This window comes from Bufo bufo, chromosome 8, assembly GCF_905171765.1.
Source record: "Bufo bufo chromosome 8, aBufBuf1.1, whole genome shotgun sequence".
NCBI lineage: Eukaryota > Metazoa > Chordata > Amphibia > Anura > Bufonidae > Bufo > Bufo bufo.
Genome location: NC_053396.1, coordinates 109,967,601 through 110,039,689, shown reverse-complemented (window position 1 = coordinate 110,039,689; position 72,089 = coordinate 109,967,601). Strand labels below are relative to the sequence as shown.

Genomic DNA, 72,089 nt, shown 5'->3' with positions numbered 1-72,089 from the left:
GTGGGAAGACAGTCTGGGACTTGGTGTCACCCTTATTTGGCAAGGGGTACCATCTTTATGTGGACAATTTCTACACAAGTGTGGCCCTCTTTAGGCATTTGTTTCTAGAACAGATTTGCGCCTGTGGCACCGCGCGAACTAGTCGCGTGGGCTTCCCCCAACGGCTCGTTACCACCCGTCTTGCAAGGCGGGAGAGGGCTGCCTTGTGTAACGAAGAACTGCTCGCGGTGAAATGGAGAGACAAGCGTGACGTTTACATGCTCTCCTCCATTCACGCAGACACGACAATACAAATTGAGCGAGCAACCCGTGTCATTGAAAAGCCCCTCTCAGTCCACGACTATAATTTGCTCATGGGAGGGGTGGACTTCAATGACCAGATGTTGTCTCCGTATTTAGTTTCCCGACGCACCAGACGATGGTATAAGAAGGTGTCTGTATATTTAATTCAATTGGCTCTGTACAATAGTTTTGTTCTCTACAGTAAGGCTGGGAGAACACGATCCTTCCTCAAATTCCAGGAAGAGATCATCGAGAACCTCCTGTATCCAGAAGGTTCCGTGGCCCCATCCACCAGTGTAGTTAGCCGTCTACACGAGCGACATTTCCCCAGTGTCGTTCCTGGTACCTCAACCCAACCGTCACCCCGAAAAAGGCGTCGTGTCTGTAAGCAGGAGTGGAATAAGGCGTGACACCCGCTATTTCTGTCCTGACTGTCCTGACCACCCTGCCCTATGCTTTGGAGAGTGTTTCCGGAAGTACCACACACAGGTACACCTAGCATAGGGATTGCATCTCACAGGACAGGCACACAGGGCTATTAGGGCCCTTTTACTCACAGCTGCTGCAAACGTCTCCTTTCACCTGGGATAAAGTGCATAACGTACTTCGCCACATCTTTGGGCGATTTGCGCTTTGCACATTGTCCCATGGGGAAGGAGAGGTTTGTTCTATAAAGGTAAAAAAAAATAAACAAAAAAAAAAATACCGGTAAGTAAAAAAGTTAACGTTCAGTTAAAAAAGTTAAAAAAAGTTTATATGTTCTGTTCAAAAGTTAATAAATTTATTGCGTTGCGGCCTGGTTTTTTCTTTTTTTTTTTTACCTTCCAGGTGGACCAACCGATCTACTAGCTGCAGCACTGATGTGCATTCTGACAGAAGCATTGCGCTGCTGTCAGATTACACGCAAGTCGGTGTATGCGGCGCTGCAAGACGAGATTTCTCCTCTGCAGTAAAAGATACTTTTGCCGAGGCATATGAGCTGAGGAGGTGGCGGTGTTCATATACTTTGGCAAACACTTTGTATATATATAAAAAAAAAAATCCCTGCAAGGATTTATTCATCCACATCGATTGATGTGAATGGAGAAATCTGGTTTGCCAGGGCATACGAGCTCAGTGGGTATGGATGTTGGGCGGAGCTCCTATGTCCTGGCAGACGCCTTTCCCCTCCTTTTTCTTTTTTTGGCAGAGATTTTTTCATCCACATTGATCGATGCGAATGAAGAAATCTGTGCCGTTCATTTTTTTCTTTCAGCCCAGACGCTGAACGGAAGAAAAAAATCTCATTACCCGTATGCTCAATATAAGGAGAATAGCAGAAACTCCTAATGCTGGGCATACATATAATGATTGCGGAGACCCTCAAATGCCAGGGCAGTACAAACACCCCACAAATAACACCATTTTGGAAAGAAGACACCCCAAGGTATTCGCTGAGGGGCATATTGAGTCCATGAAAGATTGAAATTTTTTTCCCAAGTTAGCGGAAAGGGAGACTTTGTGAGAAAAAAAATCAAAAAAATCAATTTCCGCTAACTTGTGCCAAAATTTTTTTTTTTATATGAACTCGCCATGCCCCTCATTGAATACCTTGGGGTGTCTTCTTTCCAAAATGGGGTCACATGTGGGGTATTTATACTGCCCTGGCATTTTAGGGGCCCCAAAGCGTGAGAAGAAGTCTGGTATCCAAATGTCTAAAAATGCCCTCCTAAAAGGAATTTGGGCCCCTTTGCCCACCTAGGCTGCAAAAAAGTGTCACACATGTGGTATCTCCGTATTCAGGAGAAGTTGGGGAATGTGTTTTGGGGTGTCATTTTACATATACCCATGCTGGGTGAGAGAAATATCTTGGCAAAAGACAACTTTGTATAAAAAAATGGGAAAAGTTTTCTTTTGCCAAGATATTTCTCTCACCCAGCATGGGTATATGTAAAATGACACCCCAAAACACATTCCCCAACTTCTCCTGAATACGGAGATACCACATGTGTGACACTTTTTTGCAGCCTAGGTGGGCAAAGGGGCCCACATTCCAAAGAGCACTTTTCGGATTTCACCGGCCATTTTTTACAGAATTTGATTTCAAACTCCTTACCACACATTTGGGCCCCTAGAATGCCAGGGCAGTATAACTACCCCACAAGTGACCCCATTTTGGAAAGAAGACACCCCAAGGTATTCCGTGAGGGGCATGGCGAGTTCCTAGAATTTTTTATTTTTTGTCACAAGTTAGTGGAAAATGATGATTTTTAATATTTTTTTTTTTCTTACAAAGTCTCATATTCCACTAACTTGTGACAAAAAATAAAAACTTCCATGAACTCACTATGCCCATCAGCGAATACCTTGGGGTGTCTTCTTTCCAAAATGGGGTCACTTGTGGGGTAGTTATACTGCCCTGGCATTCTAGTGGCCCAAATGTGTGGTAAGGAGTTTGAAATCAAATTCTGTAAAAAATGGCCGGTGAAATCTGAAAGGTGCTCTTTGGAATGTGGGCCCCTTTGCCCACCTAGGCTGCAAAAAAGTGTCACACATCTGGTATCTCCGTATTCAGGAGAAGTTGGGGAATGTGTTTTGGGGTGTCATTTTACATATACCCATGCTGGGTGAGAGAAATATCTTGGCAAAAGACAACTTTTCCCATTTTTTTATACAAAGTTGTCTTTTGCCAAGATATTTCTCTCACCCAGCATGGGTATATGTAAAATGACACCCCAAAACACATTCCCCAACTTCTCCTGAATACGGAGATACCAGATGTGTGACACTTTTTTGCAGCATAGGTGGGCAAAGGGGCCCACATTCCAAAAAGCACCTTTCGGATTTCACCGGCCATTTTTTACAGAATTTGATTTCAAACTCCTTACCACACATTTGGGCCCCTAGAATGCCAGGGCAGTATAACTACCCCACAAGTGACCCCATTTTGGAAAGAAGACACCCCAAGGTATTCGCTGATGGGCATAGTGAGTTCATGGAAGTTTTTATTTTTTGTCACAAGTTAGTGGAATATGAGACTTTGTAAGAAAAAAAAAGAAAAAATCATCATTTTCCGCTAACTTGTGACAAAAAATAAAAAGTTCTATGAACTCACTATGCCCATCAGCGAATACCTTAGGGTGTCTACTTTCCGAAATGGGGTCATTTGTGGGGTGTTTGTACTGTCTGGCCATTGTAGAACCTCAGGAAACATGACAGGTGCTCAGAAAGTCAGAGCTGCTTCAAAAAGCGGAAATTCACATTTTTGTACCATAGTTTGTAAACGCTATAACTTTTACCCAAACCATTTTTTTTTTTTACCCAAACATTTTTTTTTTATCAGACATGTAGAACAATAAATTTTGAGCAAAATTTATATATGGATGTCGTTTTTTTTGCTAAATTTTACAACTGAAAGTGAAAAATGTCCTTTATTTGCAAAAAAATCGTTAAATTTCGATTAATAACAAAAAAAGTAAAAATGTCAGCAGCAATGAAATACCACCAAATGAAAGCTCTATTAGTGAGAAGAAAAAGAGGTAAAATTCATTTGGGTGGTAAGTTGCATGGCCGAGCAATAAACGGTGAAAGTAGGGTAGGTCAGAAGTGTAAAAAGTGGCCTGGTCTTTCATGGTGTTTAAGCTATGGGGGCTGAGGTGGTTAAAGGGCCATACCCGCTTAGTAACGCCATGTCCACACCTGAAGAAAACGGGCAGGTGGCCCCAGTCGTGCCTTCTGAAGTACCCGCAACCGACCCTAGGGCCCCTGCCGCCGCAGCACTATCAAGCCTGATGCCGCTAACCATGCCATATTATTTTGGGGCCCCCTGGTTCCCACGTTATTCAGGGGAAGCCCATAAGTTGAAGGACTTCAGGGACCAGATACTGGCCTTGTTCTGGCTCTATCCCATATCTGCCGAACAACAAATGGAAATCCTCCTAGCTCAGTTAGAAGGGGCCGCCCGCAGGGAAGTCATGTCATGGCCCCGTTCTGAAGAGAGTAGCCTGGAGCAGATTTTTGATCGCCTCGGCACCACATTTGAGGCCAGAACGGTGTCCGAAGTTAAAATGCGATTCTTCAGCAGAAAGCAGCAGCCTGGGGAGTCGCTCTGCTAATTTGCCCTGTCCTTACAAGAGACACTGAGAGCTGTAGTCCAAGTGGATCCCAAAGAAGCTGAGGACCAGGACAGGACTCTTAGGGAGCAGTTCATTGCGCGTATAAGTACTGAACATTTAAAGGGCCAGCTGCGGATGTTGTCAGCTCAACACCCCCACTGTACATTTTTGGACTTTAAAGAATTGGCCATCAGTATACTAGGCCAGAACCCTGCCGCAGGGCCAGCAGCCTTCCCTGAACCTCATGCTTGTCAGCCAAAGACTGTTAATGTGGGGCCCACTGGAGTCAGTCAAGCCACCCAGGCTCCAGTAACAGATATAGTGGCAGCACTAATGGAGCAAGTGAACCATCTCACTCTGAGCTTAGAGAAAGTATGCAAGAAAATAGAGGAGTGGGAAAAACCAATACTACTGAAAGATGAAGGCCCTTTTCCTCCAAGACTCCCACCTGCCTATAGGGATGTATATCCAAAAGAACCTGATGGGCGACCGAGTTACCGGTCCAGAAGTAGAAAGCAGCCTGTCTGCCATCATTGTAAGAAATATGGACATACTGAATCAATGTGCTGGCAGTTAAACGGGCAACCCCTGAGGCAGAGGACCGCCCCTCGGGAGGTAGAACAGTAGGTCCAAAGGATCCAAGCTGGATGCCTAAATACGTGGGATCACGTCCAAAAATTAAAATATGTATCAACGGGGTACCCTTTGAAGCCCTTCTGGATAAGGGGTCACAGGTCACCACCATCCAAAGACCTGCCTTTGACAAGTTCTGGGATCCAAGTCTCCTCACCCTGCCACCAGAGTCCTGGCTAGATATCATTGCCAGCAACGGGAAGCCATTGAAAGTTCACGGATACTGGGAACACATACTCTTAAGGTGGGAGAGGCCACCCTACCACAGCAAGGTGTAATTATGGTACAAGCAGGAGATAAAGAAGGACACCCTGTGATCCTAGGGACCAATGTCCTTAAAAGTTGTTACTCTGAAGTGCTTGAGGCATTGAACCAAACTATATCCTCAGCCTCGCCTGCTTCCAGAAGGGTTATCCAAAAGACTATCAGCGTGCTGTGCGCTCAACAAAGGTTTGCCAACAAAAAAGGGGAAATTTGTACTGTTCGGATCCTGGACAACCGGCCAGTAACCCTGCCTCCAAATTCTCAAATCATCCTTTGCTGCCGTGCGGTGTTAGGGATCCAGGGTCAGGACTACCAAGCCCTAGTGGAACCCATACAGATTGAGAATCACCCCTTCGTACGGACAGCCAAGAGTCTGGTGACCGTGTCCCAAGGTAAAGTGCCTGTCTGTTTAATTAACTTTGGTGATCACCCCGTTACTCTTTTTAAGCACTGCCCCGTTGCTCAGCTTTTCCAGGTGTCTTTCCAGGATGTGATCCGTCTGCCTGCCACGGAGGCGTTCCAGACCACACAGAGCAGCAGCATCACCCCCAACACCTCAACAGCATCCTGGTGGGAAGAGCTTCACGTGGGGAACGAATCCACACCGAAAGAGCAAGCATTCCACAGACTATGGAGAGGTCAGTGTAATCAAACACACCATACCCACTGGCTCCCATCCTCCTATCAAGGAGAGGCACAGACCCATACCACCTACTACCTATCAGTCTGTGAAAGAGATGATACAAGAGATGAAAGACTCTAACATAATCCGGGACAGTCACAGTCCCTGGGCTGCGCCCCTAGTCCTTGTGCGAAGAAAAGATGGCAGCATAAGGTTCTGCGTGGATTACAGAAAGATAAATCAAATCACTCACAAAGATGCTTATCCACTACCACGCATTGAGGAGTCCTTGACTGCCCTGGGGTCATCAGCCTATTTCTCCACCTTGGACTTGACTAGTGGGTACTGGCAAGTACCTATGGCCCCAGAAGATCGAGAAAAGACTGCTTTCACTACACCTATGGGCCTGTTTGAATTTAACTACATGCCGTTTGGACTGTGTAACACTCCAGGGACATTTCAACGGCTGATGGAACGTTGTTTAGGCCATAGGAACTTTGAAACCGTATTGTTATATCTAGATGACGTCATTATATACTCTAAGACGTATGAGGATCCCCTAGAACACCTGGCGGAAGTGTTCCAAGTCCTTACCAAATATGGCCTCAAAATCAAGCCATCAAAGTGCCACCTGCTGAAACCAGCGGTAAAATACCTAGGGCACGTTGTCAGCGCCGAAGGAGTACAGCCTGATCCTGATAAACTTGCTGCTGTCCGCAATTGGCCTACTCCTACTACCGTAAAAGAGGTGAGAAGCTTTCTCAGTTTTGCAGGGTATTACAGGCGTTTCATTCCCCATTTCGCACAAATTGCGGATCCAATCCAGGAACTCCTGAGGGGGCATCCAAAGAAGAGCCCAAAAACTCAAATTCCTGTTGAATGGAACGAAGAACGGGAAATTGCCTTTCAGCTCCTAAAGAAGAAGTTGACTGAACCCCCTGTTCTGGGTTACCCAGATTATCAGAAGCCATTCCACCTCTACACAGATGCCAGTAAAAGAGGCCTGGGGGCCGTGTTGGCTCAAGTGCAAGATAACAAAGAGAGGGTAATTGCCTACGCCAGCAGATCCCTGAAGGGAGCTGAGAAGAACGACCAGAACTACAGTTCCTTCAAGCTGGAGTTTCTTGCCTTAGTGTGGGCTGTGACCGAAAAGTTTAAAGACTATCTCGCCGCCACACAGTTTGTTGCCTTCACGGACAATAACCCCCTGGCACATCTGAATACAACAAATTAGGGGCACTGGAGCAAAGATGGGCCTCCCGCCTTGCCAACTATGACTTCACTGTGAAATACCGGGCAGGTCGCTCCAACGATAACGCTGATGCCCTGTCGCGGCTTCCCACTACAGAAGCCCCAGATGAACCAAAGGATGCCTGGGAAGAAGTGAAAATGCCAGCGTTCTACAATAAATTTGCCCAGCAGGATAATATCCATACTGAAAACCTCCCTGCTGCTGATCCTCCCTCATCAGATGTTCCTGAGTCCAGAGGCGACCAAGAAAGGTGGATTAAGCTCCAGTCCGAAAGTAGAGTCCTCGGTGAACTGCTCGACTTCCTCACCAGTGGGAAAACCCCTGAGAGAATCCGCAGGAAAAGTGCAGACCCAGAACTAGCGAGACTGTGGAGACATCGCCACCAACTATTCCTTCAAAGAGGCCTGTTGCTCAGAAGGAGTCTGGATCCAGTGTCCTGTGATAGGATATATCAGATCCTCATCCCACGTTGAGATGCCAGTCTGGTGCTAGAAATGTACCACAACCAGTCCGGACACTTCGGCGTGCAGAAGACTGAGGCCACCATTCGCAGAAGATTCTATTGGATTGGGATGAGAGAAGATATTGAGAAATGGTGCCGAGAATGCACTGCCTGTGCTGTGGGGCGGACTGAACGCCATGACCAGAGGGCGCCTCGCCATCCTATCGTAAGTAAAACTCCTTTAGAACTTGTTGCTATTGATCATGTGAAGTTGGAGCCGAGTCGCTCAGGGTATACTTATGCCATGACTATTATTGATCACTTCACTAAGTTTGTCGTTAGCAGTGCCTGTGAAAGACCTGACAGCTAAGACTACAGCAGAGGCGTTCTGGAAGCATTTCCTTCTGCCCTACGGCTGCCCAGAGAGAATCCTCACTGACCAAGGGTCTGCGTTTGAGTCACAGCTGTTTCAAGAGATGTGCCTGCTGCATAATTGCCAGAAAGTCCGGACCACCGCCTATCATCCGCAAGGTAACGGACTCTGTGAAAAGATGAATAAAACTCTCATTGAAATGCTGAGAGCAGTACCCCCTGAGACGAGGGGTGATTGGCCTACTCTGTTGCCACAACTCATGTACACCTATAACAACACCATTCATTGTTCCACCGGCTACACCCCGTTCTATTTGATGTTTGGCCGACAAGGGAGGTTGCCCGCGGATCACTCCCTGGGTGTGCAAGTGCCGGATGTGATTAACCCACTGCCAAGGACTGATTGGGTAGTGGAGCACCAAAGACGTCTCCTTAATGCTAAGGAGATCGTTCAGGAACGCATGGAGAATGCTCGGGAACGACAACAAAAAGACCATGACCAGGCTGCTCATGCGGAACCCCTAGCTCTAGGAGACAAGGTATGGTTGAAAAACAACCACCGAACCAGCAAGTTGGACAGTAAATGGGAAAGGATTCCCTATATTATTTCTGCCATCCCTAATGCTGAAGCTCATATTTACCAAGTCTCCAGAGAAGGTAAAGGTTCTCAAATTGTCCATAGAAATCGTTTAAAGCCTTGTATAGAAGGAGAACCGGCGGCAGAGGACATTGAGCCGGAGTCTCCTGAAACTGAATTGCCAGCTCCACCTGTGGACCCTATGCAGGCTGTGGAGAACTTACTCTATGACAAAACCGCTCCATTGGTTTCTCACACCCTGGTTGAACTTGATGGTCCCAGCTTCAGTTCCTGTTAGCCCTCAGCCTCAGGACACCTTGCCCCAGAGAGCTCCTGAAGTAGCTCCAGAGGCGGTGGGCTCCTCTGACCTTCCTGAGTCCAGGCAGGAAGAACCTTTGCCAGTAAGGAGGTCCACGCGGTCTACCAGGGGGCACCCACCTGTGAGGTTTGGAGACTACATTATGGGCCCAGGTAGCCCCTCACAGGAAACCCCTGTTTAACCCTTTGCAAGCCTGGGTACGGACTCATGTTATTCTTTGAGCCTCCAAGAACTTTTAATTGTTTTATATTTTCTACGGACTATTATTATGGACTATCCTGGTATTACTGATACGCTGCACCAGGTCAGCGACCCTGTTCCCTTACATTATCCTGAGAGAAGAGAACGACGCCCCTTTTCACCGCACTTTCAGTGAAACTGTTTATTATATTTCAATTGCTAAAGTGGTGATTGCTGTGTATGCCTGTTCTCTATTTTGTCTTTCAGGCTGCAGTATCCAGTGGGGCAGGGCCCCTCCATGTTGCGCCAAGGACGGGCAACGTTGTAGCATGGGGGTATGTAGTGTCCCACTAGGTAAAGGTGGGCGCTACACAAATGTTCACATGTCTTTTACATTAATGTGATGTTTAATATGCATTTCCCTGTGTTATCTGGGTGTCAGGCCTGTTAGGGTGTAGTTTAGCCTCCTAGACGTTAGAGGGAGCTAGAGAGCCCTAAGTATATATAGGTAGGCCCAGACAGGGGAGAGTTAGTGTATGCCAGGGAACTAGAAGCAACACCTAGTCACCCTGAAGCTCCTGAGGCTAATCTAGCTCAGTAGAGACACCCCAGTAGTAGGAGAGCACCTCCTGGGAGCAACCTGCAGTATCCCTCACAGCAAGGACAATACCACAAGTACAGCTAAGTAACCTGAGGGGCAGAAGTGTTTAATATAAAGCAAGTGCCAATACTGGAGGAAGGATTATATATACCAAGGATTAAAGCCAGCAATTAGGCATCCGGGCCTTGGGATCCAGCCAGCTAGAATAGCTGTGGGGATAGAGCAGCATTGTACTGCAAAGCATTAATTGTATACCCTCCAAGTATCTTGCAAGATTATTCCTGCCATATTGTGAAGTAAACCTGCTGTGCATTTGTACTATAAAGGACTGCATTATCATCTACTGCAATTACTTGTATAAAGTTGGACTATTTCCTCAAGTAAAGCAACATTTGGTTTACCAACTGCGTACTCTATTAATCCTCCTACAAATCGGTGTGCCACCGTTACAGGCACTGGCATCACGAATCTTAAAGGGACCTTGCCTCAGGCACTCAAAACACCTGCAACATCCAGGGCACCTCACCCAACATCAGGCCAGGTCTCTCCATACAGAGTGTGCCCCAGAGGAACTTGTGTCTACCTCTCATTCACTGCCGCATGCCTGCCCAGGGTTCTCCTCCAAAAAGTGAATAACCCTTGATTGCCCATAACCGTGACCTCACTTCGCAATACCCTGCAGGTCTGGCATGCTGCATAACGACGGGCATTATGGCCAAACACAATTCTATTTTTTGTTTTATCAGACCAGATGACATTTCTCCAAAAAAAATTCAAGTTAAAACCAAGAACATTGCTGCTATACCATATAGCCATTTGATCCTTAAACAAAAAGTGGATTATACTACATAGGGATTGTCATATTGAACTACATTCCACTAATTTCATTTTAACCACTTAAGGACCACAGGTTTATACCCCCCTAAAGACCAGGCCCTTTTTTACAAATCGGCACTACACTACTTTCACCGTTTATTGCTCGGTCATGCAACTTACCACCCAAATGAATTTTACCTCCTTTTCTTCTCACTAATAGAGCTTTCATTTGGTGGTATTTCATTGCTGCTGACATTTTTACTTTTTTTGTTATTAATCGAAATTTAACGATTTTTTTGCAAAAAAATGACATTTTTCACTTTCAGTTGTAAAATTTTGCAAAAAAAAACGAGATCCATATAGAAATTTTGCTCTAAATTTATAGTTCTACATGTCTTTGATAAAAAAAAATGTTTGGGTAAAAAAAAAATGGTTTGGGTAAAAGTTATAGCGTTTACAAACTATGGTACAAAAATGTGAATTTCCGCTTTTTGAAGCAGCTCTGACTTTCTGAGCACCTGTCACGTTTCCTGAGGTTCTACAATGGCCAGACAGTACAAACACCCCACAAATGACCCCATTTCGGAAAGTACACACCCTAAGGTATTCGCTGATGGGCATAGTGAGTTCATAGAACTTTTTATTTTTTGTCACAAGTTTTTTTTTTTTTTTTCATACAAAGTCTCATATTCCACTAACTTGTGACAAAAAATAAAAACTTCCATGAACTCACTATGCCCATCAGCGAATACCTTGGGGTCTCTTCTTTCCAAAATGGGGTCACTTGTGGGGTAGTTATACTGCCCTGGCATTCTAGGGGCCCGAATGTGTGGTAAGGAATTTGAAATCAAATTCTGCAAAAAATGACCAGTGAAATCCGAAAGGTGCTCTTTGGAATATGGGCCCCTTTGCCCACCTAGGCTGCAAAAACGTGTCACACATCTGGTATCTCTGTATTCAGGAGAAGTTGGGGAATGTGTTTTGGGGTGTCTTTTTACATATACCCATGCTGGGTGAGATAAATATCTTGGTCAAATGCCAACTTTGTATAAAAAAATGGGAAAAGTTGTCTTTTGCCAAGATATTTCTCTCACCCAGCATGGGTATATGTAAAATGACACCCCAAAACACATTCCCCACCTTCTCCTGAGTACGGCAATACCAGATGTGTGACACTTTTTTGCAGCCTAGGTGGGCAAAGGGGCCCATATTCGAAAGAGCACCTTTCGGATTTCACAGGTCATTTTTTACAGAATTTGATTTCAAACTCCTTACCACACATTCGGGCCCCTAGAATGCCAGGGCAGTATAACTACCCCACAAGTGACCCCATTTTGGAAAGAAGACACCCCAAGGTATTCCGTGAGGGGCATGGCAAGTTCCTAGAATTTTTTATTTTTTGTCACAAGTTAGTGGAAAATGATGATTTTTTTTTTTTTTTTTTTTTTCATACAAAGTCTCATATTCCACTAACTTGTGACAAAAAATAAAAACTTCCATGAACTCACTATGCCCATCAGCGAATACCTTGGGGTCTCTTCTTTCCAAAATGGGGTCACTTGTGGGGTAGTTATACTGCCCTGGCATTCTAGGGGCCCGAATGTGTGGTAAGGAATTTGAAATCAAATTCTGCAAAAAATGACCAGTGAAATCCGAAAGGTGCTCTTTGGAATATGGGCCCCTTTGCCCACCTAGGCTGCAAAAACGTGTCACACATCTGGTATCTCTGTATTCAGGAGAAGTTGGGGAATGTGTTTTGGGGTGTCTTTTTACATATACCCATGCTGGGTGAGATAAATATCTTGGTCAAATGCCAACTTTGTATAAAAAAATGGGAAAAGTTGTCTTTTGCCAAGATATTTCTCTCACCCAGCATGGGTATATGTAAAATGACACCCCAAAACACATTCCCCACCTTCTCCTGAGTACGGGGATACCAGATGTGTGACACGTTTTTGCAGCCTAGGTGGGCAAAGGGGCCCATATTCCAAAGAGCACCTTTCGGATTTCACAGGTCATTTTTTACAGAATTTGATTTCAAACTCCTTACCACACATTTGGGCCCCTAGAATGCCAGGGCAGTATAACTACCCCACAAGTGACCCCATTTTGGAAAGAAGAGACCCCAAGGTATTCGCTGATGGGCATAGTGAGTTCATGGAAGTTTTTATTTTTTGTCACAAGTTAGTGGAATATGAGACTTTGTATGAAAAAAAAAAAAAAAAAAAAAAAAGCAGCATTTTCCACTAACTTGTGACAAAAAATAAAAAATTCTAGGAACTCGCCATGCCCCTCACGGAATACCTTGGGGTGTCTTCTTTCCAAAATGGGGTCACTTGTTGGGTAGTTATACTGCCCTGGCATTTTCCAGGGGCCCTAATGTGTGGTAAGTAGGTAAATGATCTGTGAAATCCTAAAGGTGCTCTTTGGAATGTGGGCCCCTTTGCCCACCTAGGCTGCAAAAAAGTGTCACACATGTGGTATCGCCGTATTCAGGAGAAGTTGGGGAATGTGTTTTGGGGTGTCATTTTACATATACCCATGCTGGGTGAGAGAAATATCTTGGCAAAAGACAACTTTTCCCATTTTTTTATACAAAGTTGGCATTTGACCAAGATATTTCTCTCACCCAGCATGGGTATATGTAAAATGACACCCCAAAACACATTCCCCAACTTCTCCTGAGTACGGCGATACCAGATGTGTGACACTTTTTTGCAGCCTAGATGCGCAAAGGTGCCCAAATTCCTTTTAGGAGGGCATTTTTAGACATTTGGATACCAGACTTCTTCTCACACTTTGGGGCCCCTAGAATGCCAGGGCAGTATAAATACCCCACATGTGACCCCATTTTGGAAAGAAGACACCCCAAGGTATTCAATAAGGGGCATGGCGAGTTCATAGAAAAAAATTTTTTTTGGCACAAGTTAGCGGAAATTGATATTTTTAATTTTTTTCTCACAAAGTCTCCCGTTCCGCTAACTTGGGACAAAAATTTCAATCTTTCATGGACTCAATATGCCCCTCACGGAATACCTGGGGGTGTCTTCTTTCCGAAATGGGGTCACATGTGGGGTATTTATACTGCCCTGGCATTCTAGGGGCCCTAAAGCGTGAGAAGAAGTCTGGAATATAAATGTCTAAAAAATTTTACGCATTTGGTTTCCGTGAGGGGTATGGTGAGTTCATGTGAGATTTTATTTTTTGACACAAGTTAGTGGAATATGAGACTTTGTAAGAAAAAAAAAATAATAATTCCGCTAACTTGGGCCAAAAAAATGTCTGAATGGAGCCTTACAGAGGGGTGATCAATGACAGGGGGGTGATCAATGACAGGGGGGTGATCAATGACAGGGGGGGTGATCAATGACAGGGGGGTGATCAGGGAGTCTATATGGGGTGATCACCACAGTCATTGATCATGCCCCTGTAAGGCTTCATTCAGACGTCCGTATGCGTTTTGCGGATCCGATCCATCTATCAGTGCATCCGTAAAAATCATGCGGACATCTGAATGGAGCTTTACAGGGGGGTAATCAATGACAAGGGGGTGATCAGGGAGTCTATATGGGGTGATCACCACAGTCATTGATCATGCCCCTGTAAGGCTTCATTCAGACATCCGGATGCGTTTTGCGGATCCGATCCATCTATCAGCGGATCCGTAAAAATCATGCGGACGTCTGAATGGAGCTTTACAGGGGGGTAATCAATGACAGGGGGGTGATCAGGGAGTCTATATGGGGTGATCACCACAGTCATTGATCACGCGCCTGTAAGGCTTCATTCAGACGTCCGGATGCGTTTTGCGGATCCGATCCATCTATCAGTGGATCCGTAAAAATCATGCGGACGTCTGAATGGAGCTTTACAGGGGGGTAATCAATGACAGGGGGGTAATCAATGACAGGGGGGTGATCAGGGAGTCTATATGGGGTGATCACCACAGTCATTGATCACGCCCCTGTAAGGCTTCATTCAGACGTCCGGATGCGTTTTGCGGATCCGATCCATCTATCAGTGCATCCGTAAAAATCATGCGGACATCTGAATGGAGCTTTACAGGGGGGTAATCAATGACAGGGGGGTGATCAGGGAGTCTATATGGGGTGATCACCACAGTCATTGATCATGCCCCTGTAAGGCTTCATTCAGACGTCCGGATGCGTTTTGCGGATCCGATCCATCTATCAGCGGATCCGTAAAAATCATGCGGACGTCTGAATGGAGCTTTACAGGGGGGTAATCAATGACAGGGGGGTGATCAGGGAGTCTATATGGGGTGATCACCACAGTCATTGATCACGCGCCTGTAAGGCTTCATTCAGACGTCCGGATGCGTTTTGCGGATCCGATCCATCTATCAGTGGATCCGTAAAAATCATGCGGACGTCTGAATGGAGCTTTACAGGGGGGTAATCAATGACAGGGGGGTGATCAGGGAGTCTATATGGGGTGATCACCACAGTCATTGATCACGCCCCTGTAAGGCTTCATTCAGACGTCCGGATGCGTTTTGCGGATCCGATCCATCTATCAGTGCATCCGTAAAAATCATGCGGACATCTGAATGGAGCTTTACAGGGGGGTAATCAATGACAGGGGGGTGATCACCACAGTCATTGATCATGCCCCTGTAAGGCTTCATTCAGACGTCCAGATGCGTTTTGCGGATCCGATCCATCTATCAGTGCATCCGTAAAAATCATGCGGACATCTGAATGGAGCTTTACAGGGGGGTGATCAGGGAGTCTATATGGGGTGATCACCACAGTCATTGATCATGCCCCTGTAAGGCTTCATTCAGACGTCCGGATGCGTTTTGCGGATCCGATCCATCTATCAGTGCATCCGTAAAAATCATGCGGACATCTGAATGGAGCTTTACAGGGGGGTAATCAATGACAAGGGGGTGATCAGGGAGTCTATATGGGGTGATCCCCACAGTCATTGATCATGCCCCTGTAAGGCTTCATTCAGACATCCGGATGCGTTTTGCGGATCCGATCCATCTATCAGCGGATCCGTAAAAATCATGCGGACGTCTGAATGGAGCTTTACAGGGGGGTAATCAATGACAGGGGGGTGATCAGGGAGTCTATATGGGGTGATCACCACAGTCATTGATCACGCGCCTGTAAGGCTTCATTCAGACGTCCGGATGCGTTTTGCGGATCCGATCCATCTATCAGTGGATCCGTAAAAATCATGCGGACGTCTGAATGGAGCTTTACAGGGGGGTAATCAATGACAGGGGGGTAATCAATGACAGGGGGGTGATCAGGGAGTCTATATGGGGTGATCACCACAGTCATTGATCACGCCCCTGTAAGGCTTCATTCAGACGTCCGGATGCGTTTTGCGGATCCGATCCATCTATCAGTGCATCCGTAAAAATCATGCGGACATCTGAATGGAGCTTTACAGGGGGGTAATCAATGACAGGGGGGTGATCAGGGAGTCTATATGGGGTGATCACCACAGTCATTGATCATGCCCCTGTAAGGCTTCATTCAGACGTCCGGATGCGTTTTGCGGATCCGATCCATCTATCAGCGGATCCGTAAAAATCATGCGGACGTCTGAATGGAGCTTTACAGGGGGGTAATCAATGACAGGGGGGTGATCAGGGAGTCTATATGGGGTGATCACCACAGTCATTGATCACGCGCCTGTAAGGCTTCATTCAGACGTCCGGATGCGTTTTGCGGATCCGATCCATCTATCAGTGGATCCGTAAAAATCATGCGGACGTCTGAATGGAGCTTTACAGGGGGGTAATCAATGACAGGGGGGTGATCAGGGAGTCTATATGGGGTGATCACCACAGTCATTGATCACGCCCCTGTAAGGCTTCATTCAGACGTCCGGATGCGTTTTGCGGATCCGATCCATCTATCAGTGCATCCGTAAAAATCATGCGGACATCTGAATGGAGCTTTACAGGGGGGTAATCAATGACAGGGGGGTGATCACCACAGTCATTGATCATGCCCCTGTAAGGCTTCATTCAGACGTCCAGATGCGTTTTGCGGATCCGATCCATCTATCAGTGCATCCGTAAAAATCATGCGGACATCTGAATGGAGCTTTACAGGGGGGTGATCAGGGAGTCTATATGGGGTGATCACCACAGTCATTGATCATGCCCCTGTAAGGCTTCATTCAGACGTCCGGATGCGTTTTGCGGATCGGATCCATCTATCAGTGCATCCGTAAAAATCATGCGGACATCTGAATGGAGCTTTACAGGGGGGTGATCAGGGAGTCTATATGGGGTGATCACCACAGTCATTGATCATGCCCCTGTAAGGCTTCATTCAGACGTCCGGATGCGTTTTGCGGATCGGATCCATCTATCAGTGCATCCGTAAAAATCATGCGGACGTCTGAATGGAGCTTTACAGGGGGGTAATCAATGACAGGGGTGTAATCAATGACAGGGGGGTGATCAGGGAGTCTATATGGGGTGATCACCACAGTCATTGATCACGCCCCTGTAAGGCTTCATTCAGACGTCCGGATGCGTTTTGCGGATCCGATCCATCTATCAGTGGATCCGTAAAAATCATGCGGACGTCTGAATGGAGCTTTACAGGGGGTTGATCAATGACAGGGGGGTAATCAATGACAGGGGGGTGATCAGGGAGTCTATATGGGGTGATCAGGGGCTAATAAGGGGTTAATAAGTGACGGGGGGGGGGGTGTAGTGTAGTGTAGTGGTGCTTGGTGCTACTTTACTGAGCTACCTGTGTCCTCTGGTGGTCGATCCAAACAAAGGGGACCACCAGAGGACCAGGTAGCAGGTATATTAGACGCTGTTATCAAAACAGCGTCTAATATACCTGTTAGGGGTTAAAAAAAACACATCTCCAGCCTGCCAGCGAACGATCGCCGCTGGCAGGCTGGAGATCAACTCTCTTACCTTCCGTTCCTGTGAGCGCGCGCGCCTGTGTGCGCGCGTTCACAGGAAATCCCGGCTCACGCGAGATGACGCCTATTGGCGTTAGTGTGACCTGGGAGCGCCGCAGAAATGACGCCTTTCGGCGTTAGCGTGACGGTAAGTGGTTAAAGGATAATCCTGCATTTTATATATATTTATTTATTATTAATGCTGCTTATATTTGCTATTATCCTCTAATCGTTATTTATCAATTGATCTGCTGTTATTTATGCATTGTTTTATATATTGGTACTGTTGCTAGAATACTGATACTGCTGCTAGAATATTTATATGAATTATTTGTATCCAATTGTCGTTATTTTGTGGGTTGTATGCCTATTTAAACTCCATTTTAATATTTAATAAAATTGCCTTCCATGAGCCCATAAATAGAGTGCCTGCTCATCTATACTTTATTTCTCCAAAAGTAAGATCTTTGTCCCCATATTCAGTTGCAAACAGTAACTTGGCTTTTTTATGGGTCTGGCATGTGTATACAGGGTGGGTCTGGTCTGCAGTCTGTTTATAGGGTGGGGCTGGTCTGGTGTCTGGTTAAAGGGCTAGGGCTATATATTATCCAGCGCCATCCTTGACAGGAAGCCATCCCCAGATTATAGACCGCTGAAGAAGGCCCTGACAGGCCAAAACGTCCGGTCGCCATATTGAAATGTATATGACTTCCCTACACGTCCTGTAATTGTTTGTATATTGTGTGTGTCTGGATAAAGGGCTAGGCCTATATATTTTATTTAGGTGGTCTGGCGTGTGGTCTGCATCTGCTTAGGGGGTCTGGTATGTGGTCTGTTCATTTTGGGGTGAGCGTGCTGATGAGGCTGTTCATATGTACCATATTAGATTGAAATGCCGTAGTTTAGAGGTGTGTCCTATATAAATGGAAATGAAGGAAAAATGTAGCATTTATTTCCATTGTTCCCTTCTCAAACTTTGGCTAGTATGAGTCACTCAAGTGACCTCAGGGGTCAGAATACTTCATGATGTGGGGTTTACTCTTTTGACACCATTTCACCCTGTCATTCAGATAGTATGGTCACAGTATGTGATTTGTTATGTGTTTATCCAACTACAACTCCCAGCATGAGAACTGTAGTCACAGCTGCAGACAGGGCCGCTGATAGGCCAGTACAGCTGGCCCAGTTGTACCGGGCCCGGCTGGCAGGGGGGCCCGGGCAGCCTCGACATAACCGCTCGGTTCAAACCCGTCCTCCTTACCTCTGTCCCGACTCCCCGCCTTAAATTTTTAACATTACATTCAGCCGAGTTGTCCTAATGACAATCGTCTGTTTTTTTTTTTTTTTTGTACATACCGTATTTCACCGCCGCTTCCGGGTATGTCTTCTGCGGGACTGGGCGTTCCTATCTGATTGACAGGCTTCCGACCGTCGCATACAGTGCATCATGAGTTGCCGAAAGAAGCCGAACATCGGTGCGGCTCTATACGGCGCCTGCGCACCGACGTTCGGCTTCTTTTGGCAACTCGTGACGCGCAGTATGCGACGGTCGGAAGCCTGTCAATCAAATAGGAACGCCCAGTCCCGCAGAAGACCTACCCGGAAGCGGCGGTAAAATACGATATGTACGAGAAAAAAAACAGCCGATTGTCATTAGGACAACTCGGCTGAATGTAATGTTAAAAATGTATTTTTTGGGTGAACCTCCACTTTAACCACTTAAGGACCACAGGTTTATACCCCCCTAAAGACCAGGCCCTTTTTTACAAATCGGCACTACACTACTTTCACCGTTTATTGCTCGGTCATGCAACTTACCACCCAAATGAATTTTACCTCCTTTTCTTCTCACTAATAGAGCTTTCATTTGGTGGTATTTCATTGCTGCTGACATTTTTACTTTTTTTGTTATTAATCGAAATTTAACGATTTTTTTGCAAAAAAATGACATTTTTCACTTTCAGTTGTAAAATTTTGCAAAAAAAACGAGATCCATATAGAAATTTTGCTCTAAATTTATAGTTCTACATGTCTTTGGTAAAAAAAAAATGGTTTGGGTAAAAGTTATAGCGTTTACAAACTATGGTACAAAAATGTGAATTTCCGCTTTTTGAAGCAGCTCTGACTTTCTGAGCACCTGTCACGTTTCCTGAGGTTCTACAATGGCCAGACAGTACAAACACCCCACAAATGACCCCATTTCGGAAAGTACACACCCTAAGGTATTCGCTGATGGGCATAGTGAGTTCATAGAACTTTTTATTTTTTGTCACAAGTTAGTGGAAAATGATGATTTTTTTTTTTTTTTTTTTTTTTTCATACAAAGTCTCATATTCCACTAACTTGTGACAAAAAATAAAAACTTCCATGAACTCACTATGCCCATCAGCGAATACCTTGGGGTCTCTTCTTTCCAAAATGGGGTCACTTGTGGGGTAGTTATACTGCCCTGGCATTCTAGGGGCCCGAATGTGTGGTAAGGAATTTGAAATCAAATTCTGCAAAAAATGACCAGTGAAATCCGAAAGGTGCTCTTTGGAATATGGGCCCCTTTGCCCACCTAGGCTGCAAAAACGTGTCACACATCTGGTATCTCTGTATTCAGGAGAAGTTGGGGAATGTGTTTTGGGGTGTCTTTTTACATATACCCATGCTGGGTGAGATAAATATCTTGGTCAAATGCCAACTTTGTATAAAAAAATGGGAAAAGTTGTCTTTTGCCAAGATATTTCTCTCACCCAGCATGGGTATATGTAAAATGACACCCCAAAACACATTCCCCACCTTCTCCTGAGTACGGCAATACCAGATGTGTGACACTTTTTTGCAGCCTAGGTGGGCAAAGGGGCCCATATTCGAAAGAGCACCTTTCGGATTTCACAGGTCATTTTTTACAGAATTTGATTTCAAACTCCTTACCACACATTCGGGCCCCTAGAATGCCAGGGCAGTATAACTACCCCACAAGTGACCCCATTTTGGAAAGAAGACACCCCAAGGTATTCCGTGAGGGGCATGGCAAGTTCCTAGAATTTTTTATTTTTTGTCACAAGTTAGTGGAAAATGATGATTTTTTTTTTTTTTTTTTTTTTCATACAAAGTCTCATATTCCACTAACTTGTGACAAAAAATAAAAACTTCCATGAACTCACTATGCCCATCAGCGAATACCTTGGGGTCTCTTCTTTCCAAAATGGGGTCACTTGTGGGGTAGTTATACTGCCCTGGCATTCTAGGGGCCCGAATGTGTGGTAAGGAATTTGAAATCAAATTCTGCAAAAAATGACCAGTGAAATCCGAAAGGTGCTCTTTGGAATATGGGCCCCTTTGCCCACCTAGGCTGCAAAAACGTGTCACACATCTGGTATCTCCGTATTCAGGAGAAGTTGGGGAATGTGTTTTGGGGTGTCTTTTTACATATACCCATGCTGGGTGAGATAAATATCTTGGTCAAATGCCAACTTTGTATAAAAAAATGGGAAAAGTTGTCTTTTGCCAAGATATTTCTCTCACCCAGCATGGGTATATGTAAAATGACACCCCAAAACACATTCCCCACCTTCTCCTGAGTACGGGGATACCAGATGTGTGACACGTTTTTGCAGCCTAGGTGGGCAAAGGGGCCCATATTCCAAAGAGCACCTTTCGGATTTCACAGGTCATTTTTTACAGAATTTGATTTCAAACTCCTTACCACACATTTGGGCCCCTAGAATGCCAGGGCAGTATAACTACCCCACAAGTGACCCCATTTTGGAAAGAAGAGACCCCAAGGTATTCGCTGATGGGCATAGTGAGTTCATGGAAGTTTTTATTTTTTGTCACAAGTTAGTGGAATATGAGACTTTGTATGAAAAAAAAAAAAAAAAAAAAAGCAGCATTTTCCACTAACTTGTGACAAAAAATAAAAAATTCTAGGAACTCGCCATGCCCCTCACGGAATACCTTGGGGTGTCTTCTTTCCAAAATGGGGTCACTTGTTGGGTAGTTATACTGCCCTGGCATTTTCCAGGGGCCCTAATGTGTGGTAAGTAGGTAAATGATCTGTGAAATCCTAAAGGTGCTCTTTGGAATGTGGGCCCCTTTGCCCACCTAGGCTGCAAAAAAGTGTCACACATGTGGTATCGCCGTATTCAGGAGAAGTTGGGGAATGTGTTTTGGGGTGTCATTTTACATATACCCATGCTGGGTGAGAGAAATATCTTGGCAAAAGACAACTTTTCCCATTTTTTTATACAAAGTTGGCATTTGACCAAGATATTTCTCTCACCCAGCATGGGTATATGTAAAATGACACCCCAAAACACATTCCCCAACTTCTCCTGAGTACGGCGATACCAGATGTGTGACACTTTTTTGCAGCCTAGATGCGCAAAGGTGCCCAAATTCCTTTTAGGAGGGCATTTTTAGACATTTGGATACCAGACTTCTTCTCACACTTTGGGGCCCCTAGAATGCCAGGGCAGTATAAATACCCCACATGTGACCCCATTTTGGAAAGAAGACACCCCAAGGTATTCAATGAGGGGCATGGCGAGTTCATAGAAAAAAAATTTTTTTGGCACAAGTTAGCGGAAATTGATATTTTTAATTTTTTTCTCACAAAGTCTCCCGTTCCGCTAACTTGGGACAAAAATTTCAATCTTTCATGGACTCAATATGCCCCTCACGGAATACCTGGGGGTGTCTTCTTTCCGAAATGGGGTCACATGTGGGGTATTTATACTGCCCTGGCATTCTAGGGGCCCTAAAGCGTGAGAAGAAGTCTGGAATATAAATGTCTAAAAAATTTTACGCATTTGGTTTCCGTGAGGGGTGTGGTGAGTTCATGTGAGATTTTATTTTTTGACACAAGTTAGTGGAATATGAGACTTTGTAAGAAAAAAAAAAAAAATAATTCCGCTAACTTGGGCCAAAAAAATGTCTGAATGGAGCCTTACAGAGGGGTGATCAATGACAGGGGGGTGATCAATGACAGGGGGGGTGATCAATGACAGGGGGGGTGATCAATGACAGGGGGGTGATCAGGGAGTCTATATGGGGTGATCACCACAGTCATTGATCATGCCCCTGTAAGGCTTCATTCAGACGTCCGTATGCGTTTTGCGGATCCGATCCATCTATCAGTGGATCCGTAAAAATCATGCGGACGTCTGAATGGAGCTTTACAGGGGGGTAATCAATGACAGGGGGGTAATCAATGACAGGGGGGTGATCAGGGAGTCTATATGGGGTGATCACCACAGTCATTGATCACGCCCCTGTAAGGCTTCATTCAGACGTCCGGATGCGTTTTGCGGATCCGATCCATCTATCAGTGCATCCGTAAAAATCATGCGGACATCTGAATGGAGCTTTACAGGGGGGTAATCAATGACAGGGGGGTGATCAGGGAGTCTATATGGGGTGATCACCACAGTCATTGATCATGCCCCTGTAAGGCTTCATTCAGACGTCCGGATGCGTTTTGCGGATCCGATCCATCTATCAGCGGATCCGTAAAAATCATGCGGACGTCTGAATGGAGCTTTACAGGGGGGTAATCAATGACAGGGGGGTGATCAGGGAGTCTATATGGGGTGATCACCACAGTCATTGATCACGCGCCTGTAAGGCTTCATTCAGACGTCCGGATGCGTTTTGCGGATCCGATCCATCTATCAGTGGATCCGTAAAAATCATGCGGACGTCTGAATGGAGCTTTACAGGGGGGTAATCAATGACAGGGGGGTAATCAATGACAGGGGGGTGATCAGGGAGTCTATATGGGGTGATCACCACAGTCATTGATCACGCCCCTGTAAGGCTTCATTCAGACGTCCGGATGCGTTTTGCGGATCCGATCCATCTATCAGTGCATCCGTAAAAATCATGCGGACATCTGAATGGAGCTTTACAGGGGGGTAATCAATGACAGGGGGGTGATCACCACAGTCATTGATCATGCCCCTGTAAGGCTTCATTCAGACGTCCAGATGCGTTTTGCGGATCCGATCCATCTATCAGTGCATCCGTAAAAATCATGCGGACATCTGAATGGAGCTTTACAGGGGGGTAATCAATGACAAGGGGGTGATCAGGGAGTCTATATGGGGTGATCACCACAGTCATTGATCATGCCCCTGTAAGGCTTCATTCAGACGTCCGGATGCGTTTTGTGGATCGGATCCATCTATCAGTGCATCCGTAAAAATCATGCGGACATCTGAATGGAGCTTTACAGGGGGGTGATCAGGGAGTCTATATGGGGTGATCACCACAGTCATTGATCATGCCCCTGTAAGGCTTCATTCAGACGTCCGGATGCGTTTTGCGGATCGGATCCATCTATCAGTGCATCCGTAAAAATCATGCGGACGTCTGAATGGAGCTTTACAGGGGGGTAATCAATGACAGGGGTGTAATCAATGACAGGGGGGTGATCAGGGAGTCTATATGGGGTGATCACCACAGTCATTGATCACGCCCCTGTAAGGCTTCATTCAGACGTCCGGATGCGTTTTGCGGATCGGATCCATCTATCAGTGGATCCGTAAAAATCATGCGGACGTCTGAATGGAGCTTTACAGGGGGTTGATCAATGACAGGGGGGTAATCAATGACAGGGGGGTGATCAGGGAGTCTATATGGGGTGATCAGGGGCTAATAAGGGGTTAATAAGTGACGGGGGGGGGGTGTAGTGTAGTGTAGTGGTGCTTGGTGCTACTTTACTGAGCTACCTGTGTCCTCTGGTGGTCGATCCAAACAAAGGGGACCACCAGAGGACCAGGTAGCAGGTATATTAGACGCTGTTATCAAAACAGCGTCTAATATACCTGTTAGGGGTTAAAAAAAACACATCTCCAGCCTGCCAGCGAACGATCGCCGCTGGCAGGCTGGAGATCAACTCTCTTACCTTCCGTTCCTGTGAGCGCGCGCGCCTGTGTGCGCGCGTTCACAGGAAATCCCGGCTCACGCGAGATGACGCCTATTGGCGTTAGTGTGACCTGGGAGCGCCGCAGAAATGACGCCTTTCGGCGTTAGCGTGACGGTAAGTGGTTAAATGCTACCACTACTCAGTACTTTCAAGCCTGCCGCATACAAACGGAGCAAGCAGGCAGGTACTGAGCGGCGATTTAAAAAAAAAAAAAAACGTAGAAAGCAGGGGGGGGGGGGGGGGGGGGTACGACGGCGTTTGACTAGCGGTCAGGGCTGTGGAGGTTTTTTTTTTGTTTTTTTTTAAAACATTAATTGGTTTGGGGAGGGGGTGTGTGAGTAGTGCAGGAAGTAGGACGCTTACTGTAGGAGTCAGGGGGGTCAGCGTCTCTGTCAGGTGGGGGTCAGCGTCTGTGTCAGGTGGGGGTCAGCGTCTGTGTCAGGTGGGGGTCAGCGTCAAAATGGGAAAGGACTAGTGAAACTGGTCAGTGTTTCACATTGTTTTTGGGTGAAGCCATAAATATATGCACATATGCAGACTGTGAATGTTCAATTGCACTCTGAACTTGGGTCGTTTGACTCCTGTTGTTTTTGTGCCTGTTGGCGCACTTATGTTTACCCAGTTGTCTACAGTAAACTATCTTTAACGAGACCTGGCTTGTTGTTTTTTTTCCACCTTTATCATTTGTTTAATCTTCCTAATTTTTTCAAAATACCACTTCATTTATTCATTAATGTTTTTTTATTACATATTGATATTAAAGAGGTCTGTTCTCATCTGAAAACAGTATTTATTTTGGATAATAAAACTTATAACTGGCTGGAGAAAAATAAATATCACTTGTAGACAAATCTGCATGTTGTTTCAAGGCGGCGTCTGGGGAGGGGACAAGGGCGGGGCCAGGGGTGTGGCTGAAGGAGGGATCAGGGGGTGGAGCTGAAGGGGGCCCCGTCATGTATGCTGTACGGGGCCCCATGATTTCTATCAGCGGCCCTGGCTGCAGAGACCACTGCACTAGATACTGCAGCAGGCTGTATAACTTTCCTTTTGAATACTGCCCTCTGCTGGTTCACCGGGGCAGTGCACCTTTTATGCATCAGCCGCAGCCGTGCTTGGCGTCTCCATAGCAACAGACTCTACGCTCTCCGTCCTCAGCCTCCCTTCCGCCCGCACTTCTCAGCTTCCGCCCTGATTACCTCACATCCGGCAGGCTTTGTAGCTGCGAGGAGTGAGTTATCGGCGTGGTCGGAGGGCCACTGTGTGCAGTGCCCCGGATGTGATACATTCACCTTTCACCCTGACATTCCCATTTGCCATCGGTCCCTGGAAGGCATCAGCATGTTTAAAAAGTGAGTGTATTAGAAGGGTGTATGAGGTGGTGTACGGCGTGAGGCAGGCTTATTCCGCGGCCATGCCTGTGGTGACAGGAGTCATAGCATAATATATGGTTGAAACCGGCACCATTTTCAAGATCTGTGTTTGCAGTCTGTGAATGAAAACACCCTCCATTCATAAGAGACATCTGGACAGGACGGTTTGGAGAGTTTGTGTTGCTGATTCATTTTGCTCAGATTTCCTAATTTGGATTCAATTGCAGCAAACACTCAGCTCTGCATGGTGTTTAGAGGGGATCCCACCCCAGGAAACCCCTTTGACAGGTCATCTGGCCACGTGCTGGGGGTGCCTGGAGCTAGACCCATGGTGACCTCCCATCTGGAACATTGGTGGCCTATTGCTAGGAGATGCCATCACTGTCCGATAGATGCAGGTTCCCTCAGTGAGACCCATTCCTATCTCCAGAACAGGCCCCCAAAATGAACACAGCGTAGCTGCACATGCGCAGACACCTTCTCAAGTAATAGCTCATAGCAATGTATGGAGAGGTGGCTGCGCTTGCACAGTCTGCTCTCCATTCACCGCTCGCTATGGGACTTCCACACAAAGACGAGCTCACTTACTCAGCTTTTTATCGGAACGCCCATAGCAATGAATGGAGAGCACGTCGCACATTCACTTCAGGGGCCCCATTATCTAGATAGGAGCAGGATCCAAAGGTTCGACTTGTACCTGTATCCTTGCGATTTGCCATCAATGTCCCAAATAGGCAAGCCCCATTTAAAGGGCTTTTCTGAGATCCAATGAGCATCACAAACCGACCTTAAAGGGTTTATCCCATCTTAGACAATGGGGGCATATCGCTAGGATATGCCCCCATTGTCTGATAAATGCGGGTCCTACCTCTGGGACCCGCACCTACAAGAAGAACGGAGCGGAGAAACTTGAGGAGGGAGCACTGCCCATGCGCAGCCGCCCTCCATTCATTTCCATGGAGCCGCCGAAAATAGCCGAGCGCTGGCTTGGCTATTTCCGTCGGCCCCTTAGAAATGAATAGGAGCGGTGGCCGCGCATGCGCAGTGCGCTCCCATTCACTTCAATGGGAGACACCTGAGCTGCGCCTGGTGGTGGGCGGGCCCCGGGAAATACACTTTCCTCCAGCCACAACTCTGCCCGACTCCGTTCTCCTTGTAGGTGCGGGTCCCAAAGGTGGGACCCGCACCTATCAGACAATGGGGGCATATCCTAGCAAATACCCCTTTAATTACTTACATCTCGCCCGTAGAAGAAAAATGTTAATATATTTACCGTCTCAAATTTGGATCAGCCAGGAATCTGATCATGTGACGCGCATCTTCTAAAAATCTGTGTCATCGTCCTCCTCCCCCCATGCTTTCAAGCTCTACCCCCGACAGTGCCACCATCTCCCCCTGCTAGCCATAAGTCTGCAGCGCCAGTGAAATAAAATACTTCCCTCTCCTGTAGGGGTGCTGCCGACACTCCAGAGATCTTCTATCTTCTTCTTCCTCACGTCACAAGGCGTCAGGTCATAGTACGCGTTTACGTGCACCATGTCCTGACGATGGTGCAGGTCGGCGGGTGACCTCGGAGCAGGGAGTAATAGCAAGCGCTTCGCTCACACTTTGTGGTCACATGACACAAACCAATCCTCGATGCAAACAATTAGCATCAAGGATTTTTTGTCGATTTAATCGAGTATTCGTTTCAGCCCTAATGGATATTACAGTGCAGATGTCAACATATCCTAAGGCTAGTTTCACGCATGCGTCAAAGAAATCCAGCAGAGAATAGCCTGCCGGAGTGCTCTGGATCTGGCATAGCCGGATAGTGCTTTGTTCCCGCCAGACCCCACTGACTATATGCGGTAGGGATTCAGCCGGACAAAAAAAGTTCCATGTAGCAGTTTTTGTCCGGCCGAGTCCCAGCTAATATGGCGGGAGTGGCTCGCATCCTTGCCACATCCCATTATAGTCAATGGGGTCTGACGGGCACGCAGCACTATCTGGCTATGCTGGATCCAGAGAACTCCGGCAGACTATTCTCTGCCAGATTTCCTTGATGCATATTTGAAAGTAATCTTACCCAGAATATTTCTCCAACTGTGTCCCAAATAGGTGGCATGGTGTCACATTAAATGTCCTAAGTGCCACTTCCCAGCTAACATTTGCTTTTTCTTGCAGATTTGATGAAAAGGAAAATGTATCCAACTGCATTCAGCTAAAGACATCGGTAATAAAGGGCATAAAAAATCAGCTGAATGACCAGTTCCCTGGGATTGACCAATGGCTTAATCAGATAATGCCAAAAAAGGACCCCGTGAAAATCGTGCGATGGTGAGTTTGGTTTTCCAACCGATTATGAGTAAAAAGAACAAATAGGCACGTACTTACCTTTCAGCTCCCTGGATGACTTAGTTGATAGTGATCACATGTGCCCATCATCATCACTGCCAAGTAGACTAAGGCCCCATTCACACGACCATATTTTTCAGATAGTATGCGGCCCCATTCATTTCAATGGGCCCACAAAAATGTGGACAAAACACTATGCTGTCCGCATCCGTATGTCTGTTCTGTAGCCCCTCAAAAAAGATAGAACATGGCCTATTCTTGTTTTTGTGGAGAAAGTCATTGTTACAATGGATCCGTAAAAAAACAAATGCAATACAGATGTCACACGGATGCCCTCCGCAAAATGCGGATCCGCAAAATATATATGGTCGCGTGAATGTACCCTAAGGCCTAGTTACACGAACGTTTTTTTTTTTTTGCGAGTGTACGGGCCGTTTTTTTGTGTTCCGTATACGGTACCATTCATTTCAATGGTTCCGCATTAAAAACGGAATGTGTTCCGTATGCATTCCGTTTCCGTATTTCCGTTTTTCCGTTCCGTTGAAAGATAGAACATGTCCTATGTTTTGCAGCAAATCACGTTCCGTGGCTCCGTTCAAGTCAATGGGTCCGCAAAAAAAACGGAACACATACGGAAATGCATCCGTATGTCTTCCGTATCCGTTCCGTTTTTGCTGAACCATTTATTGAAAATGTTATGCCCAGCCCAATTTTTTCTATGTAATTACTGTATACTGTACATGGCATACGGAAAGGAAACGTAAACTATCACGGTCGGCGTGACTATCACATACGTGACACAGAGGGAGGGAACGAGGAAGGCCCTGCCCAAGTGAGAGGGAAGGTGGTGACCCCTGACTCACCTTGCGGCTGGCACCTGGCTGCCCTGACGTCCCTAGACGGGTTCCTCACCCGTACGCCGATCACGTGCCTAAAGCCCTGGCTTTCCCTGAGCTGAGCCCTAGATAGTGAACAGGGCGGTGGGAACACTAGTCCGCACCACTAGCTCTAAGGGAAAACACCAAGGGGAGGACAGACAACACGGACTCAACATATAATCCCAGGTGGGCGACAACAGGAGACAACAATAAGCCCAACAGGGATCCGGAGGGTAGCACTCTGGAATGACAACCAGGATTCACAACTTCAGTGGGTCAGTATAGATGTCCAGGCAGGAAGCTCTATAACTGGCAACTAGAGAAGTGTGAGGGGAGAATATAAGGAGGTTGGGAGTGGCAGACAAGAAACAGCTGAGGAGGAGAAGCTACGGATCCCTGAGTGAGACAAAAAGGATAGCAAGGCAAACACAGAAAACAATCACTAAGAAACAACGTGATCTTTAGATATAGAGCGCGCAGCCACCCGCTGCGACTTCCTGACCCCGGGTATAACGGAGTCAGACATGGCTCTAGATACCCTCGTGACATAAACACAACGGAACTCAAAAATGGAACAACGGATCCGTGAAAAACGGACCGCAAAAGGGGGGCGTGGCCAACTGCCGGCATGAGAGCACGCGTTTGAGAGAAGCTCCGATAACCCTCTGAAATCCTGCTTCATCCTGACAAACTGTCGACCACAGACACTGACTGGAAGGTGTGCAGACGCAAGAGAAGACCCCGCACACCGACGATGGGGCCTAGCAAAGCTCAGAACGCGGCGGAGAGGTTAAAGGAATTTGCCAGGTCTGAGGCCCAGCATGGCGCAGCGACCGCATCACCGTCGCGCGCGGCGGTCACAAGGGGTCAGACTGCTCAACAAGCTGAGGCGGACGAACCAACCGAACCTGAGTTCACCCTAAAGGCAGCTTATGACCAGCTATTAGTGGCGATCTCCTCGTGCCAGTCTTCACTGACCGGGAAGCTGGAGGAGGTGAGAGTGGACGTCAGCTTACTCCGCCATGATATGCAGCAGCTGCGTGACCGGGTCAAAACCACTGAGGATCGCGTCTCGGCCCTAGAAGACCTGACAAGACCAATAGAGGGGAGAGTGCAAGATCTGGAGAGGGCGGTGGGTCAATGGCAGCAGAAATGCGACGACCTAGAAAACAGGTCGCGCCGTAATAATGTGAGAATTCTGGGCCTACCTGAGAGGGCTGAGGGAAGAGATCCGGCAGCGTTCCTGGAGGCTTGGTTCAAGGAGCAGTTTCCTGAAGCGCCGTTCACATCAGCATATGTCCCTGCCAGGCCACCTCCACCGGGTGCTCCTCCGAGGCCACTTTTGGCTCGTCTCCTGAATTGGAGAGACCGCGACCTACTCCTCAGTCAAGCCAGACAAAAACAAGACATCCGGCACGACAACGTGAGGATCTCTCTTTTCCCGGATTTCTCGACGGATCTTCAGAAGAGAAGGGCTACATTCGTGGCGGTAAAGCGCCGTCTACGGGAGCTGAACCTGCAATACTCTATGGCCTACCCTGCCCGCCTTAGAGTGATAGACGGTGAAAAGACCGTCTTCTTCAACGACCCCAAAGAGGCTGAGGACTGGGCCTCGAGAGTGGCGGCTCGCCCGCCCCTGCGATGAGTGGGCTCCTAGGGTCACAGCAAGTATTATCTGTTCCCCCCCATGTGAGAGGAGCGATATTAGAGCTTAATGACGTTTTTGCAAGTATCACAGCTTCAGTGTTGTGTCATGCAGTTCATGACGTCCTGGACATTATATGTCAGCACCCCTCCTGGAGGGGGAGCTTCATGCTCGCTAGACGGGACACTGTGTCATTGAGCTCGGCTCCTTTAATCCAAAGGTGGCAGTTTTCAAGATTATGTTGTAATGAGGGTTGGAGCAGCACCTGTGTGGTACTACCAACCATTTACACCATACAGGTCCCCGAGTTTAGGACCATTATGTTTGTTGGTCCTGTACCTGACACACTCAGGTCTTTCATGTTGATGTTATATGTTCTTTTATTGCACGCATATGCACACTCGTATCAAGCATGGCCAAATGTCTATTACCTTCCTGTAGTAGGATTGATGTATTGTTCTAAGCAGTTGCAAACTATGTTGAGGAGCGGAGTGATTGAGGGGTTACCTGGCCTGGATATAGTTACTACGCCCTTATGGCCCCCTTGAGAGTTATGTCGTGGAATGTCAGGGGACTGGGAGACCCAAAGAAGAGGATAGCTGTGTTCTCTCAGATACGGTCCTTTAGTCCCCACATTCTAGGTCTCCAGGAGACTCATCTCACCCCGGAAACGGGACATAGGCTTAAAAAACCCTGGGCCCAGCATCTATTTAATGCCTATGGTAGCTCGCACTCTAGGGGAGTGGCGCTCTTGTTTCACAGAAGCTTGAGATGTGAGATCCATCATTCCATGATCGATCCAGGAGGTCAATACGTTTTCTTATTTGCGCATGTTGATTGTGTCCCATATGTGATAGTTAACCTGTATAACTCACCCCCTGCCTCTGTCTCCCTATTGCAGTCAGTTGTGGGCTTTGTAACTCACTATCCCAATGCTCGATTACTATGTATGGGGGACTTTAACCAGGTCATGAGCGAGAACATGGATAGATTTAGAAACAGGCCTGATAGTATGGGGACGGGATGCGACGATACGTCCTTGGCTAGGATTTCCCAGGAGATGGGGTGGATAGACATGTGGAGGGTCAGGAATCCGAATATCAGAGAATACTCCTGTTTTACACCCTCTCGGGGCGCCCTCTCTAGAATTGATTACTTATTTGGCAATCCCACAGCCTACACTGATTTGGTAAGCATCCGGTACGGACCGCAAGGCCCCTCCGATCATGCACCGGTTCTGGCTGAGCTGGAACCCTCTAACTCTCCTGGAATAGGCAGTAAGATGCGCATCCACCCTTTCTGGCTCACTCTATTTGGCCCGTCGGACAGGGTTCCTGATCAGCTAAAGGTGTTCTTTGAGGCCCAGGATGTCTCCACTGATCCCCTGCTACTTTGGGAGACCCTGAAGGTGTACCTTAGAGGCTGCCTCAAGTCTTCCATTTCATATGTCAAGAGGGATGCGCAGCGTAAGGAGGAAGAATTGCTTGCGAGTTGTAAGGAAGCAGAGAGGAGGTTTACTGAGTCCCCCACGGAAGAACATAGAGGGGTGTGGCTGACCATGGGCAGACACTATACCATGCATTTGGAAGAGAAGAGCAAAAGGAAACTCTTTTTCCTTAAACAGCAGGCGTTCGAGGTGGGTAACCAGGCCGGGAAGTTGCTGGCCCATATAGCCCGGGCTAACACTATGGCTCCACCGGTACTCCGCCTTAGGGAGACCGATGGCCGCATAGTGGAGACGGTTCGTGATATATTAAATTGTCTACACACTTTTTATGCGGACCTATATAAGTCAGCGGCAAATTATACCGAGCAGGACCTGGAGGCGTACCTCACTGAGGTCACCTATCCCCGACTTAGCGACCTGGATAGGGGTATTATGGAAGAGGATATCACCTTGGAGGAAGTGGAGAGAGCCATTTCGGATCTCCCCTCTGGGAAGGCCCCGGGTCCTGATGGCATTCCGGTGGAAGTGTATGCAAGGTACAAGGAGGTACTGGCGCCACAACTAGTAAAGCTATATGAGGCGGTGCACTCCGGCGGATCATTGCCAGTTTCTATGTATGATGCCTCCATTGTTTTGATTTTGAAGCCTGGCAAGGATCCGCTGGACTGTGGATCTTATCGTCCAATTTCGTTACTGAACTTGGATTATAAAATCCTGACTAGGATATTAGCCAACAGACTCAATAAGGCGATAACCTCAGTGATCCACTCTGATCAATCAGGATTTATGCCGGGAAGATCCACCTCGGATAATATCAGGAGAACTCAGGTGGTTGCGCAAATAGGCTTGGCTGGGAAAGAAAGGTGGGCCTTGGCCTCTTTAGACACGGCCAAAGCTTTTGACTCCCTGGAGTGGCCCTTCTTGATAGCTGTGCTGAGGAGCTTTGGTTTCGGTCCCAAGTTTGCTAAATGGATTAATATACTCTATAATAACCCATCTGCACGTATTCAGCTCAATGGCTCTTACTCCGAGGAGATCTCCCTGCACAGGGGTACCAGGCAGGGTTGTCCGCTTTCACCCCTATTGTTTGCAATTGCGATAGAACACCTGGCAATCAGAATCAGACAGGACCCAGTGTACGCAGGAGTATCAATAGGCTGTAGGGAGGAGAGAATAGGCCTGTACGCGGATGACCTGATACTATTTATGTCTAGCCCGGAGGTGTCCCTGCCAAGGGCGATTGAGGTAGTTGCGCTGTTTGGACGCTATTCTCGTCTACACATAAACTGGGGTAAATCTGCCATCATGCCTTTATGGGACCACGACTGGGCGAATTGCCATCATAACCTGCCAGTAGTGGATAGATTCAAATATCTTGGGGTGATGATCACTAGGGTATCACAGCTTGCCTACGATCTGAATGTTGAGCCCCTGGAAACTCTTTTTAAAGATAAAATGAAAACCTGGGAGTCCCTCCCGTTGTCTGTTATGGGCAGGCTGAATCTAGTGAAAATGGTTTTGTTACCTAAAGGTTTATATGTATTGTCCCACGCCTGCACACCGATCCCTCGGAGCTTCTTTAAACGCATACACTCCTTGGTCACTGCTTTTGTCTGGGGGAAGGCTAGAAGGAAGCTCTCGCTCCCGGTCCTTCAGAGGTCGAAGTTGCAAGGCGGTGCTGCCCTGCCTGATTTCTTCCTTTATTTTATTGCCAGCCAGCTGAGATTTCTGAGGAGCTGGGTTACTGAGACCTCAAGGCCTAATGCGGAATATTATCTGCATGAATATCTGCAGGTTTCGACTTTATGGCCTGTGTTGGAAGGGATGGGACGCCTACAAAAAGCTACCCTCCCGCTGCACAAACTAGCCCATCAGACATGGCAGGCTTCCAAGCTGAATGCTTATAAAGATTTACCTTGCGATATTCCTATATGGGATAACTGTATGTTTCCTCACCTGTCGGGATTAGAGGGGGCAGGGGAGTGGAGAAGGTATGGCATTCTAGCGCTGGGGGACTTATATGAGGATAGTAAGCTACTAGCTTTCTCGCAAATCCGGGACAGGTTCCCAGTACCAAGCACCCTATTTTATAGGTACCTTCAGCTGCGACATGCACTTCAGACCCAATTTAGAGGCAGTGGTAGAAGCATATCCAAGTATCCCACCATCGGCATACTCAGATCTCAGGGACCTAGGGGGATAGTGTCGGCCCTTTATACCCATCTGCTAGATCGCCGTATGCTGGTGACTCCGCTGGCCGTAGAGGACAAGTGGAAGGGGTTTATACCCTCTTTGTCCGATGAGGAATGGGAGGAGGCTTTACTGGCACCTACTAGAGTGTCCCCCTCTATTAATAATAGGATGACGCAGCTCTTCATTTTGCATTACAGCTATTTAACCCCTACCAGGCTTCACAAGATGGGCAGGATGGACAGCACCAGGTGCCACAGGTGCAGTGTGGAGGGCGCAGACTTTTGGCACCTGATGTGGGACTGTTCATACATCCGGCAGTATTGGGTATCTGTACTGGAGACTCTCAGGGCCCTGGTGCCTCCAACACTGCAGCTGTGTCCCAAAATGTGCATACTGGGTATAGTAGACGAAGAATCTTGGTCACACTATCATAAGATCTTCCTGGAAAGAACACTGTTTATGGCCAGAAAGGCAATCGCCCTGCGATGGATGGGGGACATTTTACCCTCCAGGGGTCAATGGCTTTCCCTAGTGAATGCTACGGTATCTATGGAAAACATGGTCTACAAGCATAGGGGATGCCCGCAGAAGTTTGATAGGGTGTGGGGGGCCTGGTGCGAGTCCTCACTCACCATGCATGACTCGAGTCGGTACCTGGTGGCCGACGGTTCTGGATAGCCTTTCTATGGGCATGCAAGGGGGCTTGAGAGCCGGCTTGGCTGGCCTTCTGAGGCCCGCAGTGCTAGCCTACATTTATTATACACCCGCACGTTTCTACCCCTCGATAAACACCGACTGTGTTAACATTTTGCATTTGGCGCCCTGGAGTCCACAGTTGATTGAATATGTATGTAAGCTTCCTCGTGCACTGCTTTTGCTTTTACGTATGGCCCCTGCGAGGGTCACTGTAATTTCTATGTGCCATGCTTGTAAATTTACTTTGCAATAAAACGAGTTTAAAAAAAAAAAAAAAAACGGACCGCAAAAAACTATAAAAGCCATACGATCGTGTGAACTAGGCCTAAGGGCTGATGCACACAAATGTATTTTTTTCCATGTCCGTTCTGTTTCTTTTTCAGTTTTCCACTGATTTTTAATAGCGGTGTCCAGTCTGCTGGTCTGTGTAGCTCTGTCAACAGAAGTCGGCGTCAGAGCTACACAGGACCAGTAACATTGCAGCATCGGGAGCTCGCTACTACTGCACTATTCCCAATAAAGTCAATGAAAGCAGCGCTGTAGTAACGAGCTCCCACCACTAGGTGCTGTGCAGCACTGGCTTCTGTCGACAGAGCTACACAGACCAGCTAATCGATGGGGGTTTGGAGAGCCGCCGATCAGCCAATAATGGCCTATCCTGAGGAGAGAACATCACTTAAAGGGGTTGTCCCATCTCACACAATGCTATTTATGGAAAGGAGAGGTGGCCACACTTGTGCGGTGAGCCCACTTTCACTTCCATGGGAGTTCCGTAAATAGCCGAGCACACTAGCTTAGCTCTTTTCGGAACTCCCATAGAAAATGGAGAGCATACTGCGCACTCTCCTTCACTTTGGCAGCCCCCTAAGCGATATACTGCCAGTGTGTGAAAAAGATACAGCCCTTTTTACAAAACCATGGACAACCCTTTTAATTGAGTTTAAAAAGAGTCAAGTCTGTTGTACTTACCTTTTAATGATCACAGCGGTATGGTAGGTAAGGCACAAAAGACCATGACATGCATTTCGGTGTTGATGGCTTCATCAGGAGTGCAAGTGACATTTTAGCCCAGGTTTTCTTTCCATTTTTTATTCAGTATTATTAATTAGTTTTTTATAGTATTACACCTTAACGGAGCGATGTGGGAACATGGCGCCCGCTCACACGTGCAGCGGGAGTCACGGTTGGCAAGTCTCTGCTGTTTCAAACAGCAGAGACCTGCGGCTAATTACCGTGACCGGCAATAATGCCGATTGCGGTAATTAAAGGCTTTAGATGCTGTGATCAAGTGAGATCACTGCATCTAAATGCGCAAAAAGACAGCCAATTAGGGCATCGGTAGTTGCGCTGAACACTGAGCCTCGCTGACGAGGCTGATAGTGTTCATGCTGCAATTCTTATTTTGGCCACCAGATGGCAGGCCAGGATACGAAATGAGCAATTTTCTATCCAAACCCTATTTTAAAAATCCATGATAGTACAAAATTAAAAAACGTAATTTATAGGCTCATAAATGAGGTTGAAAATCATCACAAAAGATTAAAAAAATGTTAAATATATAAAAAATAATAAAATATAAGTTTAAATCGAAAATGCCCATACTATTAAAATATACAAATATTTTTCCAATACAGCGAATTTCCCATTTTTTCATTGCTTCTCTTACCCCAAAAAAGTGATCAAAAAGTCATGCACACTCCAAAATGGTATCAATAAAAACTACTGATTTTCCTGCAAAAAATGAGCCCTTTAACAGCTCAGTAGACATAAGTATAAAAAAGTTATGCGGGTCAGAATATGGTGATGTAAAAACATTTGTTTAATCAAAGTTTACATTTATCTTTACACTATTTTGACATAACCTATTCGTATGGGGTATCGTTGTAATCGTACTGACCCACAGAATAATGGGCATGGATCAGTTTTGCCGCAAATGAAACGCAGTGGGAACAAAACCCGTAAAACGGTTAGTGAAAAGGTTAATAAATGTTTGTATATTGATTTTCTATTTGGATATCTGAATATGATGCGACTGCCCATGGAGACACTGAACGCCGCATTAGAGTGGCAGAGCCCATGGGACTGTGGACGGTTAACATGACTATGGGCTGCTGGGGAGGTGGTAATGAATGGATCCCGCGTTCTTGCAGTGTGATGTCCCTGTGGATGACCTACTGAACAGGAGGAATGGAGCAAATCTGAGTATATGGCATCGTTTTTATTTTGCTCTTTAAGGGTAGTTTTTTGAAGGAGGATTTGAGGCGCATTTTCCTGCAGGTTTTTCAGTCAAAGCCCAAAATGGATCCAGCAGGACCTTTTTTATATTTGATTCCTTTCAAATCCACTTCTGGCAATGGCTGAAAAACCTGCAGGAAAATCTGCCTCAAGATCTCCTGCAAAAAACTGTGTGTGACCCTACTAAGGCCTCGTTCACATGAGCCTATTGAAATCCATCAGTATTCGGGCTGTGGATTACACACGGACTCCTGATTATATACCTTCAGGATTTACTCGCGTATCCTTTCCTCACTGCATTTTTGGGGCACTCCCTAAGGCCTCATTCACATGACTGTTGTTTGGGTCCGCACCCGAGTCTGATTTTTTTGCGGCCCGGATGCAGACCCATGCACTTCAATTTCTCCGTTCCATGGCCCCGCAAAAAAAAAATAACATGTGCTGTTCTTGTCCGTTTTGCAGACTAGGATAGGCATTTTTACTGCAAACTGCGGAACTCACGTTGGCAGCATCCATGTTCCGCAATTTGCAGACCGCAAAACACGGCACGGTCATGTAGCCATAGACTGTAATGTGCATATTTGGAAACAAATCTGCTCAAAACTCGGACATGCTGCAGCTTTTAAATACTGATGGAAATTATGCGCCCATCTGAATAGCCCCATTTATTAATATTGGCAGCGGATCCCGGAACATAAACTCCTGCCCATATACGGATTGCAAATGCGCTCGTGTGAAAGAGGCCTTAGGCTACTTTCACACTTGCGCTTTCCCTTTCCGCTAGAGATCCATCATAGGATCTCAATATCAGGGGAAAAAGCTTCAGTTTTGTCCCCATTCATTGTCAATGGGGACAAAACAACTGAACGAAATGGAATGCACCAGAATCCGTTCCGTTTGGCTGCGTCCCCATCGTGGACAGAATAACTCTGCAAAATGTGTTCCGTTCTCATACCGGAGAGCAAACCGCAGCATGTTCTGGGATGCGGAGCAGGACAGATCGGTCATGACCCACAATGCAAGTCAATGGGGACGGATCCGTTTAACTCAGACACAATAGAAAACGGATCCGTCCCCCATTAACTAACTTTCAATGGAGTTCATGACGGTGTGCTAAAGATAATACAACCGGATCCATTCACAACGGATGCAGATGGTTATATTATCTGTAACGGAAGCGGTTTTGCTGAACCCTGCCGAATCCAGTAAAAACGCTAGTGTGAAAGTTGCCTAAGCAGCGTCCTACATATGACGGGAGCCAGGTAATACTTAGTTTCTGGCTGCCAGCTCCCATATTAGAGAGTAAACTTTGCGTTATAGAAAAATCTAGTAGTGCAGGAGCTGGCACCTAAAAAGTGAATTTACATCCATAGTCTCGGCGTTGGATTTACACTGTTTGAATGGATTTTAGTGACCATAAATTTGATTTCCATAGTCAACTTGACCATTTTTTTCCCCCCCAGCCATGAACACATTGAAATTTTAACAGTAAATGGGGAGCTGCTCTTCTTCAGACAAAGGGAGGGTCCGTTCTATCCGACACTGAGGCTGCTTCACAAATGTAAGTTGTCAGCATCAGCTTCTCAGCTGTTACGTCGGTGGCCTGTGCACGCTGCTGCCCCCACTATTTCAGGCGAGCATGGGCGCCTCTCCACTCATCCTGTGTCATATTATCAGTGCTCCAGCGGTGGGTCCAGGTGTCTGTGTCCTGTATGTCTATTGAAGATACACTTTTTGACTGACACCTCGATCTGCAGTACTGCAAGGGTTAACCCTCCTTTGGTTCTGTGTGCAGCTGCTTCTAATGTGTTAACCAGCTCTGCTATATGTGCTGTGCTATTTTTCTCAGGGTGCCTTCACACGCTGATGAATTTTCTGTTTGAAATCAGTGAATGAGGTGGCAAGCACATAGATTTTTGCAAGCTCCATTCAGTTGAATGGAACAGATTTTTTTTAATCACAGAAAATTCTGCAACAAAATCCGCAGCATGTGAAGGCACCCTCACTGGTTTACTAGATTGCTAGATACTGAAAAGGTGCTATAAACTGCATGTCTGCCCATGTACTGACTTCTGCCTGATTACCGGATTCTGACCCTCTGCTGCCTGACCAGTGTCTGATCACAGTACTGACCCTGTGCTGCCTGCCATGCCCTTTAGACTGCTTTTCAGACTTGCACAAACTCTGATCTCAGCCTGTTACTGTTTTTGAGTTTTGCCTGATCCCTCGATGCTTTGCAACGGTGCCTCTAACCTCTATGGGTCTGCTGTCAACCACACCAGGACTAGTCCAGGAGGTAGTGGGCTGGTGGCTTCCCTGCAGCAAAGTCCAGATCCCTGTCTACGGGTTAAAAAGTGAATATCAGCGGACCACAAGGACAACAACCAGTCGGTTGACACAGTGGTTTCCAGATCCACTGATTGTTACATCAGCATGGTCTTAACATATCACTCTTTACTCATATTTCAGGAAATAAAAGTGGGTTTATGAGAGAATTAACATAATCATGGGATGTATTTAAGTGAAATCCAAGTTAAGCTACTTTCACACTTGCGGCAGAGTGATCCGGCAAGCAGTTACGTCGCCGTAACTGCCTGCCGGATCCAGCAAAACGCATGCAAACTGATTGCATTTTAAGACTGATCAGGATCCTGATCCGTCTTAAAAATGCATTGCAAGAACGGATCCGTCTGTCCGTTTGTCATACGGACAAACGGATCCGTTTTTTTTAATTTTTTTTTTACATTTTTACCGGTCTGCGCTCCGGCATTCCGGTATTTTGATCCGGCACATACATTCCTGTGGGAAAAAAAAGTCTTCAGTTTTTTTGGCCGGAGATAAAACCGCAACATGCTAAGTTTTTATCTTTTGCCTGATCAGTCAAAACGACTGAGCTAAATACATCCTGAACGGATTGCTCTCCATTCAGAATGCATGGGGATAAAACTGATCAGTTCTTTTCTGGTATTGAGCCCCTAGGACGGAACTCTATGCCGGAAAAGAAAAATGCTAGTGTGAAAGTACCCTAAGGAGGTAGAAGACTTGTATAGTACAACACCTGAACACACACACATTTACCTACCATACATGAAGGAACTGTTCTTTATAGGCCTAGTTCTCATTTAGACATTTGGCAACAGATTTCTGAACTTAAAGATGTCCCATTACAACTACGTATCCCCACTGCACAGGGGATAAGTTTGGAAGCTGAAATTTTTTTTTATAGTGGAAAAGTGGAAAAAATTATTAAATTGTTTTATGAGGTGCACAGATAGCTGCAAGGGCCAGTTAACTTTGGTTTTATCTTTTTCTAGATCCTTTTATCCTTCCACATCAGCAAGTTGATAAAGGCGCAATAAAATTTGTCCTGAGTGGTGCGAATATCATGTGCCCTGGTTTAACATCTCCTGGAGCGAAGCTTTACCCGGCAGCCGCTGACAAGGTGGTCGTATCCTTTCACCAGAATACTATGATTACAGGTTGGGATGCAGGGAGGGTGGACAGTGCAGTTAAACACGGACATTGTCTGAGTGATAAGTGTATGGTCATTGTGCTGGTGGTAATCTCCTCTAAAGGGTGACATGGTGATCAGGCAAGAAGTGGAGAAAAGCAGGAACCCGATCAGAACAAGAGCGCTGGGGGATTGGTGAGGCGAGTATCGCTTTTTTTTTTCTTTTCATTTTTAAAAGCCATTTGACACCACTAACAACACCTTTAGCTTTCTGCAGTGATTGCTGCAGGCAGCCAGGTCTGTATCATTTAAATATACCTCTCCTTGATATGTAAAGGGGTTGTCTCTTCTGAGACATTGGTGACATATCACTAGGATAGGTGCGGGTCCCACGGGACCTTGAAAGTGAAGGAGAGCGCATCTAGCATGAGTGGCGTGCTCTCCATTTATTTTTATTTTTTTATTTTTATTCTTTTTATTGAAAGCAGATCAGCAAAATGACAAGAACAAGGGTCATGTACAGACAAATCATACAACAATGAATCTCCCATGTTCCCACTGCGAGAACAAAGGAGTCGGTACGGCATTTAAAGGATCATGAGCCTTAAACATGCGCGTCTGACTGCATTTTTTTAATAAAACAGTGAACAAGAACCGGGGAGGGAGAGGGGGTCATGGGGAAAAAGATGGGCAGGGCTACAATGCCAGAGGACCCAAGGTGTCACACAGAGAGGATTTGAGGTACCAGGAGGTATACTGAAAGGGTTTGACCAGCTCTGTAATATCCGCGGGGCTAAAGTGGGCAATGATGAAAGTTCGCCATTTGCTGAAATTTTTTGAAGCCGAGCACTCCTTGTGTCTTACTGCCTCCACTCTTTCAAAACCCATCAGCACCTTCAACTCAGAGATCACAACAGAAATGTCTGGCATGGTATCTATGAGCCAGTGTTGCAGCAGAACTCTCTTGGCTATCAGCAATATACAGGGAGTGCAGAATTATTAGGCAAGTTGTATTTTTGAGGATTAATTTTATTATTGAACAACCACCATGTTCTCAATGAACCCAAAAAAATCATTAATATCAAAGCTGAATATTTTTGGAAGTAGTTTTTAGTTTGTTTTTAGTTTTAGCTATTTTAGGGGGATATCTGTGTGTGCAGGTTACTATTACTGTGCATAATTATTAGGCAACTTAACAAAAAACAAATATATACCCATTTCAATTATTTATTTTTACCAGTGAAACCAATATAACATCTCAACATTCACAAATATATATTTCTGACATTCAAAAACAAAAACAAATCAGTGACCAATATAACCACCTTTCTTTGCAAGGACACTCAAAAGCCTGCCATCCATGGATTCTGTCAGTGTTTTGATCTGTTCACCATCAACATTGCGTGCAGCAGCAACCACAGCCTCCCAGACACTGTTCAGAGAGGTGTACTGTTTTCCCTCCTTGTAAATCTCACATTTGATGATGGACCACAGGTTCTCAATGGGGTTCAGATCAGATGAACAAGGAGGCCATGTCATTAGATTTTCTTCTTTTATACCCTTTCTTGCCAGCCACGCTGTGGAGTACTTGTCACTACCAGAGCTTTGGGACGTTCTCACAGCTCTGTTTCTCCACCCCTGTGATGATGTCACTACTAGAGCTGGGAGGAGTTCTCACTGCTCTGTTTACTTTTGGTTTCCTTCCTCCCAGCTGTTCCTCATGCGTTTGATTTCCCTCTCTTTATATCACCCCTCCTCCTATTGTAGGGCGTGGATTATAGTTCTCATTTCAGTTGTAGCTCTTGCTTTAGTATCTTCACTTGTAGCTATCTGTTCACTGGACCTGTGTTCTGCTGCAGCAAGCACTCTGGATATTGCCAGCTGTCTTTGGATCCGTCTTCTCTGCGGCTGCAACACCTTCAGCTAAGTGTACAGACATTGTTGTGTACCTGATTATTTTCTGACTGGATCTGAGGTGGCCACGGTTCCCTCCATATACTGAGTAGGGCACCGGTGGCCGTGCCCCTTCCACTATTGTAGGGGTTACAGTGGTCATCAGTCTTAGGTACGTGGGCATGCCTCGTTCCGCCATTTGGATCCGGGCATGTGCTTTAGCAGAATAGGGAGAGCTTTGAGGGTCTGACAGGGGTCACCCCTTTATCCTTCCTAGTTTGGGTCCGGTCAGTAGCTCTTTTACTGTGTATATTATTGTTGCTCACATACAGCCGTGACAGTACTTGGACGCGTGTGATGGAGCATTGTCCTGCATGAAAATCATGTTTTTCTTGAAGGATGCAGACTTCTTCCTGTACCACTGCTTGAAGAAGGTGTCTTCCAGAAACTGGCAGTAGGACTGGGAGTTGAGCTTGACTCCATCCTCAACCCGAAAAGGCCCCACAAGCTCATCTTTGATGATACCAGCCCAAACCAGTACTCCACCTCCACCTTGCTGGCGTCTGAGTCGGACTGGAGCTCTCTGCCCTTTACCAATCCAGCCACAGGCCCATCCATCTGGCCCATCAAGACTCACTCTCATTTCATCAGTCCATAAAACCTTAGAAAAATCAGTCTTGAGATATTTCTTGGCCCAGTCTTGACGTTTCAGCTTGTGTGTCTTGTTCAGTGGTGGTCGTCTTTCAGCCTTTCTTACCTTGGCCATGTCTCTGAGTATTGCACACCTTGTGCTTTTGGGCACTCCAGTGATGTTGCAGCTCTGAAATATGGCCAAACTGGTGGCAAGTGGCATCTTGGCAGCTGCACGCTTGACTTTTCTCAGTTCATGGGCAGTTATTTTGCTCCTTGGTTTTTCCACACGCTTCTTGCGACCCTGTTGACTATTTTGAATGAAACGCTTGATTGTTCGATGATCACGCTTCAGAAGCTTTGCAATTTTAAGAGTGCTGCATCCCTCTGCAAGATATCTCACTATTTTTGACTTTTCTGAGCCTGTCAAGTCCTTCTTTTGACCCATTTTGCCAAAGGAAAGGAAGTTGCCTAATAATTATACACACCAAATATAGGGTGTTGATGTCATTAGACCACACCCCTTCTCATTACAGAGATGCACATCACCTAATATGCTTAATTGGTAGTAGGTTTTCGAGCCTATACAGCTTGGAGTAAGACAACATGCATAAAGAGGATGATGTGGTCAAAATACTCATTTGCCTAATAATTCTGCACTCCCTGTAGAATGTAAAATGATCGGGATCTTAGTCGGACAACTAGACTCCCCCCCCCCCATCAAGACGTATGTAGTGGAATATCAGAGCCTGGGGCTCCATAGGCAAGTCTAATAGCCAGTGTTTTTTGATATAAGCGACCACGGTGACCCAGAAGTTAGCAACCTTGGTACACGTCCATATACCATGCCAGAAGTCAGTTGCCGAGACTCTGCAATTAGGACAATGAGTGATGCCATCCGGGAATTGAGGAGAGGCTGGAAAATTAAAACCAAAAATTGCGTGGTGCATCATCTTAAAGTATGTTTCACGCCACTTTTCGCTTATCACTCACTGGCGGACCTTGCCCCAGCCCTCCAGGATTTTTTCCCCGATCTCATCATACATGGTGATGCGTTCCCATTTCTTAAACCGAGTGGATGGTTTGGCCTTGGTGAAATTACCTGAGAGTGCCCTATACAACCGCGAGAGAGATACTGTTTGAGGAGAGAAACTGAGAATATCGTCAAAGGAGTTCTTAGTCGCCTCCCTTGACAAGTCTCGTAACCTGTGTGTACAGAAACCCAGAGTCTGCATAATCAGCAGAAAATGGGAATCAGGCAGGGCATATTTTATCTTCAGTTCCTTAGGGGTCAGCCATCGTTTCTCCTCTCGGTGCATCAGATGTTCCGCCTTGACCAACCCTCTAGACTCCCACAGCTCAGAGAGTCCTGTGCGATTCCCCTTGGGGAACTCGGGATGTTCCCACAGCGGCATCCACTTAGAGATCGAATGAGACAGGCTAACTGTTTTTCTAATCGCCTTCCAAGCTGCCACCGTATCCCTTTAATAAGAGTGAGGTTTTGATATCCTTGGGAAGCGAAGCCAGATTGGAATGGAGGCATGCCACTAGATTCCACGGGGCTACTAGGTTTTGTTCCAGCTCTCTATTCGAAAAGTGGTCGGTATTGTGTACCCAATCCGAGATATGAATAAATATAAGAGGGGCACTCTCTACAGAAGGGAACACACACAAATCTTGGACTTGGTTATCAATTAATATAATTTAATATCTTCACTGCAAGATAACACTCATGGGCAATCCTTTAAAATGTTAATATACACAATAAAAACACTCCAATATAAAATAAATTCCTAAAATCAATATGTGTGAAGAAAAAAAGATAGCTAATTGGTCCACCTTTTCAGGGATAGTAGGTCTTTGGTTATAGTATAGTATCGTATCTTCAAAGAAAAGATTAAAGTACACTAGTGCCGTTCTTTGATGGATATATGCAATTTGAGCAGTCCAATATATCGTTGTCCTGTTTGAATGCTGTAGGTCAAATCGACCTCAATTGTCCCTGAGTCCGTAACTCTGGTGCGCTGTGTATATCAGCCAGCCGGCTGTAAAGTGCGCTAGTCGTATCCAGAGGTGAACATAAATTTGCTTACCGGATTCTCAGGTGTCCTCCTCGGCGTCTCTTACCGGCCTCCCGCTCCACGGTGTCCTCCGCTGCCCTGCTTCTCACACTACACGCAGCGTCCCACGTGGTGACGAAGCTGGCGTCGGCACGGCGTATTACGTAGCGGAGCTCCCCCTGCTGGTCAGCTGGGTATACTTGCCGGAGGTTGGTTTATTTCTTAGACAGGCCTGTCATGTTATCAGTCAAATGTCCTTATGTGAACATTGGATATTTGCGCTCACTTCCTGGGACCATACGCGTTTCGTGGGACGCTGCGTGTAGTGTGAGAAGCAGGGCAGCGGAGGACGCCGTGGAGCGGGAGGCCGGTAAGAGACGCCGAGGAGGACACCTGAGAATCCGGTAAGCAAATTTATGTTCACCTCTGGATACGACTAGCGCACTTTACAGCCAGCTGGCTGATATACACAGCGCACCAGAGTTACGGACTCAGGGACAATTGAGGTCGATTTGACCTACAGCATTCAAACAGGACAACGATATATTGGACTGCTCAAATTGCATATATCCATCAAAGAACGGCACTAGTGCACTTTAATCTTTTCTTTGAAGATACGATATTATACTATATTATAACCAAAGACCTACTATCCCTGAAAAGGTGGACCAATTAGCTATCTTTTTTTCTTCACACATATTGATTTTAGGAATTTATTTTATATTGATTGGAGTGTTTTTATTGTGTATATTAACATTTTAAAGGATTGCCCATGAGTGTTATCTTGCAGTGAAGATATTAAATTATATTAATTGATAACCAAGTCCAAGATTTGTGTGTGTTCCCTTCTGTAGAGAGTGCCCCTCTTATATTTATTCATATACTCTGTCTACCTAGGCCTGAGGTGAGGCCTTTTGGAGGTGAGCACCTCATATCCAATACTGATCCGTGGGTGTAGCCGCTTTTCTTTATTATCTATACTTATTCCAATCCGAGATATGTCTCAGAAGGCAAGATAGATTGTATCCCCGTATGTTCGGGAATTTCACCCCTCCCTCTGGTTTCCATAACATGAGCTTTGAGAGAGAGATACGGGGTCGCCGACCAGACCACAAGAAGGTGGTAAATGCCCTATTCGAAGCAGTAACATCAGCATGTTTCAGTAGAATCGGGAGCGTTTGGAGGAGGTAAAGTAATTTAGAGAAGCTCATCATTTTGATGAGCTGATATCTGCAGAGGATAGACAAGGGAAGCGAATGCCATCTCTGTAGTTCTGATATTATTTTCGCTATGAGGGGTGGGTAGTTTAGCTGATACAGTGACCCAGGGAGCTTACCAATCTTCACCCCCAAGTAGGTGATACAGTCATGTGAAAATATTAGGACACCCTTTGAAAGCATGTGGTTTTTTGTAACATTTTTAATAAATGGTTATTTCATCTCCGTTTCAACAATACAGAGAGATTAAAGTAATCCAACTAAACAAAGAAAACTGAAGAAAAGTCTTTTCAAGATCTTCTGTAAATGTCATTCTACAAAAATGCCTATTCTAACTGAGGAAAAAGATAGGACACCCTCACATGTATTCCCTCTTAAATTGGCTCAGATCTCACACCAGGTGCACATAATTAGTAGATCGTTACTCTGCATGTTGAATGAGGCTTGCCCTATTTAAACCTCAGACATTTAGTTTGGTGTGCTCCTGACTGTTGAAGTGAGAGTGAGCACCATGGTGAGAGCAAAAGAGCTGTCAGAGGACTTCAGAAAAAAGATTGTAGCAGCCTATGAGTCTGGGAAGGGATTTAAAAAGATCTCAAAAGATTTTGAAATCAGCCATTCCACTGTCCGGAAGATAGTCTACAAGTGGAGGGCTTTCAAAACAACTGCCAACATGCCCAGGACTGGTCGCCCCAGCAAGTTCACCCCAAGAGCAGACCGCAAGATGCTAAAAGAGGTCTCCAAAAACCCTAAAGTGTCATCTCGAGAACTACAGCAGGCTCTGGCTACTGTTGATGTAGAAGTACATGCCTCTACAATCAGAAAGAGACTGTACAAGTTTAACTTGCATGGGAGGTGTGCAAGGAGGAAACCTTTGCTTTCCAAGAGAAACATCGAGGCCAGACTGACATTTGCCAGAGATAAAGTTGACAAAGACCAGGACTTCTGGAATAATGTTCTTTGGACAGATGAGTCCAAAATTGAATTATTTGGACACAACAGCAGAGGACATGTTTGGCGTAAACCAAACACAGCATTCCAAGAAAAGAACCTCATACCAACTGTGAAGCATGGAGGTGGAAGTGTCATGGTTTGGGGCTGCTTTGCTGCAGCAGGACCTGGTCAGCTCACCATCATAGAATCCACGATGAATTCTACTGTGTATCAGAAGGTGCTTGAAGAACATGTGAGACCATCAGTTAGAAAATTAAAGCTGAAGCGGAACTGGACCATGCAACATGACAATGACCCAAAACATACTAGTAAATCAACCAAAGATTGGCTGAAAAAGAAGAAATGGAGAGTCCTGGAATGGCCAAGTCAAAGTCCAGATTTGAATCCCATTGAGATGCTGTGGGGTGACTTGAAAAGGGCTGTACGTGCAAGAAACCCCTCAAACATCTCACAGCTGAAAAAGTTCTGCATTGAGGAGTGGGGTAAAATTTCCTCAGACCGATGTCGAAGACTGGTAGATGGCTACAAGAACCGTCTCACTGCAGTTATTTCAGCCAAAGGAGGTAACACTCGCTATTAGGGGCAAGGGTGTCCTATCTTTTTCCTCAGTTAGAATAGGCATTTTTGTAGAATGACATTTACAGAAGATCTTGAAAAGACTTTTCTTCAGTTTTCTTTGTTTAGTCGGATTACTTTAATCTCTCTGTATTGTTGAAACGGAGATGAAATAACCATTTATTAAAAATGTTACAAAAAACCACATGCTTTCAAAGGGTGTCCTAATTTTTTCACATGACTGTATGTCGCTTAACAGTCGCTAGGGAGAAACCAGAGGAAGTCCAGAGGTGAGGGGGATTCGTGGTGTGCAACTCCAGGACCTCACTCTTGGAAGAATTAATTTTATATCCCGAAAAAGAGCCAAAACGACGGAGGAGATCAATCAAGGGGCCCAGATGTCGCTGGGGAGTAGCCATAAAGAGCAATAGGTCATCGGCATATAAAGCCAGTTTGACCTCTTTCCTACCTACAGTGATTCCCGAGTATAGCTCAGAGAGGTTCGATGGCTAAGTCAAAAAGGAGGGGGGAGAGCGGGCACCCCTGTCTGGTTCCTCTCTGACGGGGAAAAATGGGGGATAGAAACCCTCCCGTATGAATGCGCGCCGCGGGGCTGGTATAGAGTCCCTGTAAAAAGGTACGGATATCCCCGATCTTGAATTTATCTAACACCACCCCCAGCCAGTCCTACCGCAGCGAATGAAAAGCTTTTTCCGCGTCCAAAGCCAACAAGATAGGGGCTGTGTCCGGCTGGGGGCGGCATCGAACCCAATCCAAGGTTGCCAGCACTTTTCTGATGTTTGCTACCCCCGACCTTCCCTTTATGAAACCCACTTGCGAGGGGCCTATCAGGGCGGGCATTAGGAGGCTCAGTCTATCAGCCAGGATTTTGGTCAAAATCTTAAGATCCTGATTGATGAGCGAGATCGGGCGATATGAACCCGGATTCTGCGGGTCCTTATTGGGCTTTAGTATCAATTTAATGTAGGTCACATTGACGTGGGCGGGGAAACCGCCCGTGTGCAGGAGATGATTGAAGTATTCAACTAGGGTGGGGGCGAGGTGATCTTGTAGCATCTTATAGAATTCCCCTGAAAACCCGTCAGGGCCTGGCGCTTTCTCGTTATGTAGGGAACGTATAATATGTAGGACTTCCTCAGCCGATATTTCGGCATTCAGGATCCCCCGTTGTTCCTCCGTCAGGGATGGTAGCTTGATTGCTGATAAAAAAAAAACGTTCGCCCTCCTCCTGTTCCCCTGGAGTGTCCCTATAAAGCCGCTCTTAATCCTTTCCTAGCAGTTCATTTATCAACTTGGGGTTTGTGTGAATAGCTCAGTCTTCACCTTTCAGTGACTTAATGACCGTGGGAGCCCTTCTTCCCTTAGCTAAATTTGCTAGCATTTTGCCCGACTTATTCCCAAATTGGAAAAGATCCGACTGATATTCTGATCGATACATGGCTTCCCGCCTATCAACCCATAATTCAAAATTGCTTCTAGCTGCCATCCAGGCATCTTTGTGCTGACCTGAGGCCACCTGAAGAAATCTAGTGTATGCTAGTCGAAGGGCCGTGCTAGCTTCCTGATATTGTTTAGCCACCACTTTGCGCAATTTGCTCACATAGCGAAGTACCCGACCCCTCAGGACCGCTTTAGCGGTCTCCCAATGGGTCGAAACATCTGATGCACCCCGAGGATTGTCCCCCTGGAACTCCCACCACCAACCTCGTATTGTATGTTTGAAGTTGTCATCTTTGGCCAGGAACGAAGGAAAACGCCACAGGAAATCTATCCCTCTAGGGCAGGCATGCTCAACCTGCGGCCCTCCAGCTGTTGTAAAACTACAACTCCCATCATGCCCTGCTGTAGGCTGATAGCTGTAGACTGTCCGGACATGCTGGGAGTTGTAGTTTTGCAACAGCTGGAGGGCCGCAGGTTGAGCATCCCTGCTCTAGGGTATGTATTCTGCAAGCAGATGGAAACGGATGAGTGATCAGAGATAAGTAAGTAATGGATTTCAGAGGAGACTACCTTAGAAGACATATGTGAGGACACAAATAGATAGTCTATACGAGACCAAGCATTGTGCGCATGGGAGAAGTGCGTGTATTCCCCATCATCGGGGTGTAGAGAGCGCCAGGTATCATATAAGCCCGTAGAGGCCAAGAGAGGCGGTATGACCTTGTCAGAAAGCCTCCGTGTACCCACAACCCCCTCAGCTCTTTTCCGATCTTCCAGAACAGAGGCAACTGAGTTAAAGTCGCCACCCACAATTCTATTATGGGTTCCATCCGCATGTAGTCTGTTCTCAAGAAGAGCGTAAAAAGGCACATTAGTGTCATTCGGGGCATATACGTTGTGGATACTATATGATGTCCCCTCAAATTCAAGCAGCAACCTATGCCATCTGCACTCGCTATCATGGGATTCTGATAACACTGTCCCTGATAAATTCTTGTGGAGCAGTGTAAGCACTCCTGCCCTGCGCTCCCTGGCCGAGGATCCGTAAACAGAGCCCACCCAAAAAATTTTCAATTGAAAGAAATCCTTATCTTCTAGATGGGTCTCCTGTAGGAGAACTATGTCAGGCTGGAGGCGTTTTAAATTACACAAAATTTTGGAGCGCTTCTGTGGTGAGCGTAATCCCTTGACGTTCCAGGAGATGATTCGCATTTCAGCTCTGATAATCACGGATCCCCGGGCAGAGAGAGCAGCGGGTGGGTAGGGGAAAAGGAAGGGGGAAGAACACACACAAAAAAAAATGAAAAACAATATATAACACTGCCTGTAAATATAGCAGATGATACCCACCAGGCACCAAGGCTAGATGGTGTTTGCCTTCCCTAAATCTGGGTGTCGACTTCTCTTTTTTCCACCATGGCGGAACTCCCGTATACACTGCCTAAACAATAACAACAGTAATGCTAAATTATCAAGACCCCGTAAATTAGATAAACTCCTGGCCAAAAGTATCCGGATACGTCCCGTGCATCGGCCATAAATGCAAGATCTGCTCAGGTTCGGGTGCCGCCCCCGTAGCTCACGGGTAAGCGTGGTGGTCCCTGAGGTTGAGTCTCGCTTGAGTCTAATGCACGTCAGCGTCCCCTTCTGGAGTGCCTTCCCAAGCCGTTCCGTGAACGGTCACTCCCCCCCGCGGGCCGTTGGTTCCGCTGACGGCTTTGGTGTAGACCGCTGAGGAGATAGGGTGACGTCACGCAGCTCTGAGTCTAAGATCCCGCCGATAGCCGCCTCCGCCTCAGAGGGGGATCTAAAAGTGACTGTACCTCCTCGTGCGCGGTGGATCCTCAGCACCGCCGGAAAAACGAGCTGAAAGCGAATGTCCTTGTGATAAAGCTTGGTGCAAATAGGGCTAAAAGCCTTGCGTTTTTTTCGCAACATCTGCCGAGAAGCTTCAAAGAGCAAGATTCTGTGGCCCCTGATAGTGATTTGGTGCTGCCTCTTGCGAAAGCTGCGTAGCAGGTACACCTTGTCATTGAAATCCAGCAGCTTAAAGATGACTTGACGCGGTCGTCCATCCCCGCCACGGGGAGACGCCGCTACAGAGTCCCCGGCCGGGTTTTTTTCCGGGCCTATCCTGTGGGCGCGTTCCACCCTGCAGAAAAAATTTAGGCCGAGGGCCTCAGGTAGTTCCCTTTCACATAAGTCCAGAAGCTCAGGTTGCTTGATAGATTCGGGCAGACCCACCACCCTCAGATTATTGCGGCGGGACCTGTTCTCTAGGTCATCCACCTTGGAGCGCAAATATTCCAGGGCATGCTGCGATTGAATGACAGAATCAGAGTACCCAACTTGTTGCTGGAGAGAGCGCAGCTCTTTTTCCAAGTTCCCTACTTGAAGACTGGTCTGATTCACCTCTTCTCTCAGGGAGTTAAAGGAGGCCATTGTAGTCGTCTCCAGTGTCTTCTGGATGTCCGGCATAATGCGCTGCACCACTTCTATGGCTAGCTTTTTGTAATCCAGGGAGTCAGGGCTACCCAGGGGAGTCATATCTCCCTGGAGATTCTGGGAACTCTCATCTTGAAACAGCAGCTGCTGGCTATCCGCCATCTTTGCCGCGTCCTGTGAAGCTGCCTGCTGCGCACCTGTAAGTTTCTGGCCACTCCGGAGTAAGTATCGTTCCATCGGCGTCCAGGAGTAGGTAAGTAATGTCAGCCACACTTCCCTCGGAGGTATGATCGCCTCCCCGCGCTGCTAAATGATCGCTGGAATCGGCTGTAAGCGGGAGCTTCGAGCGTTGCTTCCTCACATGGCGGCGCCGGAACCGGAATTCTCCTCTCCATTTATTTCTATGGGAGTTCAGAAAAAACCTGAGCGAGCACACTTGGCTATTTTCAGAGGTCCAGTAACAATGAATGGAGCGTGCACTTCGCAAACGTAGCCACCGCTCCACTTACTTCTATGAGACTGACAGAAATAGCGGAGCCATATATAGGAGTTATGAAGAAAGCTGAGCGCTGGCTTGGCTATTTCTTGCTATTTTCTGCTCTCTATTCATTTTATAAGACTTCCAAATATAGCCAAGCGTGCTCGCTCAGGTTTTTTCTGAATTCCCACAGAAATGAATGGAGAGCGTGTCACTCATGCGCAATGTGCTTTCCTTCACTTTCGAGGGCCCGTTTTAGAGATAGGTGTGGCCTTCACCGATCTGACTTTGATGGCATATCCTAACGATATGCCATCAAAGACCTAAATAAAACAACCCAAGAACTGTGCTCCAGCTACAATAATAATAATAATACATTAAAGGCTATGGACAGCTGTGATATCACAGCTAAGACTATAACCAGTCAGAGGGTAAAGTTTACTACAGACAGTAAATGTACTTTGGGCAATTCACAGACTACTACCCAGATTAAAATGTAGCCTTTAATAAAAATGCATTAAAAAGTAATCCCCCATCAAATAAAAGGAAAAAAAAAAAAGATGATAACCAAATGCAAAATAATGAATCGACAATAGAGATTAGGGCACTTTTGTAGGTATAGGTGTAGGTCACTAGATGGAGACTTTCCCTAATACTGACACTATGCTGTAGGCCCTTCCTACAAAACAGAATGGCCGCCCGATAGGGGCGATCCCGTATTCAGGAATCTCCTGAATGCCCCTAGATGGCCCTGAAAGAGAGGTGGCCCACCGTAGTAGCGTGGCCTAGAGCAGGTTTACTTGGGGACCTAACATAAATGCCAAAAACAAAAAATTATAGCTATAGAAAGTATTCTCTAATAAAAGTGGGCATCTGGCCCCCTCTTATGTAATAAACACAGATCACATATCAGAATAATGCTATCATAGTAGATAGCCCAGTGGTACTTGAACATGGGACGCGCAAGGCTAAGGTCCCCCTACACACAGCACAGTTTCCAGGTATAGAGCTGGCTAGAGATCATAGAGGGCCCGCTGCAGGGTGGTGTCCATGATGGAATGGCAGGGAAATGTAGTGCCAAGGCGCCGGTTTAAATAAGCTGCCGGAAAGGAGGAGGCGTGGCGCATGTTACGTCACTATAGCTGCTCTTCCTATAATGATCGCTGGTGGCCGCATCCCATAACACCACATGACGCGGTCATGTGATGTGTCATGTGATCGGCTGAACAGGACACTAATAGGACACGTAATCAGGTCAAGGGCGATCATGTGATGTATCACATGATCGGCTCTGTAGGCTCTGTCTATGCCATAGAGAGCAGGTCACATGAGCGGGCCACCTAAGAGGGGTACATAGTAGATAAAATTGACAGGTAGCAAATAATATTTTACATACTAAGAGGCTACGGACCTAGACCTAGATAAAGTAGATAAAACACTTTATTTTGCATACCAGGTTGGAACAATAAATGAGGTTACTAAACTAATTAGAGGGCAAACAAATTCTCGGTACCCAATTGGTTACATATTCCCATTTGATATTCTGTACCCGAGAGATAAAGCGATATATGCCCATATGTATACGGTTTGGTTGGCCATTCATAGGAAACACGTATAATTAATGATTTCATTAAGACCAGCAGGTATTTAAGGTATAGATCCACTTAGATTCTTTTTGCCTTAAAATCCTATCAGTCTCCACCCTTAATAGACTGCTTTATTGTCTTGATCATGGAGAACCGTAGTGATCTTATATTGCCTCCATGGTGTAGTAAAACATGTCTAGAAAGTGGTTTGTCGCGCTTATTGCGGATATCTCCCACATGTTCAAGGATTCACTTTTTGAACATCCTACGGGTTTTACCGACATACTTATATCGACAATCACATTGGGCCAGGTACACCGTGTTACAGTTTGCAAATGAACGAGTTTTATAGATACGTCCCTGGGTACTATCGGTGAAGGTATCCCCTATCGCAATAAAGGGGCATGCTTTACATTTACCACATCTAAAGGTCCCTGATTTCCGATTGGATAGCCACATGCTTTTGACTGGAGTTTCACCAAATCCGGGTCCGTTTTTAATAGAGACCAGTATCTCCCTAAGATCTCGCGAACTTGTTGGGATGCGGTATCAAAGGTGGCAATAATCCTAATCACTCCTAGTGGGTCATCTCTCTTTTTAGATTGAAGTAGAGTGAACCTATCCACAGAGTCTGCATGCCTCCAAGCCTCATATAGACAGGAGTTCAGGGTACCCCCTCTGTTTGAAGCGATGGATATATGGGCATATATCGCTTTATCTCTCGGGTACATAATATCAAATGGGAATATGTAGCCAATTCCTTGGGTACCGTGAATTTGTTTGCCCTCTATTTAGTTTAGTAACCTCATTTATTCCAACCTGGTATGCAAAATAAGGTGTTTTATCTCCTTTATCTAGGTTTTACCCCCCTCAGTATGTAAAAGATTATTTGCTACCCATCTATTATATCTACTATCTATGTACCCCCCTTAGGTGGCCTGCTCATGTGACCTGCTCTCTATGACATAGACAGAGCCGATCATGTGATACATCACATGATCTCCCTTGACCTGATCACGTGTCCTATTAGCTGTGGCGGAATTAGTGTCCTGTTTGGCTGATCACATGACACATCACATGACCGCGTCATGTGGTGTTATGGGATGCGGCCACCAGCAATCATTATAGGAAGAGCAGCTATAGTGACGTAACATGCGCCACTATAAACATTGCCTATGTTTATACATCTTGCTTGTACTATACCATTTGCCATACCGGCCGGTACCCAGTGACTTGGGCATTATCCCCTTGCAAGTGAGATTGCCTGAATTATCTGATACGTCAGTCAGTCCATAGGTCTCACTCCAGGTGCCACGGATTCAAGTGATTCCTTTGGATCCACCAACGGTTGGGATCCCCGAGGTGGAACGACATCTATTTTGATCATTAGGGACTCGCGCATTACTTATCCACCACCTTTATTAGTATTGATCGTGGCCATTTTGTTTTATTGTGTTTTTATTGATTATATTTTTACTGATACATGTGCCTTACCCAGGGTCAATAAACATTTTTATATATATATTTTATCTCCCACTCTGTTGTCCGGTGCCCCCTGATATTTGAGTGGGGGGTTATATTTACTTCTCTCTTGGATTTGGGTGATCTTTGAGGAGTGCACCTACCCATAGTGGTCCCCCCAGGTGAGCCGCCATTGTCCAGTCTTCATCTTATTGTAACATGCGCCACGCCTCCTCCTTTCCGGCGGCTAACTTAAACCGGCGCCTTGGCGCTACATTTCTCTGCCATTCCATCATGGACACCACGCTGCAGCAGGCCCTCTATGATCTCTAGCCAGCTCTATACCTGGAAACTGTGCTGTGTCGGGGGACCTTAGCCTTGAACATAGGACGCGCAAGTACCACTGGGCTATCTACTATGATAGCATTATTCTTATATGTGATCTGTGTTTATTACATAAGAGGGGGCCAGATGACCTACTGGCCATTATTACCAGCGATTGATCTTTTGTGATGTATCAGTATTGGCTGTTTTTGGCAGCAGCATTTCGTCGGATTAGTATATCTGTGTTACCACTGCCAGAAGGCAGCACTATTTACAGTGATTTTTATTTTTTTTGGTCCTCTCATGAGCCCTTAAACTGTACTGGGCGAAACGCGTTGGGGCTACACTATTGGGACTTAATGAGACTATTTTGTGACAAGTTGACAATTATTGGCGACTTAGCATATCTTGCTTTATTGAGAGTGGAAACGGTATCCGACATTTTTAATAGTGAATACTTTCTATATCTATAATTTTTTGTTTTTGGCATTTGTTAGGTCACCAAGTAAACCTGCTCTAGGCCACGCTACTACGGTGGGCCACCTCTCTTTCAGGGCCATCTAGGGGCATTCAGGAGGTTCCTGAATACGGGATCGCCCCTATCGGGGCGGCCATTCTATTCTGTAGGAAGGGCCTACAGCATAGTGTCAGTATTAGGTAAAGTCTCCATCTAGTGACCTACACCTATACCTACAAAAGTGCCCTATTCTCTACTCTATTGTTGATTTATTATTTTGCATTTATCATCTATTTTTTATTTTTTTTGATGGGGGGATTACTTTTCAATGCATATTTATTAATGGCAACATTTTAATCTGGGTGGTAGTCTGTATATGGACAGCTGTGAACAGAATTTTTTTTTCTATTTTTCATTTGCTTCCTAAAAGTAAAATCGGGCAACTCTTTAAATAGTCTGCATTAAAAATATCTTACTATTTTGCGACTGTATAATGTGTGTAATTCCTTCACATAGCTTGCTATGCTGCCGTTTTTAACATAGACATGACCGCACACTGCTTCTGGCTGCTGTCGGCTCAGGTCTGATGTGTTCTACTCAACTCTAACATTTAAAAAATATATTTTAGCTAATATGCGCTTGCAATGGTCGCACTCTAAGTGGCAGCAATTAAACTAGATTCTGGGGTGGAGGTGTCTAAGCCGGAGGAGGTCTGTGCCCAATTTGCATCTTATTACACTAAACTTTATGCATTAAAACATGCCCCCATTACTGACACTTTGAGGACATACCTAGATCAGATTAAATTCACGAGACTATCTAGGAAAGATAGAAACATACTAGATTCCCCAATATCGGCTGCAGAAATTCAGATAGCAATAGGAGGTATGGCCCTACATAAGACCCCGGGTCCGGACGGCTTTCTTGCGCACAATTAAGTAGGCTGTTTACATATGCCCTGCATAATTCAGAATTACAACCGTCTTTTTCTGAGGCTACAATAGTGGTGATTCACAAGGCGGGGAAGCCACCGGATCAATGTAGTTCATACCGGCCCATCTCACTTATAAATTTAGATGCCAAAATGTTGGCCAAGGTGTTGGCCATACGATTGACGGGGGGTGTGGGGGGTTATCCTATCTATCGTGGGGACAGACCAATCTGACTTTATGCCGGGGAAATCTACGGATATTAATCTTAGAAGCCTTTACACCAATTTACAGATTGAGCATGACAATATAGGCACTAGAGCCATAGTCTCATTAGATAATGAAAAGGCCTTTGACTCAGTAGAATGGACCTTTCTCTGGGAAATCTTGGAAAGATTTGGGTTCCCAGGGAACTTTGTGCAGTGGTTAAGACTCCTGTATCGGAAACCCACAGCTCATGTCAGAGTTAATGGATATTTGTCAGAACCGTTCCCCATACATAGAGGCACACGACAGGGATGTCCTTTATTTCCCCTGTGTCTCTTAAATAGTTGTAGCCGTATAGAGGGATGGAACATCGCGGGGATAACTGAGAAGTTATCCTTATACGCAGATGATATGCTGGTATATTTGGGAGACACAAGTGGGTCGCTGGAGGCGCTTCTGGAAGTAGTGAATGAATATGGTGGATTTTCTGGTCTGAGTGTTAACTAGGCTAAATCAGTGCTGTATCTAGTAGACGGAGGGGAGGGGACACCGGTCTCTTCCAGATCCAATTTGTTGGTGGTGGATCAATTTAAATATCTGGCAATTATCATACATAAAGATATAAAGCAATTTATCCCACTTAATATTTCACCGACCATGGAATACATCAACCAAAAACTGAAGGCATGGGAAACCCTCCCTCTGTCTCTGGTGGGACGTATCAATAGTGACTCCATTCCTCTGGACTAACATGAAGCCTAGATTGACTAGGGAAACTCTAAAAGCGCCACATACTCGGGGTGACTTAGCTCTACCGGACATGTATAGATATTACTGTGCTGTTCAGTTTACGTATGCAAGCTGGTGGGTAAGGGCGGATGCTAACAATCCGGCAGTGGTGCTGGAAGCGGCACTCCTTGGATTATACAGTCCTGATCAAAAGTTTAAGACCACTTGAAAAATGGCAAAAAATCATATTTAGAAAGGAGAAAAGAAAAAACACAGCGCCTCATGTGCGGTACCGCCTTATATAAAATATAAAATTATGGTGCGTATTGCGCTTACCGGATTTTGTTGTGAATAGTCACAACAGCTGGATGTGCCTTAGCTGGTATATTTCCCCACCAGCATTAGGGGATGCCGTGCTGCTGCCTGGGTCTTTTCCTGTCCAAAGGTTCCAGGGAAATAGGTATGCAGAGATTCTTAAAAATATCAGACCACTATCCGGCGCTGCAGGCATAGAAATCAGTCCTTGAGGTAAGTAAGATTCTTTTTATTAAAGTCACTTTAATAAAAAGAATCTTACTTACCTCAAGGACTGATTTCTATGCCTGCAGCGCCGGATAGTGGTCTGATATTTTTAAGAATCTCTGCAAAAAATCATATTTAGCATGGCTGGATCTTAACAAGGTTCCAAGTAGAGCTTCAAATGGGAGTGAGACAAAACATTTTTTGAGCATTCAATTTAATAAAAACAATTTGGGTCGAGGATCGTCCAGTGTCTTGACGGACAGCCAATTGGATCCTCCGGCTCAGTGCAGATGAAATTTTTTTTCGGTCTTCCACTTGACTTTTTTGTTCCATAACCCTCAGGATCATTTAAGAATTTAAGAAATTCCAAATGACTGTCTTACTGTGTCCCACCTCAGCAGCGATGGCGCGCTGTGAGAGACCCTGCAGTTCAACAACCCGACCACGTTCAAAAAGGGAGCGTTTTTTTTGCCTTTGCCATCACAACATGTGACTACCTGACAGAAAATGACAATGAATCCACATCTTTGCACAGATTTGGCCTTTTAAAGGCATGTGGTCCTAAACTTTTGATCAGCTGAAAAACAGCCTGTTTCAGTTTATTCGTTATTTTCATTAAATTGAATGCTCAAAAAATGTTTTGTCTCACTCTCATTTCTTCTTGTTGCATGTTGAAGCTTTACTTGGAACCTTGTTAAGATCCAGCCATGCTAAATATGATTTTTTGCCATTTTTCAAGTGATCTTAAACTTTTGATCAGGACTGTATGAGGCTCTGACACATTTTCTGTACAGAATGGGTAACTATCCAGTTGAACACCTCACCTCTAACATGACTGCGGTAATAAAAATATGGAAAGAACATGTGTGGGTTTGGGGTAATAGGGGAAGTGGAGAGGGATGGTCCCCTGTGTTGCCATTGTGGAGGAATGTAAAATTACCGGAACTAGATTCACTTCCCGATTTTTATTTTTATTTTATTTAATTTATTTTTTTAGTTTTATTCAAAACGTAGAATTAAATATCTGACTCAGTTGTTCTCCGAAGGAGCTTTTAAAACCTTTCCTGAGTTAAAGGAGGAGTTTGGCCTACCCAGGAATAGCCTGTTTAGATATTTTCAATTGAGACATGCCTGTGCCGAGCAATTTGGTAGTGGTAGGATCAAGATAGAATATGGAGAGATTGAAAAAATTGCTAGATACACAAATCTATGTAAAGACAGGCATGAAAGCGAGCTCAAATATAACTAGAGGAGTACAGTCATAAGTGCTAGGGATCAGTTGATACAGGTGAAGTGGTTGCACACAGTCTATTTGACTCCAGTCAGGCTGGAACGAATGCGTCAACTTAATAGTTCTGTATGTTCTAGATGTAATAAAGCGACTGGCACTCTAATGGACATGATCTGGGAATGTCCGAAAATTGCGGAATACTGGTTAGCAATTCATGAGTTTTTGAACTTGAAACTGGGATTGCCGACAGTATGCTCCTCTGAAAATAGTCTATTAGGACTTGTGGATGATCTGTTGCAAACCAAATACTAAAAAAAAAAGACTTTTATGACATCTGTTTAAAGAGGACCTTTCACTAGAATAGAAAATCTAAACTAAGCATACAGACATGGAGAGCGGCGCCAGGGATCCCCCTGCACTTACTGTTATACCTGGGCGCCGCTCCGTTCTCCCGATATAGCCTCCGGTATCTTTGTATGTTCGGCTCCACCCAGTGGAACCTGCCGGCGTCTCCTTCTCCCATGCTGTAGCGCTGGCCAATCGCAGCGCTCAGCTCATAGCCTGAGAGAAAAAATAAACTCTCAGGCTATGAGCTGAGCGCTGCAATTGGCCAGCGCTACAGCATGGGAGAAGGAGACGCCGGCAGGTTCCACTGGGTGGAGCCGAACATACAAAGATACCGGAGGCTATACCGGGAGAATAGTAAGTGCAGGGGGATCCCTGGGCGCCGCTCTCCATGTCTGTATGCTTAGTTTAGATTTTTTATTCTAGTGAAAGGTAATGTGCCAAACCGTTGCCAACATGTTTCACTGATTTGTGTGAATCTGGTTCTTTGAACTGTTCTAAATGTTTATTTTTTAAAATGACAAATAAAAACTTGGTCTCAATCTAAAGAATTATTGGCTGTAAGAACAACTGGTTCTTTGAGTTTTTTGTGTCCTTGACTTTTGCAATCAGGCAATAATGGCAGAGGGAAAACAGCACGCCTTGTGTGTCGGTGTCATGAAGATGTCTGCATACGATATGTAAGTATTTTAATTTTTTTTTAGAAGACATTTGTAATTTTTACAGCTTTCCGAAAGATTCAGCAAACGCCAAAACGGTTAAATTCATACTTTATTGTAACATTCGATCATATACGAATCTGCAGTCTCCCACTTCTTGAGGCACACTTGGCTCACTGCTTCTTGGGAGGGTCATGACAACTGCTGTCCAGGCCCTGGGTTTCCAGTAAGACTTCAGGACTGCTGATCATGTGATTCCTCAAATGCCAATTTCTCGCCCAGTTTCCTTGGGGGACACAGAAGACCTTGGGTATAGCTCATCTCCATAGGAGGCGTGACACTAAGTGAAAGCTGTTAAGCCCCTCCTCCACAGCTATACCCTCAGCCTGGAGAGAGAGACTGCCAGTTTTTGCTTAGTGTCCAAGGAGGCAAGACACTCCCTGCTCTGCAGGGCTGGTTTCTCCTTGTTTCATTTTTAGATGTTTACTTTTTTATTTTCTTTTTGTTCCAGATCATCAGGGATAACAGAGACGCACTAGACCTCTCTGTTCTCCCGGGGTTGAGCTGCGCCAGTGCCGGTCACCCGCACTGCTGCCTCCCCCACAGAAGGCAAGGTGGATCAGGGCAGCCCAGCTCCCCTACATCCCGCCAGCGCAAGGGTCGCCCGCACGCCAAGTCCCTCTTCCAGCGTCCTGCCACTACGGTGCCAGTAGCTGAAGGGGCGACCCTGCTGGAATGGACAGAGGGTGAAGACGGCTGTGGTAAGAGAGGGGCTTCTCCAGCCCTACGTCCCCCACCTCCCCCACCCTGGTCTCCTGCGTGCCTGACCCCCATACTGGGCCTCTAGTCCCCTGCTGGATCTATGCTGGCCCCTGGGGTGCCCCCCCCCCCCCCGCCTGGCTCCCAAGACATGCAGCCAGTGGCTGTCTCCACAGCCAGCTACAGAAGCGGCAACATAGTTTATTTCTCTATCAGCACAGGCACCCGGTCTCTGGGTCCCCCCCCCCCTATCTCCTACCGGAGTGTTGCTCAAGGCCTGAGGCTCCTGACGGCTGTGGAGTAAGGCCTCGCCTCCGGCCGACATTGGTATTTCGGGGTGGGCTTTCGGTGCGGCCGGGCGCCGCAAAAATCTTAGCCCAGGCTCCGCGGCCTGCTAGGCCGCCATTCCGGGTCCCTGACTCTTCCGGCTGGCGGGGTGGGCTCCCGCGGCCGGCAAGCCGCCATTCCGAGCCCCTGACTCTTCCGGCCGGCGGGGTGGGCTCCCGCGGCCGGCTTTGGGCTTGACTTCTATGCAGCAGGCCCCAGCCGACCGTTGGTGCCGGTCGGTGGGGCTCCGCAAATTTTGGCCCAGGCTTCGCGGCCTGCTGGGCCGCAATTCCGACCGGCCCGCGGGATGGGCACCCGCGGCCGTTTTTTTGATGCGCCACTCCGCCTCAGGTCCCGGCGGTACATACCGGGCGCCGCAAATTTAGACCCCGGCTTCACGGCCTACTAGGCCGCAAAATTTCGGCCTCTGGTGGAGGGGGCGGGAACTTCTCCAGGCGCGAATTCTTCCCGCCGGGAGGTTCCTCCGCCCCCAGGGGATCGCAGCGCCGCCCTCCAGGCCGGATCCATGTTAACCCTTTGGGTACAGGCCGGCTCCCAATGGGCATGTATGGCTGGCCCCCCTTTTCCTGACTATCTGTGCCCCTATAGGTGGCCCCCTTTAGCCTCAGAGAGGCTGTGTTTTTAATGAAAAATATAAAAAAAATAATAATAATAATAACAGATTTCTATTGGACTGCGCAGGACGCTGCAGCCTCATCAGTATGGCTGCATGTCTGCATGCCCTCTTTCCACAGGTGGCATAGTGTTGCGCTCCCAACCTGCGTCGGTGCTAGGGCATGTCCCCTTTTAGGCGGTTTTCTTGCCCTCTTCCAGGATACGGCGCTGGCCAAGTGCATGCGGCCCTTCCGTAGGCAGCATTCATCATCTCTCCAGTTATGGTGCCTGCCATGTGCATCCCCCCCCTCCTAGGCGGGGGACTGCACTCTCCCTGGCTGCCGGCTGGCCATGTGCATGACCCCCTTTTAGGCGGAATACTGCACCTTCACCGGATACGGTGCTGGCCATGTGCATGACCCCCTTCCATAGGCGGAATGTTGCACTCTCTCTGGATTTGCTGCCGGCCATGTGCGTGACCCCCTTCTCTAGGCGGAACGCTGCACTCTCACTGGTTTCACTGCCGGCCATGTGCGTGACCCCCTTCCATGGGCGGAACGCAGCGTTCTCACTGGATTCGCTGTCGGCCATGTGCGTGACCCCCTTCTCTAGGCGGAACGCTGCACTCTCACTGGTTTCACTGCCGGCTATGTGCGTGACCCCCTTCCATGGGCGGAACGCAGCGCTCTCACTGGATTCGCTGTCGGCCATGTGCGTGACCCCCTTCTTAGGCGGAACGCTACACTCTCACTGGATCTGTTGCCGATTATGTGCATGACCCCCCTTTTTAGGCGGAATACTGCACTCTCACCGGATACGGTACTGGCTATGTGCACGACCCCCTTCCATAGGCGGAACGCTGCACTCTCTCTGATGTGCTATGATGTACTTATGTACTATGTTGCTATGCTGCACTCTGACTGGTTTCGCTGCCGGCCATAGGCATGACTCAGGCAGCATACATACATCCCTCCGTCTGTGGTTGTTTTCTCGCAGGTACGTCGCTGGCCATGTGCATGTACCCCATACATGGCGGGGTGCTTGCACTCTCGCTGGATCCGCTGTCGGCCATATGCATGACCCCTCTTCCGTGGGCGGTGTACGCACTCTAGCTGGATTCGCTGCCTGCCATGGGCATGCCTTCCTTCCTCAGGTGACATACACACATTCTCACTGACTGTGTTTGTCTCTCACCAGTACGATGCTGGCCATGTGTATGACTCCCATACATGGCGGGTGCACGCACTCTCCCTGGATGAGATGCTGGCCATGTGCATTACCCCCCCCTTTTTTTCTGGGCGGCATGCTACACTCTCACCGGATACCTTGCTGGCCATGAGCATTGCCCTCTACATGGGTGGAACGCTTGCACTCCCATTGGATACGGTGCTGGCCTTGTGCGTGGCCACCCCTCATTCCATGGGCAGAATTTGGCACGCTCATGAGATTCACAGCTGTCCTTGTATGGCTGTGCTGGACTTGTACATGTCCCCCTTCATTGGCAGAGTAGTTGCACTCTCGCTAAGTCAGTGTTGGGTGTATTATTGCACACTCACTTAATGCTAGGATAACCCTGTGCATGTTCCCCTTTCACTAGGTGGACCTCCTGCGTTCCTGTTGGATTATAGGGTATGTCCTGCTTCTCTGAAGTAGGTACGGCTTTAGGCATCACTCCCTTTTGGGACCGGCCTTTGCACTCTTGCCGACAGCAGTTTGCCAGATACAATTTCCCCCCTTTCGGGGCGGACTGCTTGCGTTCCATCGCATGCTATACTAGGCTTGTGCATAACTCCCTTTCAGGTTGCACTTTGCAATTCCGTACATGCTGTGGCACTCTGTGGCGAGCCCCCTTTTTCGCTGAATTAACCTTTTTGCAGTGAGCGGACGTTCTTGTGCGTTGTTTGGGCCGTGTATGCCTTCTCCTCCTGTAGGTGGGTTGGCCTTCTCACTGCTTACGGGCTGCTCGTACGTATGCCTCATCTATTTCCTGCGGCATACTTTTGTTTCTTGGGATACGATGCTTGCCGCAAACCTTGCACTCGTCTCTAAGGAGTTCATTCTGTCCACCTGACCCGGACGGGCTCTACTTGCTCTCTGCTGCACAGAGCTGGGTGGTACTCATTCATTTAGTTGGCCCTTCATCCCAGGGAGTGTTCGTGGTTCCTAGATGCGTGCCCATTCGTCCTTCCGCGGTATTGCTTCCCTGCGCTAGTGGTCACATGGTCGAGAGTGCGGTTGTCTGGAGCGCCCCTCGAATTCTTCGTTGGCTCTGGCAGGACTGCGGTTCCCTTGCCTGCTGCAATTTCCTCCTCTTCGGATGTAGTGTGGTATGAGTCCTTCCTCTTGGCGCCTCTACGCTTCAGTCTGATCTGCTACCAGGTGCGGGCCGTTTTTCTCGGGAAGGTCACCCAAATTCTCTTGGGTGCTCGATTACCCAGGTCCGGAGGACCTCCGCCTTGGGTTCTTCAGGGTATTCGCCTTCTGCGAGGCGGTGAACCGGGCATCTCACAGTATAGCAGGGTTCTGCTTTTGAGCTGTCCTATGGCTTCCCTGTTGCCCACTCCTCCGTTCGGTTGGAGGGTGTTATGCCGGCCTCTGTCTCGACTACCTTATCTCGCCGGCTCTGTTTGGCTCCCGCTCGGTACAGATCACTCCGATGTGGCTTCTGTCCCGCCAGACTTCAGAGGTTGTTCCTTCACTGTCCTCCCCTCTGGGGAGAGCATGGTTGTTCGTGTGGATGGTTCCGGTGTTCCTTTTGGCCTCGTACTGTCTCCCTTGTTCACACTGGCTGTATTAGCTGTGCCTATTTACCGAGTCTACCGCGTTCTGTCCTCCCGCTGAGTGCAGATTGCGTGGTCCATTCTAAGACAATGGTCCTGCGGTAGACTTACCTTCTCGGTAACTTGGGGGGACTACCTTTCGGTCCAGATTGTCCTTTGATCTCCTACACCGGGACTGTAGAACATGGCTACATCAGCATGGACTTTAGCCTGTCTTGTCCTGGCATCTGGGGATGCTGGGCGGACCCTTTGGTTCCTTTCCGTCTGTCCTTCTGCTCCCCCACTCGGGTGGATACGGGACAACGTTGCTCGGGGGCCGACGGGACCAGTTTTGTCGACTTCTGCCCGTGTTACTGGTCTGCGCCTGATCACATTTGGTTTTTCGCCCGCTTGCCAGGCGACTCCAGCGGGTTCGCTACTGTCCGCTCCTGGCTGTATTTCGTCCAGGATCTGTCGTAAGACTTATGGTTTTTTATCTGGGGTTCTGTGGGAAGCTGTGCATTCCCCACTCTGACTTTTTCTCTCCCCATGGTTCTGTCTTTTTTCCAGTCCGGCCTGGACCTGGGACTGGGATTCCTTTACTTGATGTATCAAGTGTCAGCGCTGTTCTTCCTCTTCCAGCGTTCCCCGGCCCTCTGGGCCTGTCAAGACCTTCTTACTCGAAATGGCTCTTTGGTTCCTCTGTACTGTCCTTCGGTACCGCCCTGGGAACTACATACTGAGTTCTCGGCGCTCCAATCTTGTCCTTGGAGCCGTTACAGAAGTTCTCTCTACCCCGCCTGTCCTGTACGGTTGTGTTTCCGTATCAGTCGTGTCTCTGACGGGTGCCTGAATGGCCCCTTTTTTGTTCTGAGCCTTCTGTCTTTTCCCAGGACAGGGCTGTTCTACATCCCGTTCCTTCCTTCTGAAGGTGGTGTTTGCCTTTCACTTCAACACTTCACCGATTTGGACGTTGTTTGGGCCTTGCAGTTTTTACTTGGAGATCTCCGACTCTTGTCGACGTTCGGTCTCTTGGGTTTCCTGGAGGTCCGCGCTTAGAGTTGACGGACTCCAGGGTGGTTTTCCTCCGCTTTATCAGATTGGCTATTGCTGAGGTTACCGCACCGAGGGCAGGATTCTGCCTTTGCTGTCACCGTTCATTCCACCAGAGCGGTCGGTGCCTCCTGGGCTGGAGGCATTGGGCTTCGGCCATGCGTTTGAGCAAGGCGGCCACTGGTCTTCCTTGCACGCTTTACAGAGTTCTACAGGGTGCATACTCTGGCTTCGGCGTATGCTGCCTTGGTCCGCCTGGGTCTGCAGGCGGTGGTTCCTTGATGCCTTCGGGTGCTTCGCCTTGGAGCTGTGGTCCCTCCCCTTTTGGACTGCTTTTGAACGTCCCAAGGTCTTCTGTGTCCCCCAAGGAAACTGGGCGAGAAAACGAGATTTTTGTATAACTTACCAGTAAAATCTCTTTCTCGCTCTTTCCTTGGGGGACACAGCACCCACCCATTCGTTGTTTTTCTCTACACGGTTTCCGAGTTTGTGTTACCCGTTGGGTAGTTGGCTTGTTGGTTCCTTGTTGGACTTTGCCTTTTCTCACTGCTTGGACACGCAACTGGCAGTCTCTCTCTCCAGGCTGAGGGTATAGCTGTGGAGGAGGGGCTTAACAGCTTTCACTTAGTGTCACGCCTCCTATGGAGATGAGCTATACCCAAGGTCTTCTGTGTCCCCCAAGGAAAGAGCGAGAAAGAGATTTTACTGGTAAGTTATACAAAAATCTCGTTTTTGTGGGTATAAAAACTGTGCCAAAAACTGTGCCAGAAGTCCGCACACACAAACTCTGGGTGAACAAGGCATTATTCCTCCAATAAGTTTATGTAAAGTTAAAACTGGATCTTACTATTCCTCTAGTCCAGGGGTGGGGAACCTTTTTGCTGCTGAGGGCCATTTGGATATTTATAACATCAATCGCGGGCCATACAAAATTCTCAACTTAAAAATTTGACTGCTATATTTGGTCAAACATATAACTGACTTAGGGGTAAGTTACAGAAATTGTGCTTCAATAAAAAAAAAAAATCTAGAGCGCTGTATTTTTGCAGCACAAAATGGAGCTTGCACTATATATATTACATATAGTACAGGTGCCATTTTGACCACACATAGCAGTCTTATTTTTAAGTTCAGAATGTTACATATTTAGTACTTTATTTGGCATTAATGGCAGCCAAGCTCATCCCAGGAGCCTCAGACCAGACCCTCATCAGACCCTCCACAACCTTAGATCCAGAGCCCCAACCTCAGATCAGACCCTCATCAGACCTCCCAACCTCAGATCAGACCCTCATCAGACCATCCCCAGACTCAGATCAGACCCCCAATAGGCCCCCCAGCCTCAGATCAGACCCTCCCCAACCTCCATTAGCCTCAGATCGGCCCCAATCAGACCTCAGATCAGACATTTTTAAAATAAATAAATAAACTTGCCTCTTCATCTCCGGACGGCGCTGCCTCTTGGCAGATTCACTTACCCTTTCTGGTCGTCTTCCCGCCGCGCTGTACTGTGACCTGACAGAGCACAGTGTCAGGTCCTAGTGCCTGTCTACGTGCACTATGTCCTGACGCTGTATGTGTCAGGACACAGTGCAGGGCTGGAAGACCAGGGAAGGTGAGTACAGCCAGTGCAGTTCTCACCTTCCCGTGCCTCCAACATGCTAATGACCGCTTCCATAATGGAAGCGGTCATTAGCATTTTCACAATATGTTCTGACAGGGGCCGGTTGAAATGTATTGTCTCTTGACAGAAAACTAGTAATTTGTTCTGTAGCTCCAAAATGTCATCTCAAAATGAAAGGGGTTTTCTGAGATTTTTATGATGATGACCTAAGACATCAATATCTGATCGGTGGGGATCCTCACTGATCAGCTGTTTAAGAAGGCAGCGGTGCTCGCAGTTGCTTCACAGCCTTCTCACAGCTTCTCCTAGGCCAGTGACGACACGTTCATCAGTCACGTGGCCTAGGAGCAGCTCAGCTCCATATTAGTGAATGTGACTAAGCACAGCCACTATCCAAATGCTTGGTAAGCTGCGAGAGGGCTGTGAGGCTCACAGGAGCGCTGCTGCCTTCTCAAACAGCTGATCAGTGGCGGTCCTGGGTGTCGGACCCCCACTGACCAGATACTGATGACCTATCCTGAGGATAGGTCTCTGAAAACCCTTTTAAAGGGAACCTGCCACTGGGATTTTGTGTATAGAGCTGAGGACATGGGTTGCTAGATGGCTGCTAGCACATCTGCAATACCCAGTCCCCATAGCTCTGTGTGCTTTTATTGTGTAAAAAAAAACGATTTGATACATATGCAAATTAGCATAAGAGTCATATCTTGTGTGACCAGAGAAGAGTCATATTTTCAAGCTCTGACTCATCTCAGGTTAATTTGCATATGTATCAAATCTGTTTTTTTTACACAATAAAAGCACACAGAGCTATGGGGACTGGGTATTGCGGATGTGCTAGTGGCCATCTAGAAACCCATGTCCTCAGCTCTATACCCAAACTCCCGGTGACAGGTTCCCTTTAATATCAAAGAAATAGAAGCCGATATGTAAGGTATCATTCAGACGAGCATATATTACTGTTTGCTGTCCGCCTCCGTACTTCCATTCGGTGACCCTGCAAATTTTTTTTAAATAGAACATGTCCTATTCTTGTCCGCAATTGCGGACAAGAATAGGCATTTCTATCATAGTTCTGGCCCTTACGTTCTGCAAAATGTGGAACACACACGGCTGGTATCTGTGTTTTGCGGATCCGCAATTTGCAGACTGCAAAACTAATATGGTCGTCTGAATGAGCCCTGCAGTACACACAGCGGGGCAGATTTTAATTTACAATCAGACTGAATTTTGTTCCAGTGGCGGATGCTGTATGATAACGTTGGCAAATCATAGGACATTTTTGTCTAACTTTTTGCCACCTCTTGGTTGGCTTTAAAAAACAAACCGTTTTTTATGCCAAAGTTTTGTTCCATTAATCAATGTCCTCTTGTATAGTGAGGTGTGAAAGTGGCTAAAATACTAAAGAGGGTTTTCTGAGCTCCGGGTATTAATGACCTATCCACTGGGTAAGCCATCAGTATTAAAGGGGTTCTGCAGTTTGTTTAAACTGATGATCTATCCTCTGGATAGATCATCAGCATGTGATCGGCGGGGTCTGACCCCCGGGACCCCCCGCCGGTCAGCTGTTTGAGAAGGCAGCGCTCCAGCAGCGCCGCGGCCTTCTCACTGTTTACCACTGGTCCAGTGACGTCACGACTAGTATCAATGGCCTGGGCGAGGCTAAGCTCCATTCAAGTGAACAGAGCTTAGCCCCGCCCAGGCCAGTTGATACTAGTCATGACGTCACTGGGCCAGCGGTAAACTGTGAGAAGGCTGCGGCGCTGCCTTCTAAAGCAGCTGATCGGCGGGGGTCCCCACGATCACCCCCGCCGATCACATGCTGAGGATCTAGCCAGAGGATAGATCATCAGTTTAACCAAACTGCAGAACCACTTTAAATCTGACCCCCTTCCCTCCCCACCACCACTGATTAACTGTTGCCCGCAGCCCTCAAGCGCACAGTCTAATCAAAGTGGCCATGCTGCATTACTGCAGCTCGGCGTCAATTCCCTTGAAATTCCGGAGTTTGCAGGGGACAACCGATCAGTGGGGGCGCTGGGTGTATGACCACCGCTTGTTGGCTATAATCTGGTGAAAAATCGTTCGGTATAATGTAGGCTTTAAGAGATGTGGCAGGAGAACTGACACATTGAGCATTGTTTGCCTGACTGTGCAACTCATGCGAGAAGACGTGTCAGCCCTTTGCTGTTTTCTAGGGGTGTGCCTCTTACAGCACACCCAGCAAGTCCGTCCAGGAACAGGACTGAAGTCACAAAGTCAATACTCCTTTTGTTTTTACAGTGAGAAGGTCAATAAAGGAATCGGCATAGAAAATATTCACTATCTGAACGACGGATTGTGGCACATGAAAACTTACAAGTGAAGCACTGTATTTTCACCGCCGGGCACTCAGATGTAACTTTTTATTTGTGTGGCTAAATATGATATTTGCAGTCTGTGCTGCTTAATAAAGAATTATGTAACAACGTCTGCGGTTTCTTCCTTTGGCTCTTAAAGGAGTTTATACATGGCCGTAAATTGGGCCGCTGGAGGCTGTGCCACTCCTGTCCGCAGATGGTATGTGGCATTCCAATGCAGGCTCTCGGCTGTATTACCAGACAGAACCCATGGACAGGTATTGTTGCTGGAAATAAAAAAAACTGCCATGTTTCTGTCATCCTGGACAACCCCTTTCAGATGACCATATCATTTAGATAGCTGTCAGCCTGACACCCCTTTACACATGCATGCTCTGCTTAACCAAGCGTGCATGTGCTCTGAATAAGGAGAGCTGATGGCAGTGTATCCCCTTCAGCATAAAGGATCATGTTTGTTGAAATTTAGCATGCACCCCCCTTCTTTTCCCCCACATCTGCTGTCAGGAGGAAAGTTGGGACGCCACCATACAGATACCATTATATTGGTATTTTTAGAACATTTAAACCCTGCTAAACTTGGCCCGATCTGCCCTGTTATGGGCAGGGATTACATAAGTCTGGGACAGTACGGATAAACAGGGACTGCAAATGCAGAACTGTTGGCAACTATCCATACACATTAGATTTTGTATTAATTTTAAAGGATTCAGCGCTGTTCATACCCAGCCAGTGACATAGTGGAACACTGCAGTCATTAGCCAAAGCTAAAGGAGAGGCATTGGACAGTGTCCTAGCGAGACCTGGAGCACTTGCCGGGCTTGGGATGCTCTTGGGCACTCGTGATCTAATTTGTATATGCGAACAAAGTTTTTTTTTTCTCTGAAATGCTAAGTCTGTAGGCAGTTTGAACATATTAGAGGGTCATTTACTAACTGTGCTACGACAGAGTTTTTTACATAAAAAAAAAGTCTGCTTATGGAAGCACTACAAAGCGCCTCCATGGACTTTTGGGTCTGTGCCTCAGCACTGCATAAGATAGGACATGTCCTATTTCCAGGTCATCCCTCATGACAGCACCACAGGAGGATGTTCCCCTTTGACCTTCTTGGGACAGGAAGCAGAGAGGTTAAAAGCTCCCTCCCACCTCCACCCACCAGTGTTCTTCCTGTCCCTACAGAGGATCGACGCAGAGAGGTTCCCTGCTCTAGGGTTGAAGAGATTCTACAAGAACTTTTATGGCCTAAGGCTGGGACTAGGATCGGGGGGTGTCGGGCCTCTCCTTTCAGGTCTCTAATAACTTTGCTAATACCTCTAGGGGTAGAGGTCCCTTGGCAGCCCGGAACCCACCTGGCAGAGTCCGAGCCTATAGGTGGGTTCTGTGATGGCCTGGGTTCGATCATTGGGTTCATCCTCACCCTTCCTACCCTATAAGTGGCCGTGCCAGTACCTCTTATGCGGAGGTCCCCTGGCTTGCTCCTTACCTGGATGAAGTGGGTAATGCAGCTGATGGTTACCGCAATAGGACGACTATGGATTTATGGAGCCTAAGGCCTCTTTCACATGGGCGAGTTTTCCGCGCGGGTGCAATGCGGGAGGTGAACGAATTGCACCCGCACTGAATCCGGACCCATTCATTTCTATGGGGCTGTTCAGATGAGCGGTGATTTTCACGCATCACTTATGCGTTGCGTGAAAATCGCAGCATGTTCTATATTCTGCGTTTTTCACGCAACGCAGGCCCCATAGAAGTGAATGGGGTTGCGTGAAAATCGCAAGCAAGTGCGGATGCGGTGCGATTTTCACGCACGGTTGCTAGGAGACGATCGGGATGGAGACCCGATCATTATTATTTTCCCTTATAACATGGTTATAAGGGAAAATAATAGCATTCTGAATACAGAATGCAAAAGATCAT

General features: G+C 46.8%; 1 protein-coding gene across 1 annotated transcript; it reads left to right on the top strand.

The window, feature by feature from the left end:
* The first annotated feature begins 25,483 nt into the window (after positions 1-25,483).
* On the top strand, positions 25,484-70,284 carry MCTS1 (MCTS1 re-initiation and release factor). The gene is made up of 6 exons (XM_040405806.1): positions 25,484-25,631; positions 27,819-27,971; positions 38,547-38,644; positions 40,398-40,531; positions 60,631-60,698; positions 70,098-70,284. Exons 1-6 carry the CDS (start codon positions 25,621-25,623, stop codon positions 70,177-70,179), a joined length of 546 nt encoding a protein of 181 aa, XP_040261740.1. The 5' UTR covers positions 25,484-25,620; the 3' UTR covers positions 70,180-70,284.
* Positions 70,285-72,089: the final 1,805 nt, after the last annotated feature.

Coding starts and splice junctions, on each gene's coding strand:
- MCTS1 (XM_040405806.1), top strand. Junction 38,645..40,397: donor ACTGAGGCTGCTTCACAAAT/GTAAGTTGTCAG, acceptor ATCTTTTTCTAG/ATCCTTTTATCCTTCCACAT. Junction 60,699..70,097: donor AAGATGTCTGCATACGATAT/GTAAGTATTTTA, acceptor TTGTTTTTACAG/TGAGAAGGTCAATAAAGGAA.